Genomic DNA, 72,089 nt, shown 5'->3' with positions numbered 1-72,089 from the left:
GAAACCTGATGTGGTAACCTATAGGACAGTGATTGCTGCCCTCTGCAGAATCGGTAAGATGGATGATGCTATGGAAAAATTTAATCAGATGATTGATCAAGGAGTAGCACCTGATAAATATGCATACAATTGCCTGATTCAAGGTTTTTGTACTCATGGTAGTTTACTGAAAGCCAAGGAATTGATTTCGGAAATAATGAATAATGGCATGCATCTTGACATTGTTTTCTTCAGTTCGATAATTAACAACCTTTGCAAACTGGGAAGGGTAATGGACGCACAAAATATATTTGACTTAACTGTAAATGTTGGTCTGCATCCTGATGCTGTGGTGTATAGTATGCTGATGGATGGGTACTGTCTTGTTGGCAAGATGGAGAAAGCATTAAGAGTATTTGATGCTATGGTGTCAGCTGGCATTGAACCAAACGTTGTAGTGTATTGTACACTTGTTAATGGCTATTGTAAAATTGGAAGGATTGATGAAGGATTGAGTCTTTTCAGAGAAATGCTGCAAAGGGGAATAAAGCCTTCAACTATTTTATACAGCATCATAATTGATGGGTTATTTCAGGCCGGGAGAACAGTTCCTGCAAAGGTGAAATTCCATGAAATGACAGAAAGTGGTATCGCTATGGACATATGTACATACAACATAGTTCTTCGTGGACTTTTTAAAAATAGATGCTTTGATGAAGCAATCTTTCTTTTCAAAGAATTACGTGCAATGAATGTAAAGATCAATATCATAACTCTCAATACCATGATAGATGGAATGTTTCAAACCAGGAGAGTTGAAGAAGCTAAGGATCTGTTTGCTTCTATCTCGAGAAGTCGGCTGGTGCCTAGTGTTGTGACTTACAGTATAATGATCACAAATCTTATAAAAGAAGGATTGGTGGAAGAGGCAGAAGATATGTTTTCATCCATGCAGAATGCTGGCTGTGAGCCCAATTCTCGATTGCTGAATCATGTAGTCAGGGAATTACTAAAGAAAAATGAAATAGTCAGGGCTGGAGCTTACCTGTCCAAGATTGACGAGAGGAATTTCTCACTTGAACATTTAACCACAATGTTGCTGGTCGATCTCTTCTCAAGCAAAGGAACTTGTAGGGAACACATAAGATTTCTCCCTGCAAAGTATCATTTTCTTGCAGAGGCCAGTCCGTGATTGATATTTTGATTTTTTTTTTTGGAATAAGTCCTTGCACGCACCTGTCACAGTTAAGCTAGTATATGATCTTAACTAAAACCATTGGTTTACTTCATGTTCATGTTTTCTCGGAAGATTTTCTTCTCATTTGACCTGCTTGATATGCAGATGTTCATTTACTTTTGATCCAATATATGCAGAGCGTTTTATGTTTTTTGAAGCATATTCGTTCCGGTGCTGATGTAGCTATGTGCTCCCCGTACACAACTGATGTGCGATTCTCTCTTGTAGCATGTTTTATCATGTCTGTTAACACAGCCGATGTTGCATTTATGAGGAATGACGTTATAACTGCTGAATTGTGATGAAGAATAATGTAGCATGCTGAATCCTGTTTTGGCCCCTGGCCGAGCCGCCCAGTTCGTCATGACCAGCAGGGTAATGTTCATCTACATGTCTAGTTTGCTCATCTTGTCTTTGAGAAGGGACACCCTTAGCTGTTTACATTAACAAATAGATAACGTTCTTCCTCATTAGTGATTGCAACCAAAGGCAGTTTGGCCTAATGCTGTGGCTTGTAAGGGCAAAGTGGATACCCTGCTGCTGGGTAGTACTAGTATATTGCTGTTCAAACCTGCAAATGTAAGTTTTAAACAAACCTGCCATTTCTATCTACTGTACTATGCACTTGCACTTGAAACATATAACTTTCATTCATGTTCAGTTAGCATATAAGTATATGCATTAATGATTAAGTTCATGCACCGGCCGATTCACAACACTGAAATACTGATGCCACAGATCTGGGATCAGCTGATGGATGAAAGAACAATCAGTAGTCTCTGGGTAAAATATCATGCCTGCGCAAGCGAGCGGACATGAGTGACAAGAAGCGGTGAGTGCCTGCCTGCCTCCATTTAAGGGCCTGTTCGTTCTCATCTTAATACATGTGGATTAGATGAGATTAGACGAAATGGAAGCAGAGCATTGTGGTCAGACCACCACCATCTCCAAGGGAGAACAAAGAGAAGGCAAGCAGAGCCTGTGCACGTATTGGTTGGTTCAGTTGTGCGGTTGCTCTTTTTGGCTCTTATCTTCGTCGCCATTCTTGTATTTGTAGGATTGTGCTGTTTACATTAACAAATAGATAACGTTCTTCCTCATTAGTGATTGCAACCAAAGGCAGTCTGGCCTAATGCTGTGGTTTGTAAGGGCAAAGTGGATACCCTGCTGCTGGGTAGTACTAGTGTATTGCTGTTGAAACCTGCAAATGTAAGTTTTAAACAAACCTGCCATTTCTATCTATTGTACTATGCACTTGCACTTGAAACATATAACTTTCATTCATGTTCAGTTAGCATATAAGTATATGCATTAATGATTAAGTTCATGCACCGGCCGATTCACAACACTGAAATACTGATGCCACAGATCTGGGATCAGCTGATGGATGAAGAACAATGAGTAGTCTCTGGGTAAAATAGCATGCCTGCGCAAGCGAGCGGACATGAGTGACAAGAAGCTGTGAGTGCCTGCCTGCCTCCATTTAGAGCTGTGAGTGCCTGCCTGCCTTCCAATTCAATTTTGAATAGTAAGAGGTTTTCTTCCCCTGGGGATCCCTGATCACCAAATCAGCCCTTAAGGGCCTGTTCGATCTCATCTTAATCCATGTGGTTTGGATAGGATATTTAGGTGGGATTAAAATCCATGGTGGGATTGGGTGTAAGAATGACCGGACAAGGCCTAATGTGTATCAGCAGATTGACAACGCAACAAGAGCGAAGCCACAAGAGGTTTCAGGGTAGGGTACCATCTAATGTGTATCAGCAGCAGCAGGTTTTTCTCAGGTGTTAAGAACCACCGACATGAAAAAGCACCGAGTTTGCTCGTTCATTCCTTGGCAGCCTTGTCGATGAGCTCCTGTGGATGTGGGGGATGACGCCGCCGCCGCTGGCGGCGATGGTAGCCTTGATCAGGGTTTCCAGCTCGTCGTTCCCGTGGATCGCCAGCTGAAGGTATCGTACAAAACCGATTTTTTTCCCACTCCCGCTCAACATTTGAAACTGTTTTTTTTTCCCACTCCGCTCAGCATAAGCAGAGAAGCATATGCTATTTAGGAACAGAAGGCAAAAACAGAGAGGGAAATTGAACAAGGAATAAACAAGAGATTGTATAGGAAGCTTGATACGAAATGGAAGCAGAGCATTGTGGTCAGACCACCACCATCTCTAAGGGAGAACAAAGAGAAGGCAAGCAGAGCCTGTGCACGTATTGGTTGGTTCAGTTGTGCGGTTGCTCTTTTTGGCTCTTATCTTCGTCACCATCCTTGTATTTGTAGGATTGTGGAAATGTAACCCGTTCAAGTTGCTGCATTAGTAGCAGCTAGTAGTATCTGTGATTCAGAAATCTAAAAGTTGTGACTTGTGAGGCAGCCTGCTGCCTTGTTCATGTAGAATGAACCTTGTGCTGCCTTATTACGTGGATGCAAAATGCAAATAAATAATGTGATGCAGACCACGGCGCTGCTCAGTTCCTCAGTACACGACTATAGGTAATCACACGGGTATCTACCTTTGACACAGTAGGAGTGGGTACCCTAGTTTCGAGGTACCGACATTATTTATTAGAATTACTGAGAGATTAGTCGTGTTTTAATGGGTCAGCCATTCAAAAAAACCTAGTGAAAGAGAGCGAACAAAATCAATCATTTTATAGCCTTCAGCCATTCAAAATTATTAGTATATATATTAATAATAACTATCCTCTATAAATTAAACATAAAGAAACACGAACCGTAGTAGTTAAGGCACAATACTACAAACCTTATGACCTGTGTTTGACTAACAATTGTTCTTTATTGTTTTTACTAGTTATGTGTCACCAACGCGCGGGGAGCAGGTGTTGGTGCTAGTATTTGATCTTTACGATACGTGGGGCGCCCTCACTTGCTCAGTTCCACGTCAGTAGAGACACACCTCGACCCTTTCCCCCTCCACTGCTTCCTCTTGCGGTCGTTACACATGTAATTTCACATATGCTACTATCTTTTACTTCATGTTATGTTATATTCACAACATCTTTATGACACAGCTAGGATGGTAAATTACAAACGATTCATGAATTCCTCTGACCAAATGCACGCGGCTTGAACTTGAAAGGACCGAGCTGAAGATTCGTCGGTTAGTTATCACTAATCTCCTCTCCTTACATTACATTGGCTCCTGGAAGTAAGGATGATTTAGTGCTTCATCGACACTTAGCCGATCCTCCTGCAAGATAGGATAAGTATTTACTGGAATAGGAACACAAGGAAAAAAAGAACTGTAAAAATAAGATTGAGAACCATGTCACGATGCCACTATTCTTGTCTTAACTACACGACTTAAATAGTTCTATGGAGCAGGGTTCAAGAAACTTACAGGATGCCACACAAGTAGCTGGCGTGCAAGTCGCAACGCCCATAAATTAGGAAAACTGGAAACATAAGCAATGATGAAGCTATTGGATATGAAAATGGTGATGATCCAAGCATTCTGTGGGCAATGAAGATGTGGACAAGAAAAGAAACACCAACCCAATCTTGAGAGGAAATCCGATCTTCACTTGATGTGCAAATGATTTGTAACACCCCGGGCTTTAAGGGACAAAGCCGGGTGCAACTCATACATGCGCCAAAGAAGACAACATATATAATAACAGAGTGTATAGAGATAAATGTCACAATATAATCAGAGTACTTATTACATAGCGGAAGACTTACAAAAATAAAAGATAAATATAACAGGATCTAAAATCCATCCTTGGCGCTAGAAAGTCAACTGGGAGACGCCACCTAGATCAAATCGAACTACTCGATGTGTGGCTCCACTTGATCCACCTGTTCTTCTCCTGTGGGGGGTGTGAGACAGCAAGGGTGAGCTCACACATGTTTATCGCTCAACAAGTTGTGGGGAATAATGTGGCATGAACTCACCAAAGGTGGGAGCTCATGAAGTGTAAGGCTTATCAAAGAAAATGGTTAAAGCTGAGCATTGCTTTTAATGTTGGTCAAACTTTTATTAGCAATTACTAGATGTAAGTAAATACCAAACCATAACAAATAATAGAACAAAATTAATGAATAATCCCATGCAAATGCAAATGACAAATTGAAATTGAGTTTTAGTTCCATAGATTAATCATGTGAGGGTCCGAGCTACTCATGACCGTGAGCATGGCTAGTATACCAGATTTACACTCTGCAGAGGTTGCACATCTTTACCCACAAGCCGTGTTACCCATCTGCCAAGGGGTCATGAATACCATACATCTCTACCAAGGAAGCGAGGCAGGGTAACACTACGAGGCCTTTACAAAGTTCCACTAGCTTTAGGAAAACCCGCTACATTTTATAGGAAGCTCCAGTGCAGGAATCCCTCGCCCGACCGCCATCGCAGCAAAATCAACCCAAGAACCTCCCTACACTAACCACTCCCCTACTGCCCTTGCCCCTTTCGGGTAAGGTGGTCATCCACTAGCTTTCCTAGTTAATCAGCCAAGGGCGTCCCATTAAACCCTTGTGGTAGCACTGTTTTCCCGGGTGGTCGCTCCATGTTCCAATTAACATAATGATCTTATCATGAACATAAATAACATAACGAAATAATTGGAACATGGATATAATAAAATATTAATCCCAAAACCATATAGAGCAATAGCATACCTACCCAAATGATTCAGGGGTAATCAAGGAAAAATGATAAATAGACTAGGGTGACCTATTGGGTCCCATCAAAATTAAACCTATGCATTGAATAAGTGATATTAAAGAACATTATTGGGTAATAAATGTGATCAAGGGCACAACTTGCCTCGCACTTGAGATTCCAGTTACCAGGGTGATTCTTTGGATCCTCGTGATCTCGCTGCTAGTCGTAGCAATACAAACAAACATGGTATATACAAAATTAACATCACACCAAACATAAGTACAAACTGAATAATAATGATCTACACGAAGCTACGAGATCGTGGGATCGAGAACTACTAAGATCGGAGTCGTGGTCATCAAGTTATGATGTGGTTAAATGATTAACACCAGGTTCTATGTTTATTTTATAATTTACAGAGAAAAGGTAACCTAAAGTAGTAATTAATTCAACTTTAATCTAAATTATAAATTGACCATAGATCATATTTTAGTAGATTATAAGGGTAAGTAGATTAACAAGACTAACCAACATAGGTTAAATAAAGATCTAATTATAAAAGAATGAGACGTGTTATAATAAATGTTGTTAATGCGTAGTAAATATTTATACGAGACTAACGCAACTCGAACAGATCAAATCGGAGTTAAAACAGAGAAGTTATGATTTTCCTAAGGTTTTACGTATTTGATATGGGTTTAATTAGGAAATAAATTTTAAAGTGGCTTTCATGTCAAATCAGTGGCACTATTTGATAAACAATAATATTATAAAATGATAGGAACTGGAATGACTCAATTTGGAATTACTATGAATTTTATATGAATTAAAAAAATTCTTGCATTTGTTTTCATAATAAAAATCATTTTCTAATTACTTTTACTGGATTTTTTATTTCCTGGATCGAGCACATAATTAAAACAAACGCCAAGAGCCATCGCGCAAATATTTCTAAGGCTCAGACTTCCACTGCCCGGACTGTGGGTTGAATCCAACAAAATCCGAGGGCTCTTTTGTTAAACCAACTGGCCGAAGGGGTACCCTTCGTTTCTGGCCGCCAGATCACGAGTGGACGACCACGATTACATCCTACCGCGGAGGAATAAGCATGCGACCAGAACCGCTAGATCGGGATTCAACGATGGGGATATTATTGCCTTAGATTTAACCTCATCCGCTAGATCCAAATCGACGGCCCTGACTGAACATGGCGAAGGGGTATGACATGATAGGATCCGGACTGTTGGTCTCACTACCAACGGCTGCGATGAACCATCGCCCCATCGGGACTGCGAGCCCTCAGCCGTCCACGCCTATATCGACGATCACACCAATCTCTTCCTCACCCCCTGCCGACCGGACCCAGACGGCGCCCAAACCCACGACGGCGCCATGGCCGAATCCCCCCCAACGCACGATTCAAGCTCGCATACGCCACCTATGTGGTGTGGCGATCATCTGAAGTCATTCATTAAGGCCCACACCGGCGATTACTACGGGCTACGGCTACACGACGGTGGTGACCGAACAATGCCAGCCACGACATAAGGTTGCCGCGGAGCTCCGGTGAGCAATTCGAAAGACCCAGCGACTCTATTTCGGGCGCGACGTGGACTGCTACCATAAAAGGGAAATGGCGAAGCTAGCGAAAGAGGGCTTACCGGCTAGGAAGGCAGGGAGGTGGCTGGCCACGGCGTCAAGAAATCGCGGCGGCGATGGCAAGCACCGTGGCAGAAATTCGCGCGCCCCAATTGGCCACGCGCCCCACGAAAATTCCTACGCGTACGACGGAGTCTCCAAGAGCTACGGCTTGACTCGCCGCAGTCAGAGATCCCGCCGAGGACCCAATCCATGGTGGCGTCGGCAGGCTCCTCTTTCTCTGATCTTTCCCTTTACCGGCGCGAGTGGGGAAATAGGGTTTAGGAGAGGGAAAAACTGACTACTTAACGGCAGCCGGAAACCACGACCGAGAGGACTTCACCGAGTTTGTTGCGCGGACTCACGTTGCGGCGATTTCGGCACAGAAGAATCGCTCCCTTCAGTTCGGCATGCTACGAGCGGATCTCCCGAGGAAGAAAGCACTGCTCGGACGGGCCCACTGGTGAGGCTGACTCGCGCGCAGCAATAGCGGCCCACCTATAAGTGAAGCGAGAGGGAGCAACGGAGGAGAGGGCGCGCGCGCGGTACCGGCGTAGGGAATTGGGTCGGTTTCGGCCCAAGTAAAGGTGAAGATTTCTCTTTTTCTTTTGTTTTTCTTTTAATGTTTTCTATTTTAAATTCCAAATTCAAACAGAATTCTAGTTTCAAATTTCAAATACATGTTAAGTCAAAACTTAAATACGAATATATGAATATATTTTTATTAATCTATTCATTATTTATTTATAAAAATGCTTTTGAATATGTCACTTGTATATTTCGAATTGTATTTATTATATATATCTATATATATTTTAAATTGATTTCTAATATATATCCTATGTTAACTTAGATATTTCAAGGGAGTGTTTATAAATATATTACCCATATAAGGATCTTTTTATATACCCTCTTATGAAAGAAGACATTTATTTAAAAGAAAAAAAATATGCCTCTTTAATAGGATACATGATTAACATAGATTCCTCATTTCATTTTTTTGACTGACTAGGGTTTTAGAAGCTAGATTCCAGGGTTTACAAATCCTACCCCCCTAACAGAAATCTTGTCCTCGAGATTTGTAAGGAAAGGGTATATAACCATGTTATCTCAAAACATATGCACAAACAAAAATCTCAGCATGATGCATAATTTGTTAGCAACACATGGGGTCAATCAGACCTTATTATTCCTCCTGAAATAGTATCATACCGTTTACTAACTTAAAGTAACATTTAGATCTTACAAATAGTAATAATTGATATATATGTTTATGTAGCTTGGTGGAGCTGGTGGTGGTGGTGGTGGAGGTTGTTGTTGTTGTCTTTCCAACTGTGCTTGCCTTATTTCTCGACGTATCTCCAGCCGGTCCTGACGTATTTCCTCGCGTTCTTGTCTTATCTGATTCTGCATTTCGGTAACCATGTCTACCATTAGTTGTATTACCAGCATTTGGGCAGCAACCACTTGATCGATTCCCACCGGTGGAGGATTTGGAGGATTCATATCTATTTGTTGTTGCCTGATGTTGGGGGCCTTCGGCTTCCGAAGGTCCTCAAAAACGTAATTTGACTATGTTTTCCAAGAGAAATATGTGAACAGGTACCTTCGAAGTCAGATTGCGAGTATACAAGAGCATGGTTAAGACGAAGCTTGACTGGGACGGCGATCACGACGAAGGATAAGACGATCACGAAGCTATGTGCAGAAGAGCTTCAGCATAACGGCGGGAAAGGGAAACCGACTTAAAGATGAAAAGCCAAATTAGGCCTCGAAGAATTACTATAGAGTTATTGATAAATGTAAAGGGCATTAATGTAATTTTGCATGGGCTGCGACCCGTGCCTATAAATAGGTGAACAGTATTCCCGTACTGTTCACGCTGACTTGGCATTCACTTTTGCGTCACGCCTGTATTCTCATTCCTTCAAGCCGAAGGTACATTTGTAATTTACTATTGTTTGCACAAGTAATACAAATGGAAATAGATTAATAATAATGTTTACAAAAGTTATGTTACTTTCTGTACTTTGTATAAATGTTCTCCATCTTTTATCATGATCGCGAAGGTATGTCTTTCATGACCTTCGTCCTAGATTCATTATATCTGAAGGGAAATAATGATCCGAAGGACGAAGGGCTTTGATATTTAACATTTTATGTTGCCTTGTTCTTGATTCATAGCATTTGAGAACAAGTCCCCAACATTGGCGCCCACCTCCGGTGAACTCACTTCCATTTTTTGAGCCTTGAACACCTTCGGCAAGCATCACCTTCGTCATGCCGCCGAAAAAAGCTTCAGCGACAGGGGCTGGTACTCTACAGCCGCTGGATCCCAATCAGAACGTCCTTTCTCTCAGGGAGGCCCGAAGTCAAAAGAGGAAGGCTACTAGTCCAACGCCTCCGGAGGACGACTTGGACCAGGAAATCCAAAACCTGGAAATGCTTCAGCAACAGGTTCAACGGAAGAAGGAGAAGATGGCTCGTCTAGCTGACCTTCAGAGGCAGATAGATGAAGCGTCGGAAGAGGTTCGTCATCTTGTTCAAGATGACCAGAGCCGAAGGCCTCAGCGCAGAGAGCTCCATCAGGAGGGTTTCTACAATGAGGAAGACTGATATGAAGATTTCCATCATGGAAATTTTGCTTTTGATGATGCTTCTCCTTTGTCAACAGAATTAGAGGCTACACCATGGCCCCAGTCTTACAAGCCACCTCAGCTCCCCATGTATGACGGTCATTCAGACCCGAAGCAATTCTTGATGAGCTATGAGGCAACCATATCTTCATATGGTGGCAATACGGCAGTCATGGCAAAGTCTTTTGTCATGGCCGTCAAGAGTGTCGCTCAGACTTGGTACTCTTCTCTTCGGCCAGGGACAATCACCTCATGACAAAAGCTGAAGGATATGTTGATAACCAGCTTCCAAGGATTTCAGACAAAGCCAGTCACCGCTCAGGCTCTATTCCAGTGTACCCAGGACCACGAAGAATACCTTCAGGCGTATGTTCGAAGGTTTCTGCGTCTGAGGGCACAAGCGCCAACAGTGCCCAATGAAATTGTCATTGAGGCCATGATTAAGGGGCTTCGGCCGGGACCTTCAGCGCAATACTTTGCCAGGAAGCCACCACAAACTTTGGAGAAGCTGCTCCTGAAGATGGACGAGTATATTCGAGCTGACAATGACTTCCGCCAAAGAAGCGAGGAAGCATTCAGGTTCTCTGAAATGACCAGGGGCTTCGGAGGAAGATTTCACCCGAGGCACGTTAGATCAATTCATAACTCTACTCAAAGTGATGATCGAGGGAGCCAGCAGCAAAGGCCACAATACTCTTCACAAGCTTCGGGGCAGTAGCAAAGTTCTTTTCGGCCGTCAGCGCCAAGGGGCAGAGGCGCCAGGGGCTTCGGGGGAAGGTTTGGAGATCAGCCAAGAAAAATTTACTGCCTATTCTGTGGTGAAGACAAGGGCCATACCACCAGGATGTGCCACGTTAACATCCAGAAGCAGAAGGAGATAGCAGAAGCAGCAGCGCAACAAAGTCAGCCGAAGCAGGTCATGCATACTGCTTCGTATCATTCGCCTTATATTCCAGAATATGTAGGCAACCACCCTGCAGCTTCTGTTGCTTCGGCAAGCCAACCCCAAGCATCTTGGCAGCAGCCTCCACCGCCACCACCAACACAAAGAGGTCAGCAGCCAGAAGGGAGTCAGCGCATTAACCTTCAGCGGGACTTCAGAGAGGAGTCCGAAGCTCGCACAGTCAATAGCACTGTGCCAGAGTCGAAGCACATTTACTGACAAATATCCTACCTCAGCAGCAGCTCTTTCGCATTGTCATATTCATTATTACTTTCTTTTTGATAAGGAACAATTAAGGGTAGTTTTAATGTCTTTTATCGCCTTTCAATTTTTTGTAATAGTTTCGCTTTTTTTCTGTAATAAAAATATATCTTCTCCATAGGCCTAAGCTGCTGAAGCATGAGAATTTATGTTGGCAAGGAGGATTTTCAAATTATCAAAAATTTGTTCTAAGGAACAAAGTACAATTTATTCGAAGCAACAAAAAGCCGTTCCTAAGGGAGCGCAGTGTAAGTTTTCTGAGCCTACAGCGAAAAATAAGCGCTGATTCCGCTGAAAGTAAAAGGCGAAGAAGCTCCTAAGGGAGGCTTACAGCGAAAAATAAACGCTGATTCCGCTGAAAGTAAAAGGCGAAGAAGCTCCTAAGGGAGGCTTACAGCGAAAAATAAACGTTGATTCCGCTGAAGTAAAAGGCAAAGAAGCTCCTAAGGGAGGCTTACAGCGAAAAATAAACGCTGATTTCATCAATCTTCGGCAAATATCATTTTGCACAACATTACATCATTACATCATTCGCATAGCATAACATCATACATCATAGTGCATCAACAATGCAAGAAGGGAGGGTTTTGATATTGATGGCCGAAGATTGTTTTAAAGAATTACTGACAAGGCACAAGAAATAGCCGCTGAAGAGTTATACCTTCGTCAATTACTAAAATGAAAGGATCTATTGGTTATTGATTTTACAAGGATTGATTATTGATTTTTACGAAGCATGAAAAGAAGGGAAGGTGTTTTTTCGCCGAAGGCTCAAAAATGGTATGTGTATGATGTTTCATGCATCGTAAAAAATGGAATTATAAACAGCTAATATGTTACACAATGTTACACGATTTTTGACAAACATTACAAACTAAATGTTTTTACAGTAGCATTTAATCTTCTTTTAAGACTACTTCTGCAGCTTCATTTAAAAGTTGATCAACAACTCTATCCATGATGGCTTCTGCCATTTGTCTAATTTCGTCATCCCCCTTTGTCTGAGGGCTTGGAGCTAGCTCAGCAGGTTCTGAGAAAAGAAAAGGTACGGATATATTATTACAAGCCGTGAACAAGTTCAAAATCAAAAGATTACAGCGAAGAGCCAATTATCACTAATTAGTACCTATTTGCCCTTCGGGCTCTGTACTTTTCTCAGCAGCCTCTGCTATTTTTCTAGCATCGTGGATGCCTTTTTCGCTCTTTTGAATAATTTCTTGAGCCATTTCTCGTCCGTCGTTGTCCCAAATATCGGTGAAAATTTTTCCGCCAATCATGCTTGCTTCGGCTGAGGGGTCTTTAATGTCTTCGGAAGACAAAGTAGCTTCGGATTGCGCTAAGGATTTTACATGCTCGCAACCTTTCCTCTCCAAAACAGTAGCAATTCCTCTAGCACCCAAAAAAGCACATATGTCTCCGCGGCTATTCAGGATTTCCTCGAAGGCCTCAGCTTCGTGACTGATCCATTCAATCGGACCTTCAGGATTGCCCCTTGAGAAATTCTCTTCACTTGAGAATGCGCCAACGTTGGCGAAGCTGGATTTTATCTTCTTAACACACTCTATGGATTTAACATAGCATCTTCTCTGGGATGCACGAAGCTCTTTAACATTTATTTCTAAATGATTGGCCCATTGATCACTAAGCTCTCGTTTTGTTTCTTCAAGTATACGTTCTTCTTTAGCTCTAGCTAGCTGTTTCTGAAGATCTTTAATTTCGCGTTTTTGGGCTTCAGCCTGGGCCTTTGAGGCAGCTTCGTCCTCTTTTATCTTGTCCACCAATGTAAGCAGAATTTTATCCTTTTCCAGAGCTTCATTTCTCAGCTTAATAACCTCTGATCGTAGGTTGTTGAAAGCAATATCATAGCTCTCGTCCTCGACATTCTTTTGCGCTCTCAACGCGTTGCTTAGTATTAAACCCTATATGTAAAAGAGTTGGTATAAGAATAAAAGAATGATTTGCAAATTATAAAATTTCCAAACACGCAGTTCTCATACCTTCAGGCTATTATATGCAAGACTATCTGCAAGATCGTCCTTCGTCATAGCACAGAGTCCAGCTTCAAGCTTTGGAAACCCCATACTTCTAGCCATCTCCCGACAGACAGATAATTCTTTGTTGTCTGGGAGGCAGTATAGGAAGTCATCTTCGTTTGTCCCATTGAACACTAGTGCCCCCTTCGGATATTTCAATTCTTTGGCATAGTGATTAGCTTCAAAAACTTCTTCTTCGGATAATTTTTTCCCCGAAGCGTGTCGCACAATATAATCGTATATTTTGGAAGGTGCTTCGGGGGCAGCAGTATCAATTTCTTCAATCAAAATTGGCTCTGACATTTTCATTTTTTCGGTTGCCTTTGCAATTTTTGTTTCTTCTGTTTCCAAAGGTTTTACCTTGGTTGGCTCTGAAGGCCCGGCTTCAGTTCCAGTCTGTTGCTTCGAAGCTTCAGCAACAGATGCTTCAGCAGACGCTTCAGAAGTTTCAGCAGTCTTCTTTGGAGTTATGCTTGAAGATTTAATTGTCTCCAAAACATCTAACACATTAACCATTCTTTTTCTTTTCGGGGTCACTGTTGGCCCCTTTTTAATTTTTGCCACTTCAATTTCTCCTGAAGGACTTAAAATTTCTGATATTTTTACTCCCTCAGCTGATGTTTTTGCTTCTTCAGTCTTTGGTTCTTCCATCTTTTCTGTTACTGGCACTTCGGCCAACTCTTTGATTTCTGGCAGCAGGGTTGGTTCTTTAGCTTCGGTGGCCGAAGAGGTTTCACCGGCGAACTCAGGCACCGTGGCTGGTTCAATATAGCGTGGCCGGTGTGTGAGAACTTTTACCCTTCGTCTCTTCGGCGCTGGCTCGCTAGGAGCGGCTGAAGCAGTTTCTTTTGCAGAAGTTGTGCTTTTTTCTTTTTTGACCCCGCGCTGGATAGCGGTAGTCGGGGTAGACAAACCCAATTGCGTCAAATACTCGGTTGAGTCTTTTCTTCTTTCGGCCTCCGAAGGCCGCTGATAGTGCAGTGTCTTCGGCCTTTGAGTATACCCCAAGCAATTCATCACTTACAGTCTCAATGCTCTTTAACCAATCATCATCTGGCTCAACGAATTTGTCTCCGTACTTGAATGTGTACTTCAGCCTGACTAGTCCACCTTCGTCAGTTTCTCTAACAGTTTCTTTCGGCATTTCCCAGTTATCTGCAAGTGGCCATACTCTGAAGGCAATATGTTCTTGTATTAAATCCCTTGTCCTATAAAAGAGCAGACTGCGCCGAAGGCCCTTTGGCACTCTTCGGCTACTTCATCCATTTCTACCTTCGGTTTCCGGAGTCCGAAGCGCTGCCAGATAGGACACATGATGATATCTTTAATATCTTCTCGAACATTCAAATCATTTTTTACATAGAACCATTCTTTCATCCATTCCCCGGGCCATCTCTTCCGAAAGGTTGGCACAGGACAGCTTGATCCAGAGCGAGCACCGAAGCTGTAACAACCAAAGTTGTTATGATATTGCTCTTTACCCCAGGGCTTCGTCTCATATAATAACTCATGTATATTGCAAAAGCTTTTCGCACTTGGCTCTAGGCCCTGGCTCTTCACGGCCCAGACGAAGACTCCCATTCTTATTATTGCTTCAGGGGTAAGTTGATGAAGGTAAACCTGATATATTTTCAGAACTTCTACCACAAACCTGCTTATAGGGAATCGTAGCCCAGCTTTAAAAAAGCTTCGGAAGATCACGACTTCATTATCTTCGGGAGTCGGCACAGTCCTCTCTCCGTCATCTGCCCTCACGATGGACATATCTCGAAAATATCTTCCCCTCATGTTTTCAAGGTGACTTTGCCCAATAGTTGATTTTCTGAAGACTGAATGGCTTGGTCGCCATGGTCGATCTTCGGAATCCTCACCCCCGCTGTCCGCATCATAACTATCACTTTCACCAGTATCTTCAGATAAGCCTTCCAAAATCTCCCTAGTAATTTTCTCTGTATTTGTTTTTGCTATTGATTCAATGAAGCCCAGATTTTTCTCCTCAGAAAGGCTCAGCTTCACTCCGGCAGCAACTTTCTTTTCCTGAGACATCCCTTCGGAAATCCTGCCTCTCGGCTCCGAAGCTTAAAACTAGGGAGGCAGTCAAATATTTGTGGGCAGAAAGCTATTTGAGCAGGTAAAACAGATGGCAAGAGAGCGTGCCAAATAACTTGTGGTGAGCCCTTATTTATACACCCAGTATGTCGAAAACTGGAGGGTCCCTCTTGTCAATGACTGTTGCTATTCTAGCAAAAGGAAGGTGTTTTTCGGACCTTCGGCCCATAGCCTTCGTCCATATCGCAATATAAACTTATCTTTACAGCAAATTAATATTGCGAGGGGCTACTGTTGGGGGCCTTCGGCTTCCGAAGGTCCTCAAAAACGTAATTTGACTATGTTTTCCAAGAGAAATATGTGAACAGGTACCTTCGAAGTCAGATTGCGAGTATACAAGAGCATGGTTAAGACGAAGCTTGACTGGGACGACGATCACGACGAAGGATAAGATGATCACGAAGCTATGTGCAGAAGAGCTTCGGCATAACGGCGGGAAAGGGAAACCGACTTAAAGATGAAAAGCCAAATTAGACCTCGAAGAATTACTATAGAGTTATTGATAAATGTAAAGGGCATTAATGTAATTTTGCATGGGCTGCGACCCGTGCCTATAAATAGGTGAACAGTATTCCCGTACTGTTCACGCTGACTTGGCATTCACTTTTGCGTCACGCCTGTATTCTCATTCCTTCAAGCCGAAGGTACATTTGTAATTTACTATTGTTTGCACAAGTAATACAAATGGAAATAGATTAATAATAATGTTTACAAAAGTTATGTTACTTTCTGTACTTTGTATAAATGTTCTCCATCTTTTATCATGATCGCGAAGGTATGTCTTTCATGACCTTCGTCCTAGATTCATTATATCCGAAGGGAAATAATGATCCGAAGGACAAAGGGCTTTGATATTTAACATTTTATGTTGCCTTGTTCTTGATTCATAGCATTTGAGAACAAGTCCCCAACACCTAATAATCCTTCCCTCCTGGTATTGACCATCGAAGTTAGAGGCATATGGTAAAAACATTTTTGCAAGGCAGAATGAATAGGCTAGTAGCTGGTTATGATATGAAGATTCTTTAGCAGGGCTTAATCTTTATTTTATGTCCAGATTGGGGTAACTAGTCGTATAAGGTGAATATCCAAGGTTAAAATAGAATTTGTCAAGATGAGATAAACTATATGGTGTAGGTCAAAAACTTGTTTGCCATTTGGTGGGGACAAATAGATTATGCCATTCATCATGACTCTATGGGTTGGGTTAGCTCTTATACTCATGGTTAAGTTGGTCTACACCCGGCTAGAAGGGTCCAGATTAGATTGGATATAACTAGATTAGACTAGTTAAAGTTAGATAAATCTACCAGGGTAGAATAAATGTTATTGGGATATGTTAGAATCTTTTGAGATATGACAGATCATATGACGTAGGTAAGTCAGAATCTCTGTTAGGTTAAAACAGAGGAGTTATGCCACCATCGGATGATTAAGGTAGTTGCATGAGGTGGAGTTGGTCTGTCGTCCTTAATTTAGTGCGGAGTGGATTAAGTTAAAACATATTTTATAGGAGTAGAGTCTCATTTATTTTACCACTATTAACTGGTTAAGTGACTGACCTTAGGTTAGCTCAACTTAAGGTTAGACTTCGTTAGGTTAGATTAATCTATCACATTAGATTAGATCTAGGTTAGATTGTTATGACTAGATAGACTAGATAAGATCTCATTGACTTGGATTAGATCATGGTGGTTACTTTAGGATGAGATAAGTAGGATGGTTAGGATAAGGCAATTCTTTCAAGATAAGATGAATCCATAAGGATAAGGTAGAATCTTTGTAGGTCAGTTAGATCTATTCGAAGAAGATAAAATCTCTTCCAAATAAGATGAATTTATTAAGGTGAGAGAGAATCTTTTAAGATAAGATAGATCTATTAAGATAAGAGCGAGCCTTTTAGATAAGATGGATCTATTAAGATAAGAGAGAATCTTTTAAGATAAGAGGAATCTATATATAATAGATATATTTTAATGGAGGATAATCTAAGTTGTTTAGTTATCTCATGAATTTTATTTATTTTTATTTATGCCTATACGTATATGAGATGTAATTGTGGACATTACTCCACAACTTATCACACTCAATCAAAGATCCAAGTCAGACAAATATCATAAGAACAAACACTCAAGCGTATAGATACCTATAACAAAATAGTTTTGTTTTTGTTCCTAAGAGTAGGTCTCCTATTCCTAAAAGTCACTTTAGGCACAGGATTTCAAAGCGTGAAATCCACATTTGTCTTTAGAAAGAAAAGGTAAGAATACTCAGAGTAAAGCAGAAATAGATGAGAAAACATTAAGAAAAGTTTAGAAAAGAATCAGAGTAGCAAAGATGAGGTTAATCAGAGTAGAACAGGAGGTGAGACAGGATCAAGAAAAGTATAGAAAGAATTAGAGTAAGGTAAGTAGGTAAGGGTTTGTCCATTTCTATCTAGGTTTCGTCCTACAGTCAACATTCCTCTGATACCACTTCTGTAACACCCTGGGCTTTAAGGGACAAAGCCGGGTGCATCTCATACATGCGCCAAAGAAGACAACATATATAATAACAGAGTGTATAGAGATAAATGTCACAATATAATCAGAGTACTTATTACATAGCGGAAGACTTACAAAAATAAAAGATAAATATAACAGGATCTAAAATCCATCTTGGTGCCAGAAAGTCAACTGGGAGACGCCACCTAGATTGAATCGAACTCCTCGATGTGTGACTCTACTTGATCCACCTGTTCTTCTCCTGTGGGGGGTATGAGACAGCAAGGGTGAGCTCACACATGTTCATCGCTCAACAAGTTGTGGGGAATAATGTGGCATGAACTCACCAAAGGTGGGAGCTCATGAAGTGTAAGGCTTATCAAAGAAAATGGTTAAAGCTGAGCATTGCTTTTAATGTTGGTCAAACTTTTATTAGCAATTACTAGATGTAAGTAAATACCAAACCATAACAAATAATAGAACAAAATTAATGAATAATCCCATGCAAATGCAAATGGCAAATTGAGTTTTAGTTCCATAGATTAATCATGTGAGGGTCCGAGCTGCTCATGACCGTGAGCACGGCTAGTATACCAATTTTACACTCTGCAGAGGTTGCGCATCTTTACCCACAAGCCGCGTTACCCAACTGCTAAGGGGTCATGAATACCATACACCTCTACCAAGGAAGCGAGGCAGGGTAACACTACGAGGCCTTTACAAAGTTTCACTAGCTTCAGGAAAACCCGCTATAGTTTATAGGAAGCTCCAGTGCAGGAATCCCTCACCCGACCGCCATCGCAGCAAAATCAACCCAAGAACCTCCCTACACTGACCACTCCCCTATTGCCCTTGCCCCTTTCGAGTAAGGTAGTCATCCACTAGCTTTCCTAGTTAATCAGCCAAGGGCGTCCCATTAAACCCTTGTGGTAGCACTGTTTTCCCGGGTGGTCGCTCCATGTTCCAATTAACATAATGATCTTATCATGAACATAAATAACATAACAGAATAATTGGAACATGGATATAATAAAATATTAATCCCAAAACCATATAGAGCAATAGCATAACAACCCAAATGATTCAGGGGTAATCAAGGAAAAATGATAAATAGACTAGGGTGACCTATTGGATCCCATCAAAATTAAACCTATGCATTGAATAAGTGATATTAAAGAACATTATTGGGTAATAAATGTGATCAAGGGCACAACTTGCCTGGCACTTGAGATTCTAGTTACCAGGGTGATTCTTCGGATCCTCGTGACCTTGCTGCTAGTCGTAGCAATACAAACAAACATGGTATATACAAAATTAACATCACACCAAACATAAGTACAAACTGAATAATGATGATCTACACGAAGCTACAAGATCGTGGAATCGAGAACTACTAAGATCGGAGTCGTGGTCATCAAGTTATGATGTGGTTAAATGATTAACACCAGGTTCTATGTTTATTTTTTAATTACAGAGAAAAGGTAACCTAAAGTAGTAATTAATTCAACTTTAATCTAAATTATAAATTGACCATAGATCATATTTTAGTAGATTATAAGGGTAAGTAGATTAACAAGACTAACCAACATAGGTTAAATAAAGATCTAATTATAAAAGAATGAGACATGGTATAATAAATGTTGTTAATGCGTAGTAAATATTTATACGAGGCTAACGCAACTCGAACGGATCAAATCGAAGTTAAAACGGAGAAGTTATGATTTTCCTAAGGTTTTACGTATTTGATATGGGTTTAATTAGGAAATAGATTTTAAAGTGGCTTTCATGTCAAATCAGTGGCAATATTTGATAAACAATAATATTATAAAATGATAGGAACTGGAATGACTCAATTTGGAATTACTATGAATTTTATATGAATTAAACAAATTCTTGCATTTGTTTTCACAATAAAAATCATTTTCTAATTACTTTTACTGGATTTTTTATTTCCTGGATCAGGCGCATAATTAAAACAAACGCCAAGGGCCATTGCGCAAATATTTCTAAGGCTCAGACTTCCACTGCCCGGACTGCGGGTTGAATCCATCAAAATCTGAGGGCTCTTTTGTTAAACCGACTGGCCGAAGGGGTACCCTTCGTTTCTAGCCGCCAGATCACGAGTGGACGGCCACGATTACATCCTACCGCGGAGGAATAAGCATGTGACCAGAACCGCTAGATCGGGATTCAACGATGGGGATATTATTGCCTTAGATTTAACCTCATCCGCTAGATCCAGATTGACGACCCTGACTGAACATGGCGAAGGGGTATGCCATGATAGGATCCGGACTGTTGGTCTCATTACCAACGGTTGCGATGAACCACTGCCCCATCGGGACTGCGAGCCGATCAGCCGTCCACGCCTATATCGACGATCACACCAATCTCTTCCTCACCCCCCCTACCGATCAGACCCAGACGACGCCCAAACCCACGGCGGCGCCATGGCCGAATCCCCCCAACGCACGATTCAAGCTCGCATACGCCACCTACGTGGTCTGGCGATCATCTGAAGTCATTCATTAAGGCCCACACCGGTGATTACTACGGGCTACGGCTACACGACGGTGGTGACCGAACAATGCCAGCCACGACATAAGGTTGACACGAAGCTCCGGTGAGCAATTCAGAAGACCCAGCGACTCTATTTCGGGTGCGACGTGGACTGCTACCATAAAAGAGAAATGGCGAAGCTAGCGAAAGAAGGCTTACCGGCTAGGAAGGCAGGGAGGTGGCTGGCCACGGCGTCAAGAAATCGCGGCGGTGATGGCGAGCACCGTGGCGGAAATTCGCGCGCCACAATTGGCCACGCGCCCCACGAAAATTCCTACGCGTACGACGGAGTCTCCAGGAGCTATGGCTTGACTCACCGCGGTCGGAGATCCCGCCGAGGACCCAATCCACGGTGGCGCCGGCAGGCTCTTCTTTCTCTGACCTTTCCCTTTACCGGCGCGAGTGGGGAAATAGGGTTTAGGAGAGGGAAAAACTGACTACTTAACGGTAGCCGGAAACCACGACCGAGAGGACTTCGCCGGGTTTGTTGCGCGAACTCACGTTGCGGCGATTTCGGCACTGAAATCGCTCCCTTCAGTTCGGCATGCTACGAGCGGATCTCCCGGGGAAGAAAGCACTGCTCGGATGGGCCCACTGCTCAGGCTGACTCGCGCGCAGCAATAGCGGCCCACCTGTAAGTGAAGCGAGAGGGAGCAACGGAGGAGAGGGCGCGCACGCGGTACCGGCGTAGGGAATTGGGCCGGTTTCGACCCAAGTAAAGGTGAGGATTTCTCTTTTTCTTTTGTTTTTCTTTTACTGTTTTCTATTTTAAATTCCAAATTCAAACAAAATTCTAGTTTCAAATTTCAAATACATGTTAAGTCAAAACTTAAATACGAATATATGAATATATTTTTATTAATCTATTCAGTATTTTATTTATAAAAATGCTTTTGAATATGTCACTTGTATATTTCGAATTGTATTTATTATATATATCTATATATATTTTAAATTGATTTCTAATATATATCCTATGTTAACTTAGATATTTCAAGGGAGTGTTTATAATATATTACCCATATAAGGATCTTTTTATATACCCTCTTATGAAAGAAGACATTTATTTAAAAGAAAAAAATATGCCTCTTTAATAGGATACGTGATTAATATAGATTCCTCATTTCATTTTTTTTGACTGACTAGGGTTTTAGAAGCTAGATTCCAGGGTTTACATGATTCTTCAGAGCATTTCCAAGAAGCTAACCCAAATTGACCCTTTAAAGTAAAAAGAATTACAACATCAGCTGTCACGGACATGAAACCTCTGCTACATACCAGGGCAGATATTTAATTAGGGCTTCAGGGCGTCATTGTTCAATGTTAAGGTAAGGATCACCAAAATATGTTTTTTCTTCCAAGAAAATACGTCCTTTTTGCACCATATGAACTACATTGTGGAAATGAAACTACGCAATAATGTGGACTTATCTTGCATTTTTTTAAAATAAGAGAAACAATGATGGTGCACAAGAATATACAGTAGAATTATAAGATGCAGTAATAAGCAGATAATAGAGTTGCTGACCTGTTCTGGGCTACCAGTGCCATGATGCTGCGAGGAAATCCCTGGGACTAAAATGCACAACTCCATGTATGACCTCAACCTAACATCAGAACAGGAAACCAAGGAAAACTATGGCAGTCATTTTCTCTCTAGAATACTCTAAACATTCATACTGCAGGCCTATCTAGAACACCTCACTTCCTAATTTCATTTAATATAGCTAATTGACTATGATGGTTAGAGAGGACTCAGGACCAGATAATGCTACATTATGTCAATATGTCATATCAACATAGCAAATACCAATGCGTGAGGTTGCTTCTTGCCTATATATAACAAGAGCACCAAAAATTTCAAGTGTTTTGTTCGCCTATAAAAGAAGGCAGTAGATTTATGATATTCATCAGTACCAATAATTTGGGATACCCCAAGAACCATAGGGGAAATTGCAGTTCATAATACTTAATTAAAACTGGAATTTCTGTGATGTTCTCAAGTTTGCTAATAGAACAAGAACTGCAAATTGTATCAGCTTTGATAATCCAGACTTCACAGAGAAATTTAAACATTGTCTCACTTGTATGCAAGCTCCTTTGTTTGTTCACTCCACCCTCCGAGATGCTGATCCATTAAAATACGTGTACGGTCACTTATCTGAAAAACATGGGGAGAACCCATCATCAACTCTAGCATGACAACTCCAATGCTCTAGATGTCATATCTGTGCATAGTTAAACAAGAAATTCAGTGAATCACAGTGCAGCTGTATGTCATACGCAGTGGCACATACCAGAATTCGTAGAAGAGAAATGGGAAAAAGAGACATACTTAAGCCTTGCACTTCTTGATCCTTGAAACCAGTTTGAATTAAGGAGTGCCTCTGGAGGAGTGTACTCAAATGTCTGTTCAGATCTGGAGTTGCAGTACAATTGAATTTGAATGGAACAAAACTAGTCAAAGTAGTGCCATGCAACCCATGTCTAATGTCACTTGAGGAAAAAACCATATCAGAAAAATGAAAAAACTCAGCCGGAGAGGGAAAGTCTGTCCTCCCGGTATTATATTAAGAAGAGACCGAGACATGGTCCTGGTCAAGAAAATCCCCTGAATCCTGACCCCATCACTAGCGGGCCGTCACCGCCCACTCTGCAACGGCCCAGCCGTAGGGTGGCACGCAGGACGTAACCCGGGAGTGGAGTAAGGGGATTTTTTTAACAAAGCCCGAAAATCGTCCCCGAGGGAAATCGAACCCGGAGCAAGGAAAGCATTCTGAAAGGGAATTAGGCTTACACCTATTTCCTAGATGATTTTGGTGGTTGAATTGCCCAACACAAATAAATGGACTAACTAGTTTGCTCTAGTGTATAAGCTATACAGGTGCCAAAGATTCACACTTAGCCAATAAAAAGACCAAGTATTGGGTTCAACAAAGGAGCAAAGGGATAACCGAAGGCACCTCTGGTCTGGCGCACCGGACTGTCCGGTGTGCAACCAGACAGTGTCCGGTGCACCACCGGACAGTGTCCGGTGCACCAGGGGACTTCACGCTGAACTCCTCACCTTCGGGAAAATCCGGAGGCGCTCCGCTATAATTCACCGGACTGTCCGGTGTACACCGGACAGTGTCCGGTGCCCCAAGGAAGAGCGGCTCTGGAACTCGCCAGTCTCGGGAATTCGCTCCGCTATAATTCACTAGACTGTCCGGTGTACACCGGACTGTCCGGTGAGCCAGCGGAGCAACGACTACTTCGCGCCAACGGTCACCTGCAGGCGCATTTAATACGCGCCAGAAGCGCGCAGAAGTCAGGCGCGCGCGGAACGGTGCACCGGACAATCTACAGTTCTTGTCCGGTGTACACCGGACAGCCAGGCGGGCCCAGAAGTCAGAAGCTCCAACGATCGAATCCCAACGGCTTTGGTGACGTGGCTGGCGCACCGGACATGTCCGGTGCACCATTCGACAGACAACCCCACCAAACGGCTAGTTTGGTGGTTGGGGCTATAAATACCCCCAACCACCCCACATTCAAGTCATCCAAGTTTTCCACTTCTCAACCACTTACAAGAGCTAGGCATTCAACTCTAGACACACCCAAGTGATCAAATCCTCTCCAATTCCACACAAGGCTTTAGTGATTAGCGAGAGAGATTTGCCGTGTTGTTTTGAGCTCTTGCGCTTGGATTGCTTCTTTTCTTTCTCACTTGTTCTTGTGATCAAAACTCATTTGTAACCAAGGCAAGAGACACCAATTGTGTGGTGGTCCTTGCGGGGAAGTTTTTGTTCCCGGTTTTGATTTGAGAAGAGAAGCTCACTCGGTCCGAGGGACCGTTTGAGAGAGGGAAAGGGTTGAAAGAGACCCGGTCTTTGTGACCACCTCAACGGGGAGTAGGTTTGCAAAAACCGAACCTCGGTAAAACAAATCCACGTGTCTCACGCCTTATTCGCCTACGATTTGTTTTGCACCCTCTCTCGCGGACTCGTTTATATTTCTAACGCTAACCCGGCTTGTAGTTGTGATTATTTTCAAGAATTTCAGTTTTGCCCTATTCACCCCCCTCTAGGCGACTTTCAATTGGTATCAGAGGCCGGTGCTTCATTAGAGCCTAACCGCTCGAAGTGATGTCGGGAGATCACGCCAAGAAGGAGATGGAGACCGGCGAAAAGCCCACTACAAGCAACGAGAAAGCTCTATCAGGAGAGTCCCGCAACAAGGAGAAGAAGGAAAAGAAGACTTCTTCCCACAAGTCGCATCGGAGTGGCGACAAGATAAAGAAGATGAGGAAGGTGGTCTACTATGAGACCGACACCTCATCGCCATCTACCTCCGGCTCCGACGCGCCCTCCATAACTTCTAAGCGCCATGAGCGTAAGAAGTTTAGTAAGATCCCCTTACATTATCCTCGTACTTCTAGACATACTCCATTACTTTCCGTTCCATTAGGCAAACCGCCAACCTTTGACGGTGAAGATTATGCTAGGTGGAGTGATTTAATGAAATTTCATCTAACCTCACTCCACAAAAGTATATGGAATGTTGTTGAGTTTGGAGCACAAGTACCGTCCATAGGGGATGAAGACTATGATGTGGATGAAGTGGCCCAAATCGAGCACTTCAACTCCCAAGCCACAACAATACTCCTCGCCTCTCTAAGTAGGGAGGAGTACAACAAGGTGCAAGGACTAAAAAGCACCAAGGAAGTTTGGGACGTGCTCAAGACGGCGCACGAGGGTGATGAACTCACCAAGATCCCCAACGAGCTATCACATTCGGGGATGGAAATCAAGGTTTGGTCAAAGGATTGGGTAAAATTGCTATATCTCCTGACCATTCTATTTCCAATGTTTTTCTTGTAGATTCATTAGATTACAATTTGCTTTCTGTATCTCAATTATGCAAAATGGGCTACAACTGTCTCTTTACTGATGTAGGTGTCACTATCTTTAGAAGAAGTGATGATTCAATAGCATTTAAGGGTGTGTTAGAGGGTCAGTTATACTTAGTAGATTTTGATAGAGCTGAACTCGACACATGCTTAATTGCTAAGACTAACATGGGTTGGCTCTGGCACCGCCGACTAGCCCATGTTGGAATGAAGAATCTTCACAAGCTTCTAAAGGGAGAGCACATTTTAGGATTAACAAATGTTCATTTTGAGAAAGACAGGATTTGTAGCGCATGCCAAGCAGGGAAGCAAGTTGGTGCCCATCATCCACACAAGAACATCATGACGACCGACAGGCCACTGGAGCTCCTACACATGGATCTATTCGGCCCGATTGCTTACATAAGCATCGGCGGGAGTAAGTACTGTCTAGTTATTGTGGATGATTATTCTCGCTTCACTTGGGTGTTCTTTTTGCAGGAAAAATCTCATACCCAAGAAACATTAAAGGGATTCTTGAGACGAGCTCAAAACGAGTTCGGTTTAAGGATCAAGAAAATTAGAAGCGACAACGGGACGGAGTTCAAGAACTTACAAATCGAAGGCTTCCTTGAGGAGGAGGGCATCAAGCATGAGTTCTCTTCTCCCTACACGCCACAACAAAATGGTGTAGTGGAGAGGAAGAATCAAACTCTATTGGACATGGCAAGAACCATGCTTGATGAGTACAAGACTTCGGATCGGTTTTGGGCCGAGGCGGTCAACACCGCCTGCTACGCCATCAACCGGTTATATCTACACCGAATCCTCAAGAAGACATCTTATGAACTCCTAACCGGTAAAAAGCCCAATATTTCATATTTTAGAGTCTTTGGTAGCAAATGCTTTATTCTTGTTAAAAGAGGTAGAAAATCTAAATTTGCTCCTAAGACAGTAGAAGGCTTTTTACTAGGATATGATTCAAACACAAGGGCATATAGAGTCTTTAACAAGTCCTCTGGACAAGTTGAAGTTTCTTGTGACGTTGTGTTTGATGAGACTAACGGCTCTCAAGTAGAGCAAGTTGATCTTGATGAGATAGGTATTGAAGAGGCTCCGTGCATCGCATTAAGGAACATGTCCATTGGGGATGTGTGTCCTAAGGAATCCGAAGAGCCTCCAAATGCACAAGATCAACCATCCTCCTCCACGCAAGCATCCCCACCAACTCAAAATGAGGATGAGGCTCAAGTTGATGAAGGAGAAGATCAAGCAAATGAGTCACCTCAAGATGACGGCAATGATCAAGGGGGAGATGCAAATGATCAAGACAAAGAGGATGAAGAGGAAAGGCCGCCACACCCAAGAGTCCACCAAGCAATCCAACAAGATCACCCCGTCGACACCATCCTCGGCGACATTCATAAGGGGGTAACCACTAGATCTCGTGTTGCACATTTTTGTGAGCATTACTCTTTTGTTTCCTCTATTGAGCCACACAGGGTAGAGGAAGCACTTCAAGATTCGGATTGGGTGGTGGCGATGCAAGAGGAGCTCAACAACTTCACTAGGAATGAGGTATGGCATTTAGTTCCACATCCTAATGAAAATGTTGTAGGAACCAAATGAGTGTTCCGCAACAAGCAAGATGAGCATGGTGTGGTGACAAGGAACAAAGCCCGACTTGTGGCCAAAGGATACTCCCAAGTCGAAGGTTTGGATTTCAGTGAAACCTATGCACCCGTAGCTAGGCTTGAGTCAATTCGTATATTATTGGCCTATGCTACTTACCATGGCTTCAAGCTTTATCAAATGGACGTGAAGAGTGCCTTCCTCAATGGACCAATCAAGGAAGAGGTCTATGTTGAGCAACCTCCCGGCTTTGAAGATAATGAGTACCCTAACCATGTGTATAAACTCTCTAAGGCGCTTTATGGGCTCAAGCAAGCCCCAAGAGCATGGTATGAATGCCTTAGAGATTTCCTTATCACTAATGGATTCAAAGTCGGAAAAGCCGATCCTACACTCTTTACCAAAACACTTGAAAATGATTTGTTTGTATGCCAAATTTATGTTGATGATATTATATTTGGGTCTACTAACGAATCTACATGTGAAGAGTTTAGTAGGATCATGACACAAAAGTTCGAGATGTCTATGATGGGGGAGTTGAAGTATTTCTTAGGATTTCAAGTAAAGCAACTCCAAGAGGGCACCTTCCTAAGCCAAACGAAGTATACTCAAGATATTTTAAGCAAGTTTGGAATGAAGGATGCCAAACCCATCAAGACACCCATGGGAACCAATGGGCATCTCGACCTCGACGAAGGAGGTAAATCCGTCGATCAAAAGGTATACCGGTCGATGATAGGTTCTTTACTATATTTATGTGCATCTCGACCGGATATTATGCTTTCCGTATGCATGTGTGCAAGATTCCAAGCCGCCCCTAAGGAAGCTCACCTTACGGCCGTAAAACGAATCTTGAGATATTTGGTTTATACTCCTAAGTTTGGGCTTTGGTATCCTAGGGGATCCACTTTTGATTTGATTGGTTATTCGGATGCTGATTGGGCGGGGTGTAAAATCAATAGAAAGAGCACATCGGGGACTTGCCAGTTCTTGGGAAGATCCTTGGTGTCTTGGGCTTCAAAGAAGCAAAATTCCGTAGCTCTTTCTACCGCCGAAGCCGAGTACATTGCCGCAGGACATTGTTGCGCGCAACTACTTTGGATGAGGCAAACCCTTAGGGACTACGGTTACAAACTAACCAAAGTCCCTCTTCTATGTGATAATGAGAGTGCAATCCGCATGGTGGATAATCCCGTTGAGCATAGCCGCACTAAACACATGGCCATTCGGTATCACTTTTTAAGGGATCACCAACAAAAGGGAGATATCGAGATTTCATATATTAACACTAAAGATCAATTAGCCGATATCTTTACCAAGCCACTTGATGAACAAACTTTTAACAAACTTAGGCATGAGCTAAATATTCTTGATTCTAGAAACTTCTTTTGTTGATTTGCACACATAGCTCATTTATATACCTTTGATCATGTCTCTTTCATATGCTATGACTAATGTGTTTTCAAGTCTATTTCAAACCAAGTCATAGGTGTATTGAAAGGAAATTGGAGTCTTCGGCAAAGACAAAGGCTTCCACTCCGTAACTTATCCTTCGCCGTCGCTCCGCGCATTTCTCCATCTTTTGGGGGAGAGTCCAAAGCAAAAGGACTTCGTCTTTGGTATAATCTTCACTCATTTATTTATGACCAAAGGGGAAGAAAGTAATTCTAAGGGCTTATATTTCACTCAAAGTATCCGTTTTTGGCGATTCATGCCAAAGGGGGAGAAAGTATTAGCCCAAAGCAAAAGGACCGCAGCACCACCAATTTGAAAAATTTAAAGATCTTGAAATGATGAATTTTTCAATTGGTATCCTATTTTAAAAGAAGTATTTTCAAATTGGTATCTTACCTGTGATATAATTTAAAATGGGTATACCCTCTTAAAAATTAATATCAAAACCCTCTTGAACACTAAGAGGGGGATTTCATTAAGGGGGAGTTTTGTTTAGTCAAAGGAAAAGCATTTGAAACAGGGGAGAAAATTTCAAATCTTATAAATGCTTCTCAAAATTCTTATTCACTTATCTTTGACTATTTGCAAAAGGACTTTGAAAAGATTTTCCAAAATGTTTTGCAAAAACAAAACATGTGGCGCAAGCGTGGTCCAAAATGTTAAAAATGAAGAAACAATCCATGCATATCTTATAAGTATTTATATTGGCTCAATTCCAAGCAATCTTTGCACTTACATTATGCAAACTAGTTCAATTATGCACTTCTATATTTGCTTTGGTTTGTGTTGGCATCAATCACCAAAAAGGGGGAGATTGAAAGGGAATTAGGCTTAGACCTATTTCCTAGATGATTTTGGTGGTTGAATTGCCCAACACAAATAATTGGACTAACTAGTTTGCTCTAGTGTATAAGCTATACAGGTGCCAAAGATTCACACTTAGCCAATAAAAAGACCAAGTATTGGGTTCAACAAATGAGCAAAGGGATAACCGAAGGCACCTCTGGTCTGGCGCACCGGACTGTCCGGTGTGCCACCGGACAGTGTCCGGTGTGCCACCGGACAGTGTCCGATGCACCAGGGGACTTCACGCTGAACTCCTCACCTTCGGGAAAATCCGGAGGCGCTCTGCTATAATTCACCGGACTGTCCGGTGTACACCGGACAGTGTCCGGTGCCCCAAGGAAGAGCGGCTCTGGAACTCGCCAGTCTCAGGAATTCGCTCCGCTATAATTCACCGGACTGTCCGGTGTACACCGGACTGTCCGGTGAGCCAGCGGAGCAACGACTACTTCGCGCCAACGATCACCTGCAGGCGCATTTAATACGCACCAGAAGCGCGCAGAAGTCAGGCGCGTGCGGAACGGTGCACCGGACAATCTACAGTTCTTGTCTGGTGTACACCGGACAGGCAGGCGGGCCCAGAAGTCAGAAGCTCCAACGGTCGAATCCCAACGGCTTTGGTGACGTGGCTGGCGCACCAGACATGTCCGGTATGCACCGGAGTGTCCGGTGCACCATACGACAGACAGCCCCACCAAACGACTAGTTTGGTGGTTGGGGCTATAAATACCCCCAACCACCCCACATTCAAGTCATCCAAGTTTTCCACTTCTCAACCACTTACAAGAGCTAGGCATTCAACTCTAGACACACCCAAGTGATCAAATCCTCTCCAATTCCACACAAGGCTTTAGTGATTAGCGAGAGAGATTTGCCGTGTTGTTTTGAGCTCTTGCGCTTGGATTGCTTCTTTTCTTTCTCACTTGTTCTTGTGATCAAAACTCATTTGTAACCAAGGCAAGAGACACCAATTGTGTGGTGGTCCTTGCGGGGAAGTTTTTGTTCCCGGTTTTGATTTGAGAAGAGAAGCTCACTCGGTCCGAGGGACCGTTTGAGAGAGGGAAAGGGTTGAAAGAGACCCGGTCTTTGTGACCACCTCAACGGGGAGTAGGTTTGCGAAAACCGAACCTCGGTAAAACAAATCCACGTGTCTCACGCCTTATTCGCCTACGATTTGTTTTGCACCCTCTCTCGCGGACTCGTTTATATTTCTAACGCTAACCCGGCTTGTAGTTGTGATTATTTTCGAGAATTTCAGTTTCGCCCTATTCACCCCCCCTCTAGGCGACTTTCACATTCTTTTATACATTGGCAAATGTTGTTAGATTAAATAATGTTAGACAAATATTGTTCCAGTTAGTTTAGCTGGCCTTAATTCTCAATCATTTTAGTACAAAAGCAGCCAGTCTACCCCTGCTGACATTGTTCCTAACATGTCGGCCATACCCTCTTGCGTTCTGGAATTATCGACGGACATGGCAAGAGAAGAAGTAGCACTCCGTCGATCCTTATTTGTTACTGTTATTGGAACCAGACCTGTTGTTCTCGGCTCGGATGTGCTGGAAGAAGTGGCGCGTCGCTATTGCCTCAATATTGATGACATGTCTATTCATCAAACCATGCCGGAAGACTTCCTTCTGTTTTTGCCGGATGAAGAAGTGGCGATAAGAGTGCTTAACGAAGGAAGGCCATTCAGAGGCCCTATGTTCTCGCTCGTGTTCAAGCAGTGGACAAGATTTACACACGCTTCGGCTACGTCACTGCCTCATTTGATGGATATTGAGATCCGTGGGATCTCAGCGCACGCGTGGGGTCTGACCACAGCCAAGGAGCTTCTCCACGACTCCTATCACATTTTGGAGTTGCATCCCGCCTCTGCGAGCAAGTCTGATCTCTCCTCACTCAAGCTTCGGGCATGGTGTTTGGATCTGATGAAGCTTCACAGGGATATGGACCTCCACATCATTGAGCAGGGGCCATTTAATCAGGAGGCGAGATGTCTGACCTACAAGATTAGCATTTCCGTTCTTCCGGCTCCCCTTCAGTTTCTCTCGGAGAGCAGTCTATCTCCTTCGGATGAGGATGAGCTCCATGATGAGGAGGACGAGGATGTCCGGGGTCAGTCCAACCCCCGGAACCGACAACTGGGTCCTTTGCAGCATCAGTCTGTCCACCTTCGCCTCGGTTCCCATCAGAGAGCGGGCAGAGAACGAACTGCAGATGTGCATGGGGATATGACTGAGGTGCCGATTTAGCTGCTTTCTGTGTTGGTGATGGGCTGCTGACCTCCCCTAGACCTTCTTCACCTCAGCGCAGAAGTTTGGCTGAGCCGCTGGAGAAGGCTAGGTTGAGCTCACCCCGTTTTGCCACTCAAGTTCCAAGCATGACAACTTCGAAGAACATTTTGGAAGATTTATCTCCCCGCTGCCATGATCATGATCCAGTTGTTCCCATTGCTGTTTTGTCAGTTCAGGATAATCTAGGGTTTAACGTGCCTGGTGAGGCTATACCAACAGAAAGCATTGACGGCGTGCAGGCACCCGAGGCGGTGCCAGTTGTGCCATCTGTGGAGAAGATAAACAATCCTCAAGTTTTATCCTCGTTGGGTCGTCCTGGCTTAGCTGGGCCGTATGGGCCGACTACTGCGGGATCACCGGATTTTGTCCTCCCTGTTTCGCCCTAGTGACACATGTCTGTTGCTGGGCCGCTGGAACAGGCTGGCGCGAGTTCGCCCCAACCTGACGATCCATCTGCTGATGAGGCCCCCCTAAGAGTATACTCGAGAAGCAGATTCAAAAGCAAACATGCCCAGATTCAGGAGGGATAGGTGATACAAGTCGAGGAGGCCAACATTACAGAGATGGTTTGCCTTCCTCATTCGGAGTCCTTGGGTAACTCTATGCCTGTGTGCACTGCTGATGCCCCTGCCCATAGAATTGCTGCTGAAGTCCAACCTCATGAAGCAGCAAGCTTTGAAGCTAGAAAGCATGAGTTTTTCAATGGAATCACCAAGCAATCTTCTGGGATTCTTCCTGTTCCGCAAACTGATTTGCATGTAGATCCTCCACCTTCGCCACCTACTGCTCCCATGCTAAGAAGAAGTCACCGTGTTGCGGGTGTTGGAGTGGAATTTAATTTACATGACCTGGGAGGGAGAACTACCAGGAAAGTCATGAGATCCCTGCATATTATTACCGAGAATGAGGGGATTAGTCAGGAAGCCTTGGAAGAATATGCTCGGCTTTTTAAGCGCCCCCTGACTCGTAGTGAGGTGCAGGCTCTATCTGCCCTGTTTGGGTGGAGAGCCCCTGAGTTAGTCCCCTTCATTAAGGGTGTTGCTGTTCGCTGGACGCAATTGTATGTCTGGTCGGTGTTGTAATCTGTGTTTTTAATGGATCCATCCAAAATTCTGATTTGAAACGTGCGAGGTCTCAATTCTCGTGCTCGCCAAGATTCAGTTAGAGGTCTAATTCTATCCATTAAGGCTGAGATGGTATGTCCGCAGGAAACTAAGATGCAATATATTGCTAGAAGCACCTTAGTCTCTGTTTTGGGTTTTGAATTTACTGAGTATATTTTCTTGCCTTCAGATGGGGCCAATGGGGGAATTTTGGTGGCTTGGAAAAATCATTTGAGATACACAGGTGCGAACAGAGTTGATAATCATAGTGTCTCCATTCAGTTTCATAAGCAGGAAGGAGGTGCCTGGTGGTTAACCTATGTGTATGGTCCTCAAGGGGATGAAGAGAAGATCTCATTTTTGCAGGAGCTAAGAAATGTCAGAGAGGGCTGCAATGGACCTTGGGTCGTTGCTGGGGATTTCAACTTAATTTACAAAACCTCAGACAAGAACAACAACAATTTCAATAGAGCTATGATGGGGCGTTTTAGGCGCTTTATCAATGATCTTGCCCTTAAAGAAGTTCCTCTCCATGGTCGGCGTTTTACTTGGTCAAATCAACAAGTGGAGCCGATTCTTGTCAGGTTGGACATGGTTCTATGCTCAATTGACTGAGAGCTGCTTTTCCCTAATGTGTTGCTACAGAGTTCTACTTCCCAAGACTCTGATCACTGCCCCTTAATTATGGGTCTTCGAGATAATAAATCAGGGAGTCGACGTTTTCATTTTGAGGCTTTTTGGCCTAAATTGGAGGGATTTCTTGATACTGTGCATGATGCCTGGGAATCTGTTGGAACCGTGAACTGCCCTTTTCTTACTCTTCACCATAAACTGAAGAAGGCAGCTAAGAGGCTGCAAGCTTGGAGTGATAGGCAAGTTGGTCACATTAGATCTCAACTGGCATTGGCAAAGGAAATATCACATAAGCTGGAAATTGCACAAGATGAAAGGGTGTTGACTCCTGATGAATTTTGGCTGAAAAGCAAGCTTAAGAAACATTCTTTGCTTTTATCCTCCCTAAAGCATACTATGGCTAGGATGAGATCAAGGATTTTATGGCTCAAGGATGGTGATGCCAACACAAAATTTTTCCACTTGCATGCCAAGCACCGTAAGAGAAAGAATTTTATTGCTACGTTGTTTGATGGGGATGCTATTCTTACTAGTCATCGGGACAAGGCTGCAACAGTGGATGACTTCTTTTTCAATTTAACTGGTTCATGTCAGGAAAGAGATCAAGCAGTGGATTTGGAGGCCCTTGGCCTTCTTAGCATGACTTGGCTGAGCTTGAGGCTCCCTGTTCGGAAAAGGAAATACGGGAAACCATTAAGCTTTTACCTTCCGATAAAGCTGTGGGGCCAGATGGTTTTAATGGATGTTTTTATAAGTCATGTTGGAATGTTATCAAATCTGATATCTTGGCTGCAATTCAAGCTATCTGGAATAGAAATTTTGATAACTTTGACAAGCTGAACTCTGCTTACATTACCTTGATCTCTAAAAAAGAGGGGGCTGATCATGTGAAGGATTTTAGACCAATAAGCCTTGTGCACATTTTTGGCAAGCTGATTACCAAAATCCTTGCCAATAGGCTGGCTAGCAAACTTAACGAAATGATCTCTCCAAATCAGAGTGCTTTCATCAAAGGGCGGTTTATTCAAGATAACTTCATGCTGGTGCAGCAGACTTCCAGATTCTTACACCGTCAGAAAAAGGCTAGTTTACTTCTCAAATTGGACATCACCAAGGCCTTCGATTCGGTCTCGTGGCCTTTTCTCATTGAGGTGTTGACGCGGCTTGGTTTTGGATAGCTTTGGAGGGATATTATTTGTGGGCTGCTGGCCTCATCTTCTACTCAGGTCCTTCTTAATGGGTTTTCGGGGAGGAGGATAATTCACAGAAGAGGACTTCGGCAAGGGGACCCTCTCTCCCCAATGCTATTTATCTTGGTAATGGACATCTTGGCCCTTCTCTTTAATAGGGCTTAGGAATCAGGTTTATTGCAACGCCTGTCAGACAGAGTTAAACTCTACCGGATCCCTATGTATGCTGATGATGTTGTCATATTTATGAGTCCCTCGGCTGTAGATATCTCCATTACATTAAGTATTTTGGACTTGTTTGGGAAGGCTTTTGGGCTCCGCAACAATGAGCAGAAATCTAATGTTTTTCCCATCCAGTGCTCTGCGGATGATCTTATGTTGGTCCAGAATTTATTGCCTTTTGAGAGGTCTGATTTCCCTTGCAAATATCTTGGAATTCCTCTCTCCCTTCATAAGCTGACCAAGGAACAAATTCAATCTATCATAGACAGGGTGGCCGACCGTCTTTCGAGTTGGAAAGATGATCTTATGACAAGAGCTGGTAGGAAAATTATGGTTCAGCATGTGCTCACCAGTATGATCGTCTATTTGGCTATGGCCATTGATTTTCCTCCTTGGGCTTTGGAGGCAGTTGATAAAATTAGAAAGGGTTTTCTTTGGAAAGGTCGCACGGAGGTCAGGGGAGGACATTGTCTGGTTGCCTACGGAAGGGTGTGCAGACCCCTCCATTTGGGAGGTTTGGGTATTTCTAGTTTGAAGGAATTATGCTGGGCCCTTCGTATGTGATAGTTGTGGCTTCATAAAACTGATCCAGAAAACCTTGGGCAAACCTCCCTATTCAAGTTCCAAAAAAGGCAGGATCTTTCTTCTCCACTGTTTTGGTCTCAGAAGTGGGAAATGGAGCACACACTTTGTTTTGGACAGATAAATGGCTCTTGGGCCAGAATGTGTGTAGTCTGGCGCCTAGGTTATTCACCATCATTCCTAAAAGGATTGCGAATAAAAGAACTGTTCTTGAGGCTCTTTCCAACAGAAAATGGATATCTGATATAAAGGGTGCTATGTCTGTGGGAGTTATAGTAGAATATTTGAACCTTTGGGAGCTTCTATCAGAAATAGTGTTGCAGCCTGAAGTGGAAGATAAGCATGTATTTAGTATCGCGGCAGATGGAAATTATTCGGCTAAGTCGACGTATGATGGTCTCTTTGTTGGCTCAACGTCCTTTGGTCACTATCACCTGGTTTGGAAAACCTGGGCACCTCCAAAGTGTCAGTTTTTCCTTTGGCTGGCGGCTAACAAGAGATGCTGGACTGCTGACAGGCTTGCAAAGAGAGGATTGGATCATCCATCTAGGTGCCTTTTTTGTGACCAGGAAGCTGAAACTATTGACCATATCCTTGTCTCTTGTGTGTTCACAAGAGTGTTCTGGTTTAATCACTTTAAACCGTTTGGGTTTCAAAGACTGGCTCCCCAGCCAGGGCATTCATCTTTCATGACTTAGTGGGAGCAAATCTCAGGGATGGCCACTAGTCTTCCTAGAAAAGGTCTCAACTCGCTTGCAGCCTTAAGAGCATGGACAATGTGGAAGCTTCGAAATAGTTTGTTTTTGATGGTTGTACTCCTAGTTTAGATTTTTCCCTTAAGTTAGCTAGGGAGGAGAGGCAATCTTGGGAAATGGTCGGGGCTAAAGATCTTTCATACCTTGCTGCCCTAATTCCTGAAGACTAGGGAGTTGCAGGGTGAGTTTGATGGATTTTTTCAGTTTTTTGTGTCTTTGGCCTCCCTAAGCAGGCCTTGTAATCTGTCCACGTCTCTTTGACCTGGGCTTATTTCTTCTTCTTAATATATTGAGGCGCAGTTCTCCTGTGTTTTCCAAAAAAAAACAAAAGCATTTTACCAAAGGATCAAACATGTCTGTCAGGAAGAAAACCACTCAAGTTGATACAGAAAGGATGTAATTTACAGTGGAACATTGGCATTGATGGGGTAAATGAATAGGACAAAAAATGACTTGGTAAAACTTAAATAATGACCCCTTGGACTTATTACAAAATCCAGGTAAGATACCGTAAATTACTCTTGATCATAAATTGCATAATTCTACTACTCAAATCAAGATGCTAATTTTATGCTGCAGCTAAATACTAAGGGTTTGTTCGGTTAGGGGTGGATTGAGGGGGATTTGAGGATATTAAATCTCTTGCTATTCAAAATTAAATAGGAGAGGATTTAATACCCCTCAATCCCTTCCAATCCTCATGCAACCGAACAAGGTCTAAAGGGGGAAGGGAAGCAAAATATCACACACCAAGTAGGCCCTGGACCATAAAGATTCTTCAACGTGTAATCATCAATGGCACTACCGAAGTCAATCAGACGCCTGTGTACAGGAAGTTGTGCTTTATCAACAGAAGAATGCAACACCCTTCTTAAATTATAAGACAGGGAAAGTGACCATCGCAGTTTTAGAAAACGACATCTCAAGTTGGAATACAATCCACAAAACAAAAACAAGCGCTGGAAAGCACGTTCAATCTAATTGCTCTAACCTCTATATGGTCTCATCATTTTGTTACCTAATGAAACTGAGACAAATAATATACAAAATATTACAATGGCCTCCCTTGATATCTTTTCTGCCCTTCCAGAGGAAACCCTTGTGAATCTTGTCAATGGCTTTGATAACCCATTTAGGACATAGAAGGACAAGAAGATGGTACATAGGAATGGCAGTGAGGACAACCTTAACCAGTGTTAAGTCTTCCAGCATTGGTGATCAGGGCAAATTTCCAGCCTGGCAATTTGTCAGCCACCTTGTCAATAAGTTCTTGAAAAGCAATCTTTGGAAGCTTCTTTACTGACAAAGGCAGTCCCAAATATCTACAAGGGAACTGATGCACATTACAAGGGAAAATCTCCTGGGACATGTCAACTTGCTGCCCATTACAATGTATGGGTGTGATGCTACATTTGTTGATATTTGTGACAAGACCTGTAGCTTCCCCAAAAATCCTTAATATTTTCTTCAGCATATTGAGCTCATCTCTTTCAGGCTTTAAAAACAGCACCACATCGTCTGCATATAAGGAAATGTGTTGGCCCCTACCGTGCCTTAGAAGAGGTTGCAACAGGCCCAGATCATGTACCTTCAGAATCAGTGAGTTGAGGACATCCATAACAATGATAAAGAGCATAGGGGACAGGGGGTCCCCCTACCTAAGACCTCTTATGTGATGAATAATATCCCCAGGCTCCCCATTAACCAAGACCCTAGTTGTGGATGAACTCAGGACCCTTGAGATTATTCCACACCACAGAGGACCAAAACCCAAATGTCTAAAAATCTCAAAACGGAAGGTCCAAGAGATAGAGTCAAAAGCCTTTCCAATGTCCAACTTCAACAAGACTCTAGAAACTTTTTGCCCATAAATGGCCTTGGCTGTTTGTTGTACCATGACAAAATTATCATGTATACTTCTACCTTTCACAAACGCACTTTGATTCACAGAGACCAAGTCCAAGAGCTTGGGTGCAAGTCTATTAGCCAAAATCTTGGTAACAATTTTTGCAAAACTATGAATTAGGCTTATTGGCCTGAAATCCTTCACCTCAATGGCCTCACTCTTCTTTGGCAACAAAGTAACATAGGCTGAGTTGAGCAGATATAATCTAGAAGCATCCCCCTGCCAAACTTTCTTCAAGGCTGACATAAAATCCATTTTGATGATAGGCCAAACCTTTTTGTAAAATCTACCTGTGTACCCATCTGACCCTAGGGCCTTGTCAGAAGGGAGCGACCTGATGGTGTGCCAAACCTCCTCCTCAGTGACCATCTGCTCAAGTTCAGGTGTAAACTAACACAATCAGGGGATTATAGAAGCAAGTCAGCCTATTTGGCCTTCTTCATGGGATCAATTCGTTATGCCCCATGGAAAAACGATTTGGAAAAGTAGGGCGCCCCTGCGCTACAGATTCTTCATTTGGTTGGTGTTTAAAAAATGATGTTGGACTGCGGACAATCTGGCTAAAATAGGGCTGCCCCATCCCAATGCATGTCCCCTTTGTGATCAAGAGGATGAGAATATTCAGCACCTGTTAGTGAGCTGTGTTTTCTCCAAGCAACTTTGGTTTTATATTTTCCAGGCTATAAAGATGCCAGAGCTGGCACCCAATATTGCTGAAACTTCCTTTCCTAAGTGGTGGAGGAAGGTGGTCAAGTTAGTACCAAAATAAAGGAGGCATGGACTAAATTCCCTTATCATTTTAACAACCTGGGAGATATGGAAGCATAGGAATTCTTGTGTCTTTGGGAATTCAGAGCCTAACAAACTCACTTTGATCACAAGGATTGTTTAGGAATGTCAGCTTTGGAGGTGGGCTGGGGCCTCCAAACTACAAGACTTCCTGGTCTGGGCACGAGCTACGAATGTGTAGGTCTTGATGGCCTACCCCTATGTGGTTTTTGTATTCAAATGGTCTAGGTGTCACCGTTGTAACAGCCAAAGTTTTTAGTTGCCTAGTCCCTAGCTGTAGGGGTAAAGGTCTTGTGGTTTTGGTTGTTTTCGATCGTTTGATGTATGTGTTACTTTCTTTCTTTCTTCTTAATGAAATGACACACAGATCTCCTATGTTGTTCGAGAAAAAAATTGTTAAATGGAAGTGCCATCCAGGAAATTGCACCAGCTGTGGTCTGTATGGTTGGCTGAAGAGCCATTTCCACCAGAACTATAGCTCAGGTGCTTGATAATTGGTAGTGGGTTAGTGATATTGTGAACCCTCTCTCTCCAATTGGGCTACATCAATATTTGAAGTTATGGGATGCTCTGAGGGGGTAACACTTTCACAGGATGCGGACAGACATGTTTGGATGCACACTGCCTTCGGACAATTCTCGTCCAAGTCTTATTATAATAGCCTTCTTAATGGGGTTAGTACCCATTGAGCCATGGAAAAGATTGTGGAAGACTTGGGCTCCCCCAAATGCAAGTTTTTCCTTTGGTTGGCAATAAGGAATAAGTGTTGGCCTGCTGATAGACTCCAAAGGAGAGGTTTGTAGTACCCGATGTGTTGTCCTCTTTGTGATCAAGAGCAAGAAATGGCCCAACATCTCCTTTGCACTTGCAGTTTTGCCAGGCAGTTTTGGCATCATATTTTGTCGCTAATAGGGCTGGTTGATCTCACTCCTATGATTGATGAAAGCTCCTTTGTTGTATGGTGGGGAAAGGCTCTTAAAAAGTGCATAGGACCAGGAAAAAAGCCTTAAATAGCATGATAATTCAAGGGGCTTGGTGCATATGGCTTATTCGTAACAAGGCTGTTTTTGGTGCAGTGAATCCTTCCATTAGCTCTGTCAAGAGACTGTTTTTAGATGAGTTGATCTGTTGGGATAAGGCGGGTGCTAAGGATCTGGAGAGTTTGGGCTTATTGTTGCCTTAAATAGGGTCTAGTCAGCCTTCTCCTTTGCTTCTGGTTCTCCTCTTATGTTGTTGGAGAGGAGGCATGGGAGTTAGTATCTTGGTGCTTAGGTCCAGTTTTTGTTTTCTGCCCTCCGGGCTTTGTATTTTGGTCCATTTTGGACCTTTCCTTTCTTAATATGATGGTGCGTAGCTCTCCTGCGCTTTCGAGAAATAAATTGATCTTATATTTAATGTAGAGGTCTAAATTTATCTAACACGAAGTTGCAAATTTCTCCAATAATTTGTCGTGGTAATTTGGAATAGCTGAATTGGCAATGCAGACTGATAGGGGAATGGCCTGAGGAGCTGGATAAGGGTGAGACTGAGGCTTCTCTCATTGAGGTAGGGTTTGGCCCTATCTCCTGATCATTCGTAGATTTTGATCATACCTGAACTTGGAATACTTCATGTTTCTTTAAGAATAGGTCCCACAAAAGGGCCTCTAGCTAAGTTGGTTGTGGTCCAAATAGCACTTATGAAGTCCTGAGTATCCCTGAGTTCGTATCGTATCCTTGTGAGAGCGAATTTCAGGCTGAGGCTAAAAATTCCCTCGTCTCTCCCATGCCAAAGCATAGGTCTAGGGCGCGGTCCCATTACACTTGTTCGCACATGGACTACGGTGGCCTGTATGGGTGGGGTAGTGGTTCGGTGGTTTCTCGAGCTATGTGAGAATGTCCTCTTAATATAATACTCGAGGGCTGTCTTACCCCCCGCGGGTCGAGTTTTTAAGAATAGGTCCCTTTCCATAAGGGTGGTTCGAGCAGTCTGGTCAAGGATAAGTGCAGGAAATGAATCAACTACTGCAGTTTCTGCTGCTATTTCCTCATCTCACCATGGCGCTTAGCCGCTTACACCATGAACAATTAGTGATTGATCACATAACTTGACACTTGAGAATACTGTAACACCCCAGGTGTTACTTAGGGTTTTCACTCAAGCCTACACTATTGACCACATCATCACATGTGGTTTAGTTTGAGCAAAAGACACCAAACTTGGGGGTCAAGATCCTAAGTAGGTGTAACCCATCTTAGAAGTCATGCTTTGGCCTTATCATGCACCTAAAGAGGAGAGAATGGCTCAAACCCTAATTCAAATCCCTTTAGGCAAATGGAGCCCTAGAGGGGAGTATAGCAAAAGGGCTATGTAAACCACATTATCACGACTTGGGCTAATTGTAAAAGTTGTAGTGCACTTAATACCCTACAAAAAATAGTAAGAGAGTGACCCCAAAAAGGCTTCAAAAAACCCCAAAAAGGTCACCAAAGAGAAGGGCATAAAAGAAAAAACAGATTTTTCTCAATTTCAAAACCAGCCCTCTTTCAAAGATCAAACATGTTCACATTTTTCCAAACCTCAAAACCATAGGGCCCAATTAACAAAATGGCGCCTAAAGAACCCTAGAACACCCTGGAAAAGTTTGAACCCAACCCTAAGTCGTTTGACACAACTTGACACGGTTTTTGTCTCGGGCTAGACAACTCAGACAGAGCCAACTTCACACCACAATATCTCTCAACCCCGACCATATCTTCGCTTGGAACTCACATGGAAAAGATAGGATATGGTGCAGAGAAGAGATCTTACACAGGATTTTTGCTGAGATCTACACGCTAAGGCGACCAAACAGGCCTTTGAACACCGGCAGAACCAAACCACCACGTGTTCGACGTGGGTAGGCACTCGGGAATGCGCCCAAAGCACGCCCGCACGCGCGCCCTCGGGCGCCCCCGTGCCCACACCTGTGTCATGCCCGCGAGTGGCTATAAAGCCTGCCCTCGTGCACGACCACCTTCTCTGTCACCCCCTCCACACCGTGCCTAGCTTTCCCCGAGCTAGCCCGCAGCTCCGGCGACCTCGCCGCGACCCATCAGAGCCGCCCGAGGGCGCCCACCGTGGCCAAACCACTCCTGCCCACCTCCGCTTGATCCGAGCCCTCGGATAGCTTCCTCGAGAGGCCGTGAAGCTTTCCCAAGCTTGAGCCAAGGACCAGCCCCACTGGAACAGTGCGATCACGCTCGCCGGAGTTCGTAATCCCGCCGGAGCACGTGGACCGGGTAACCCACTGAACCATTTCTCGATTCCTTGCGCGCATAGCCTCTACATCACCAAGAGGAGCTCCTCGTGCACCTTGATTGAACCCTACCGCGGCGGTTTGGCCGGGGCAGGTGCCGCCGCCGACCTCCGCCGCCGGCGCTCGTGGCCAGAGCAACTCCAGCCACCTCCGACACCGACCCGCACACCGACGTGACCGCCGTGACCTCACCGACGTCAACGACCACCCCACCGGAGCTCTACTACCGCCGGTGAGCCTCGCCGCCATGATCTTTGCCCCGATTACTGTTCCAGCCAGCCAAGGATCGCGGGTTAGATATAGGATAAGTTTAGGGGGTTATGCGTAAGGTCAGTGACTCATGCGAATAGTAGGCCAAGGGCTGATTTGTGAGAGAAAAGGGGGAAGAAAACCCAGGGACTTCAGCACAAATCTGTTTTTCTTTTCCCATTTCGAATTTACTTTTCTTTTAAATACTGCAGAGAACTTGATAAATACATAACTTGAAGAATACTCATCCAAATTTAGTCAAACCAATTTTGCTAGACTTTGTGAAATATAAACTACCAAGCAAAAATAGTAAACCCCATGGTCCTGTAATGTTTTCTAGAGTTTTGATTTAAATAAGAAAACTACCCAAACTTAATAATAAAGGGAAAAATAGAAATGTTGTTAGACCAGGGTTGAGAAAAATAGTGGAGACACTAACCTAGTAGTTACACTGTTTAAAATTAATAAACACCCCAGTATACAAGGTTAAGGAAAATTTATTCACTAAAACTTGTTTATGCTCAAACTTAGGAAAATGAAGGAAAGGGATTGAAAAAGGGAAACCAGAGGGCAACCATACTTTTCCTAGCATGCCTAAGTGATGTAGTTCACAAGAAAAATCAGTTGAACCATAGTCCAGTGAAAAGAAATTGCACTCACATTTATTCATGGAAAACAGAGAAAACTTTGAAAAGTCATAAGAAAATAATCCTAAGGAGAAAACACCCCTACCTTAGGAATGACTGCTCTTGTGCTAAGAAGAACCTAGGAAAAATACAAGTTTTGTTGTTTGATACTTTTCAAATAGCAAGTTAGTTATAAGTGTCTTTTTGGCATTAAACTTTAGAAAATCATAACTAAATAACCACTAAGTAACCCTTTGTGATTTTTGGCACAAAAGCATGTTATTACCCATAGATACCAGCAAAAATAACTCTTAGTACAGAACCCACACCTAGATAAGAGTTGTAGTGCAAAGTGACCCCTCTGCCCCAACTTTTGTTATTTTTTCAGGGAATATTCTATTTATTTTTGACCTCAAATTTATAGGACAGACTAGAGTGACCAATATTAACCCACTGTAATTTTTACAGAATTTTTGGAAAATTTGAAATCACTGTTGTAGTTCAAACCCACCTTAAGAGCATAAAAAAATGAAAAAAGGGGAATTAGTAGTGGAGATTAATGTTACCCTAACCAACCCAGCAAAACCCCTTGAGTATCTACTAAAACCTTTAAGGGGCAATCCAAGTCTTAATCCACTATGTTTGCCTCTAAGCAAAACCTCAAACCTAGGTTGCTAAGCATAAAACACTAAGAGCTTCTTATAACAAGGAAACCCCAAGTTATCAACTAACTTAGTTTTTCTTCACTATGCATAATGGTTACTAAATTCTGCATATCATAGCATACAAATATCTTATTCATTGCATTCGATAGATTGCAACCTCGCTGACGGAGAGTACGTGCTCATCCCTGAGCGAGGAGTTGATCGGGAAGGAGTCCAGGAGCGAGCACCAGAGCCTACCACCGAGGATCTCCCCGCGGCCCCAGCTTTGGAAGGCAAGCCCCGGTTTTATGCATAACCGTTTATTATGCTATTTTACTACACTTAATGTTTGTAGGTTTGTAATGTGCACTAAGTGTAGGAGTTGATTGAAACCCTAGTTGCATGAACTCAGAAATCCTTTTGAGATGGATACTAGTATGCTAGGTCGAGTAGCTGCTTACTAATTAGGGATCTCGGTAGAAGTCGAGTGATTTTTCTAGCACTCGCGCGAGGTCAGGAATTGGTTGTACCCACTTTCCTATCATAATGATGCTGGTCTGTGGACAACAATCCATGGGGATTGGTTGTCTACGAGATGGAAAATTTGAATAAGGATTAACGTGCGGATACCTGTGTCAAGCGTTTGAACGTACTAAACACATGCCGAGAAATATGGTAAATCGGTAAGCCTAGTACCTGAGTGAACCTGTCCGCAGACTTTACCCCTCACGCGACCTGAGACGTGGTCTCCCATTCCGGTTATGGTGGGTACAAGTGCGGTCATTGCACGACGGCAGTCGGGGTCAGTGAGGCATTGTACGCCAAGGCGGTGAGCCCTGATCTGTTGCCAGGGAATCGATGGGGACGGAGTGCGTCACCACGTCGTGTGTTTGGGTTTACCTTGCAAGGATAAAAACTCGATTCGAATCGTCTGCTTCTCGCAGCTAATGAGACTGCTTGATCCATTGTACTGCATTGAGTAACAAGTGGAAATGTGATGACTTGGAGAAAGTTGTTGATTGCTAAATGTTTGATACCATGTATGATTAGATAGGTACACATTAGTCTTAAGAGAATCACACTAAAACTTGAAAAAGCTAAAATTTGATTTTTAGACTCAGCTAGTGCTTTTGGCAAGCAAGCCCCTCAGCCAAACAGCTGCATGTCTAGAGGTAGAGGAGTAGACTCCTCATACCGGGTAAGTCTAGCTGAGTATTAGTATACTCAGCCTTGCTTGTGGCATAATTTTACAGGTTCTCTGGAGGACATGGCTGCTGGCGTGACTTGGCCGTCCATCTTGCCACCGGGTTGGACAGTCGAGTGGGACCCTACCTCAGCTGAGGAGGAGCATGAGGAGTGATGGGACAGGCTTCCCCATCCTTCCGTTTATTTATCGTTAGTTTTATTCCGTTGCATTTCGAACAATGGTCACTACTTTTGCTAAAACTCTGATGATGTTGTAATAAATTTAATACTCCCTAATGTATGGTTTTATGCTTTATTGTATTTGCTCTATGCCTCACCTTCGAGTGAGTACGTGGTACTTGATCCTGTTAGTGGCCTCGTCGGACTAGATCTGAGGGACTGACGTCTTATTCCTATTTAAGTGTGGTCTAGCCTTTAAGGTAGGACTTAGGCACTTAAGTTGGAATAATTCGGGCGGTTCCACCACAGCAATCTTTGCTTTCCTACTAAACCAGTAACCTTCCTAATCAATTGGTAGTTGGTAAGGCACCAATTAAATAGGAAGGTGACAAATTATCTTTGGCAACAAATTATCCTAGGAAATAGGGCTCCTTATTTTAGATGGTAACCCTTGCCATAATCCTACTGCTACAGTACGCACTTTTGTTCAGCATCCTTAAGGTTAGATGCAGAGCTAGACTGAAATATATATGGGTTCAACTCTTATATGTATTATGTTAACCTTACACACTCAGTGTTGGGTGTTTCACAAAAAAATTACATTTGGCTCAGCAGCTGCAAAAATGCCACTGCAAATAAAGTCACCTACCAAATAATAGATTACTAATATTTCAACAGCTATCTACCAATAATCATTAAACTCCTATGTAAAAATTAAACACTGGTAAATTGTAAAAAGGACATGAGTATAAGAACTTGAATCCTACATGTTCAGCTTATTTTGCTTTGCTTCAGATGGAACCTCTCTTAGACACTTTACAGTCTCCATGTCCTCAAAGCAAATGATCATGTTCTCTTCCATGTCGTAAAAATAAGCAATGTTAACATGACTAGTTAATAGAAATTTTCAATAGAAAAGGATTCAAGAAGTATAGAAAACAAGGAAAAAATAGGCAGTGACATTATTTCTACCAGGTTTGATATACCGGTGGGTGATATTACGATCATGACAAGCCTTCAGTCCCATCAACTAAGGGAAAAAATAAAATAAGTTAATATACAAAACCACCAATAAGAAGCAATTTGCAGAACAAGTGTTGCTCTTTTTATTTATTAGACTGTTGATGGTACCTTACATCTAGAAGAAACTAAAATGCCTCCATAGCAATGTTTTAAAGTCGAGCGACAAGTCGACTAGTCGAGAAGTCGGTGCAGATGAGCTAGTCGGGATGGACGACTCGACTTTTATTCCTAGTCGCTCGACTCGTCGACTAGTCGACGACTAGTTATGACTAGTCGGTGCAGTTAAGTCAGTCGACTTATTTGGGCCAAGTAAAAAATTAGCCCAATAGCCCACACAATCTTCTCAGTTATAAAGGGTAAAAACCTAAACCTACTGTTCAGTTTATCTAGCAACCGCCAGCACGTGCAGAGCACGTACGCGGCCGCCGGTCAGCCAAAGCGCCGCCGCCCACCTGCCAGCCGGAGCGTCGCTGCCCACCGGCCAGTCGGAGTGCTGGCGCCCACCAGAGCCCCCACCCCTTCCATGTAGCAGAGAGCCCCTCCCCCCAAGCCACACAGCAGAGCCCCGTGGCCCCTGCACTTGCCGAGCAGCAGAGCGCCGCCGCCCGCCAGCTCGCTGAATATGGCTACCATTGGTGATCCACCTCTTCCTATTGACGATGAGGTATGTCCCCAATCCCCATCCTCCTTCCTCCCTCCCCTGCTCCTTCCCTTTCATGTTTGATTGCTGCCTCTCCTGCGCGCTCTGTAGTCTGTACCCTCTGCTCTGCTCAATGGAACATGTTCATTCAAGCCATATCTCACTCTTCCTCTCCCTGCCATCGTCTTTATTATACAGGCAACAACCCAAGGGAATCAAAGTGTTCCATATGATCCATCCATGGACCCGTTGAGAAAGCCAGCTAAACCCAAGGATCGAGCATGGAAGTATGCATTTTGGTCAAAAATGGAGAAGAAGGATGTTAGGGCCTAAGGAGGCCCACATAGGGACTGCGGCAGCAGCAGCCATGGGCCCTCCAAGGGGGATTAGATAAGGATAGTTAGAGATAAGATTAGTTGAGATTATTTAGGAGGTTAGTTGAGATTATCTAGGAAGGTTATCAGTTAGTTTGTTGAGAGTTTTTAGGAGAGTTTTAAGGAGATAAGGATATCTAGCTAGATAGGGGCGGTCAGCCGGCCTATTTATGTAATCAATGGATGAGAAATAAAGTGGGCAAACATTAGAAGGGAGAAACTCTCCTCTTGTTCGTCCGTGGGCAGAGGCCTCCGGCCGACGTTCCTGCCCATCGATACTCCTCTCCAATCCCTCACCGATCTAGCGACCATAACAAAGGATCTCCTCCAATGTACTTTGTGCAACTAGCAAGTGTTTGTTGGAGTAGGGAGAATGAAGCGACACCTTTGTGGAGGTTATCCTGATGTAGGGAAATGTCCAAAAGCTATTGCAGAAATCAGGCAAGAGATGAGTGAGTATTTGAAGTCTAATTCAAGGAAATTTAAATGTGAACTTGATCTTGATGGTGAGAACGAGAACTCAGCATATGAGACTCAGGTAGATCAGCCCGATATCACTGAGGAAGCAGTGATGGCCATTCTCAAGGAATGAGGCTAACATACAGCCGCCCCTGAAGTGTAACACCATAAAAATCATTAAAAAATAATACATTTAGTTATTAATGGTATTTACGGTAATAAATTTTCTTTTAAATGTTTGTTATTTATTTACATTCGGAATGATTTTTGATTGCTCATAAGTGATTTTGAATATTTAATAGCATTTCTTCTTAATGAAAATCCAAATAAATAATATAATAATTATTAGTCCAAAAATAAGTATTTTATTTATAAAATTTTTTGGTATAATTATTATGAATTTTAGGGTTATTTAAAAATATATTTTGAATTTAGAAAAAGAAATAAAAAAGCAAAAAAACTAACTAAACCCTAATCCTAACCCTCAAGCCCACTAGGGGCCCAACAAGCAAGCCACGCGCGCCCTGCTCCCTCCCCTAGCCACCGCCGCCCCTGATTACCCCCCCTCTCTCTCGCGTGTGGGCCCCACCCGCGCCCTCCTCTCCTCTCCTCTCTCCCTCCCTATAAAATCCGGGACTCCCTTCCTCTCTTCCACCCCGAGCTTCTCTCTCCCTACCCGAGCTCGCCACCATCTCTCTCTCACTCTCCTCGCCGTTAGAGCCATCGCCGCCGTCCGTGGAGACTCGCTGGAGTTCGTACTCACCGTCCGCGTTCCCCAGCCAAACCCTCTGTCCCGCTCCCTACTCGACCTACCACTTCCTGCTCGTCGACGTTCATCCCTGCGCATGAGCGAGAACACAAGGTTGAAGACAACCCGTTAATTTATTTTCTAAATCATGTTTTGAATTAATTTATGGATCTTGTGAATTATTGTTGTAATATTGATGCGATTTGGCGATTCACGTGTATGATTTTAGAGATTTCGATGTATACATGTAGCCAAAATCGAACCCCGTGGCAATACTTTGAATATGTGTATGATTTTATAATTTTAAAATGAGTACGGTCACTATTCACTACCTCAGTGATTTTCATACTAGGAAACATTTACATATTTGATTTCGCTTTAGTGTATAAAGCGATAATTGGTTAGTATTGGTATAAGTATAATTTTATTGATATAAGAAAAATAGAAGAAATACTAGGCCACGTAGTTCTGGTCAAATAAAAATATCGATGTTACTAGTCATAATAAAAGTATTCATAAGTATAACACTTAATTACTTAGAATTAGTAAAGTATTTATCTATGTCATAATAACCATGAATACGTTATTAAAAGTCCCATTTAGTAATTTACTGGTACTTCTTAGAATATTAATGTTAGAAGAATTAAATAAACAATTTTTAGTTATACATATAATTTCTATTTAGAAAAGAAAGGAGAAAACAAAAAGATTAGAGGTTTCTAAAGATACTAAAATGATAGAATTGGTGTTCATATCTTTAAAATGATGACCTATCGGTTTGAATGTAGTTTTCTCAACAAATATAGATTTAGTGTTTTCCTAATAGAATGATAATCATTTATTATCCCTTCACATAAAACCCATTTAGTCTCATATTTAAGTATCCATAATTATATGCTTTACAATAGAAATATGTCATATAACTTTTCTAATAATAATATAATGGCTTAATTAGTGCTCACACCGTCATAACTAAAACAATAGTTAATAATATACCAATGAATATAATATTCATTTTAAATATCTAGGTCATATGTTTCTAAACTAAAGGTAAAGATAAGTAATAGAGTAATTATGTCCTCTCATAACCTAGTTAATTAGATTTATATTTGTTCACAACTGGTTATATAGGCTTAATTAATCATTTACTCAAAATTAGTTCATATTTGTTGGGGGCTTTCGGCTTCCGAAGGTCCTCAAAAACATAATTTGACAATGTTTTCCAAGAAAAATATGTGAACAGGTACCTTCGAAGTCAAATTGCGGATATACAAGAGCATGGTTAGGACGAAGCTTGACTGGGACGAAAGGCGATCACGACGAAGGATAAGAAGATCACGAAGCTATGAGCAGGAAAGCTTCGGCATAATGGCAGAAAAGGGGAACCAACTTAAAGATGAAAAGCCAAAATAGACCTCGAAGAATTACTATAGAGTTATTAATAAATGTAATGGGCATTAATGTAATTTTGCATGGGCTGCGACCCGTGCCTATAAATAGGTGAACAGTATTCCTGTACTGTTCACGCTGACTTGGCATTTACTTTTGCGTCACGCCTGTACACATTCCTTCAAGCCGAAGGTACATTTGTAATTTATTATTGTTTACACAAATAACATAAGTAAAAAATGAAGTAATAACAACGTTTAAAGAGATTATGTCATTTTCTGTATTTTGTGTATGAATGTATTTCATCTTTTATTATGATCATGAAGGTATGTCTTTCATGACCTTCGTCCGAAATTCATTATATCCGAAGGGAAATAATGCTCCGAAGGACGAAGGTCTTTTGATATTTAACATTTTATGTTGCCTTGTTCTTAATTCATAGCATTTGAGAACAAGTCCCCAACATTGGCGCCCACCTCCGGTGAACTCACTTCCATTTTTTGAGCTTTGAACACCTTCGGCAAGCATCACCTTCGTCATGCCGCCGAAAAAAGCTTCAGCGACAGGGGCTGCTACTCTGCAGCCGCTGGACCCCAATCAGGACGTCCTTTCTCTTAGGGAGGCCCGAAGCCAGAAGAGGAAGGCTACTAGTCCAACGCCTCCGGAGGACGACTTGGACCAGGAAATCCAAAACCTGGAGATGCTCCAGCAACAGGTGTAACGAAAAAAGGAGAAGATGGCTCGTCTAGCTGACCTTCAGAGGCAGATAGATGAAGCGTCGGAAGAGGTTCGCCATCTTGTTCAAGATGACCAGAATCGAAGGCCTCAGCGCAGAGAGTTCCATCAGGAGGGTTTCTACAATGAGGACGACTGGTATGAAGATTTCCATCATGGAGATTTTGCTTTTGATGATGCTTCTCCTCTATCAACAGAATTGCAGGCTACACCATGGCCCCAGTCTTACAAGCCACCTCAGCTCCCCATGTATGACGGTCATTCAGACCCGAAGCAATTTTTGATGAGCTATGAAGCAACCATATCTTCGTATGGTGGCAATACAACAGTCATGGCAAAGTCTTTTGTCATGGCCATCAAGAGTGTTGCTCAGACTTGGTACTCCTCTCTTCGACCAGGGACAATTACTTCATGGCAGAAGCTGAAGGATATGTTGATAACAAGCTTCCAAGGATTTCAGACAAAGCTAGTCACCGCTCAAGCTTTATTCCAGTGTACTCAGGACCACGAAGAGTACCTTCAGGCGTATGTCCGAAGGTTTCTGCGTCTGAGGGCACAGGCGCCAACAGTGCCCAATGAAATTGTCATTGAGGCCATGATTAAGGGACTTCGGCCGGGACCTTCAGCGCAATACTTTGCCAGGAAGCCACCACAAACTTTGGAGAAGCTGCTCCAGAAAATGGACGAGTATATTCGAGCCGACAATGACTTCCGCCAAAGAAGGGAGGAAGCATTCAGGTTCTCTGAAATGACCAGGGGCTTCAGAGGAAGATTTCACCCGAGGCACGTTAGGTCAATTCATAACTCTACTCAAAGTGATGACAGAGGGAGCCAGCAGCAAAGGCCACAATACTCTTCACAAGCTTCGTGGCAGCAGCAAAGCTCTTTTCGGCCGCCAGCGCCAAGGGGCAGAGGCGCCAGGGGCTTCGGGGGAAGGTTTGGAGATCAGCTAAGAAAAATTTACTGCCTATTCTGTGGTGAAGACAAGGGCCACACCACCAGGATGTGCCACGTTACCATCCAGAAGCAAAAGGAGATAGCAGAAGCTGCAGCACAACAAAGTCAGCCAAAGCAGGTCATGCATACTGCTTCGTATCATTCGCCTTATATTCCAGAATATGTAGGCAATCACCCTGCAGCTTCTGTTGCTTCGGCAAGCCAACCCCAAGCATCTTGGCAACAGCCTCCACCGCCACCACCAACACAAAGAGGTCAGCAGCCAGAAAGGAGTCAGCGCACTAACCTTCAGCGGGACTTCAGAGAGGAGTCCGAAGCTCGCACAGTCAATAGCACTGTGTCAGAGTCGAAGCACATCTACTGACAAATATCCTACCTCGATAGCAGTTTTTCGCATTTTCACATTCAGTATTACTTTTTTGTTAATAAGGAACAATTATGGGAAGTCTAAGTGTCTTTTGTCATTTTTTAATTTCTTGTAACAGTTTCATCCTTTGCCATAATAAAAATATGTCTTCTCCATAGGCTTGAGTTGCTGAAGCATACAAATTTATGGTGGCATCAAGGACCGTTGTATTATCAAAAATTTGTTCTAAGGAACACAGTGCAATTTATTCGAAGCAGTAAAAGTCGTTCCTAAGGGAGCGCAGTGTAAGTTTTCTGAGCCTACAGCGAAAAGTCAGCGCTAATTCCGCCGAAAGTAAAAGGCGAAGAAGCTCCTAAGGGAGGCTTATAGCGAAAAATAAACGCTGATTCCGCCGAAAGTAAAAGGCGAAGAAGCTCCTAAGGGAGGCTTACAGCGAAAAATAAACGCTGATTCCGCCGAAAGTAAAAGGCGAAGAAGCTCCTAAGGGGGCTTACAGCGAAAAGTCAGCGCTGATATAAAAAGATTGTGTGTTTTATTGCAGGGATGTGTGTATTTTCGGCACAAATATCATTTTGCATAACATAACATCATCACATCATTTTGCATAACATAAGCATCATACAGCATATTGCATGTGGAACAAGAAGGGGATATAGCATTGATCTTCGGAGAATGTTTTGAAAAAGAGAAAATCGTGCTAAGGCACAAGATAAATCGAGAAGAAGTGTAGCTTCATTAGAGAGGCAACATAAAACTTTTTTATAGCTTCGGAGAATATTTCACGAAGCTTGGATATTCTTCATCAGAGAAGTATGCAAATTCTTGTGATATATAAAAGATTTTCTTCACGAAGCATGAAAAGAAGGGAAGGTGTTTTTTCGCCAAAGGCTCAAAAAATGGTATGTATGCAAAATTTCATGCATCGTAAAGAATTGAACTATAAATAGATTATACATTACATTCAAAGTTACAATGTATTACACATGTTACGTTCCAAATGTTTTTACAATAGCATCTAATCCTCCTTAAGAACTATTTCTGCAGCTTCGTTCAGTAGCTGGTCGACAACCTTGTCCATGATGGCTTCGGCCATTTTTCTAATTTCATCATCCCCCTTCGGGTGGGGGCCCGGAGATGCCTCAGCAGGTTCTGAGGGAGGAGAAGATACGACTATATTACTATTACAAACCGCGAACAAAGTCTGGAATAAAAAATTACAACAGAATAAAAACCACTAGTTAATACCTATTTGCCCTTCGGGCTCTGTACTTTTCTCAGCAGCCTCTGCTACTTTTCTAGCATCGTGGATGCCTTTTTCGCTCTTTTGAATAATTTCTTGGGCCATTTCTCGGCCGCCGTTGTCCCAAATATCGGTGAAAAATTTTCCGCCGATCATGCTTGCTTCGGCTGAGGGGTCTTTAATGTCTTCGGAGGACAAAGTAGCTTCGGATTGCGCTAAAGATTTTACATGCTCGCAGCCTTTTCTCTCCAAAACAGTAGCAATTCCTCTAGCACCCGAAAAAGCACATATGTCTCCGCGGCTATTCAGGATTTCCTCGAAGGCCTCAGCTTCGTGACTGATCCATTCAATCGGACCTTCGGGATTGCCCCTTGAGAAATTCTCTTCGCTAGAGAATGCGCCAACGTTGGCGAAGCTGGATTTTATCTTCTTAACACACTCTATGGATTTATCATAGCATCTTCTCTGGGATGCACGAAGCTCTTTAACATTTATTTCTAAATGATTGGCCCATTGATCACTAAGCTCTCGTTTTGTCTCTTCAAGTATACGTTCTTCTTTAGCTCTGGCTAGCTGTTTCTGAAGATCTTTAATTTCGCGTTTTTGGGCTTCAGCTTGAGCCTTAGAGGTAGCTTCGTCTTCCTTTATCTTGTCCACCAATGTAAGCAGAATTTTATCTTTTTCCAGAGCTTCGTTCTCAGCTTAATAACCTCTGATCGTAGATTGTTGAAAGCAATATCATAGCTCTCGTCTTCGGCATTCTTTTGCGCTCTCAGCGCGTTGCTCAATATTAAACCCTATATGCACAAGAATTAGTATAAGAATAAAAGAATGATTTGAAAATTATAAATTTCTAAATATACAGTTCTCATACCTTCAGACTATTATATGCAAGACTATCTTCAAGATCGTCCTTTGTCATAGCGCAGAGTCCAGCTTCAAGTTTCGGAAACCCCATACTTCTAGCCATCTCCCGGCAGACAGATAATTCTTTGTTGTCCGGGAGGCAGTACAAAAAGTGATCTTCGTCCGTGCCATTGAACACTAAGGCTCCCTTCGGATACTTCAATTCCCGGGCATAGTGATTAGCCTCAAAAATCTCTTCTTCAGATAATCTTTTTCCAGAAGCATGTCGTATAATATAATTGAGGGCCTCTGAGGATGCTTCGGGGGCAGCAGTGTCAGTTTCTTCAACCAAAATTGGCTCCGTCCTTTTTGGTTCTTCGGCTTCAAGGGGATTTATCTTCGTAGGTTCTGAAGGCCCAGCTTCAGTTTCAGGTTGTTGCTTCGAAGTTTCAACAGCAAGGGCTTCAGCAGGCACTTCAGGAGTTTCAACAGTTTTCTTTGGAGTTATGCTTGAAGATTTAATTGTCTCCAAAACATCTAGCACATTAACCATTCTTTTTCTTTTCGGAGTCACTGTTGGCCCCTTTTGACTTTTTGCTACCTCGATTTCTCCTGAAGGACTCAAAATTTCTGATATTTTTACTTCTTCAGCTGATATTTTTACTTCTTCAGGCCTCGGTTCTTCTTTCTTTTCTGACGCTGGCACTTCGGCCAGCTCTTCGATTTTTGGCAGTGGAGTTGGTTCTCTAGCTTCGGTGGCCGAAGAGGTCTCACCGGCAAACTCAGGCACTGTGGCCAGTTCAATATAACGTGGCCGGTGTGTGAGAACCTTTACCCTTTTCCTCTTCGGCGCCGGCTCACTAGGAGCGGCTGAAGTAGTCTCCTTCGCAGAGGAAGTATTCTTTCTTTTTTGACCCCGCACTGGATAATGATAGTCGGGGTAGACGAACCCAATTGCGTCAAATACTCGGTTCAGCCTCTTCTTCTTTCGGCCTCCGAAGGCTGCTGACAATGCAGTATCTTCGGCCTTTGAATATACCCCAAGCAGTTCATCACTTACAGTTTCAATGCTTTTTAGCCAGTCATCATCTGGCTCAACGAATTTATCTCCGAACTTAAATGTGTATTTCAGCCTGACTAGTCCACCTTCATCAGTCTCTTTAATGGTCTCCTGCGGCATTTCCCATTTTTCCACAAGTGGCCACACTCTGAAGGCAATGTGTTCTTGGACCAAATCCCGCGTCCCAATAAAAGAGCAAACAACACCGAAGGCTCTCTGGCATTCTTCGGCCGCTTCATTCATTTCCACCTTCGGCCTCCGCAGGCCGAAGCGTTGCCAGATGGGACACATAATGATACTTTTTATATCTTCTCGTGATTTTAAGTCATTCTTCACGTAAAACCATTCCGTCATCCAGTCGCCAGGCCACCTCTTTCGAAAGGTCGGCACAGGACAGCTTGACCCAGACCGGGAGCCGAAGCTGTAGCAGCCAAAATTGTTGTGATACTGTTCCTTACCCCAGGGTTTTGTCTCGTACAACAATTCATGTATGTTGCAGAAACTTTTCGCATTAGGTTCCAAGCCTTGGCTTCTCACGGCCCACACGAAGATATTCATCCTTATGATTGCTTCGGGGGTAAGTTGGTGAAGGTAGATTTCAAATATCTTCAGCACCTCTACAACAAAGCTGCTTAAGGGAAATCGTAGTCCAGCTTTCAAGAAGCTTCGGAATACCACAACTTCATTTTCCTCAGGAGTCGGACAAGTCTTCTCTCCTTCATCAGCCCTCACAACGGACAAGTCCCAGAAATATCTGCCCCTCATGTTGACAAGATGATTTTCTTTAATACTTGATTTACCAAAAACCGCATGGCTTGGTCGCCAAGGTCGATCTTCGGAGTCTTCACCACCACTATCCACATCATAGCTGTCACTGTCACCAGTATCTTCAGATAAACCCTCCAAAATTTCTTTAGTAATCTTCTCTGTATTAGTCTTCGACATTGATTGAAGAAAACCCAGATGCATCTCCTCAGAAAGACTTAGCTTCGAATCACCAACAACTTTTTTATCTTCAGACATCCATGTAAACGCTGAGAAAGTGCTCTCGAAACCGAAGCTTTAAAATCTAAAAGGCCAAGCAAATGTTGTTGCGCGTGGGCTAAAAGATGGGTGAGTAAAAGCAGTTGGCAAGAGAGCGTGCCAAATAAACTCGGGATGAGCTCTTATTTATACGCCCAGAGCGTTGAAAACTGGAGGGTCCCGCTTGTCAATGACTGTTGCTATTCTAGCAAAAGGAAGGTGTTTTTTCGGACCTTCGGCTCATAGCCTTCGTCCATATCGCAATATAAATTTATCTTTACAGTAAATTAATATCGCGAGGGGCTACTGTTGGGGGCCTTCGGCTTCCGAAGGTCCTCAAAAACATGATTTGACAATGTTTTCCAAGAAAAATATGTGAACAGGTACCTTCGAAGTCAGATTGCGGATATACAAGAGCATTTTTAGGACGAAGCTTGACTGGGACGAAAGGCGATCACGACGAAGGATAAGACGATCACGAAGCTATGAGCAGAAAAGCTTCGGTATAACGGCAGAAAAGGGGAACCGACTTAAAGATGAAAAGCCAAAATAGACCTCGAAAAATTACTATAGAGTTATTGATAAATGTAATGGACATTAATGTAATTTTGCATGGGCTGCGACCCGTGCCTATAAATAGGTGAACAATATTCCTGTACTGTTCACGCTGACTTGGCATTTACTTTTGCGTCACGCCTGTACACATTCCTTCAAGCCGAAGGTACATTTGTAATTTATTATTATTTACACAAATAACATAAGTAAAAAATGAAGTAATAACAACGTTTAAAGAGATTATGTCATTTTCTGTATTTTGTGTATGAATGTATTTCATTTTTTATTATGATCATGAAGGTATGTCTTTCATGACCTTCGTCCGAAATTCATTATATCCGAAGGGAAATAATGCTCCGAAAGACGAAGGTCTTTTGATATTTAACATTTTATGTTGCCTTGTTCTTAATTCATAGCATTTGAGAACAAGTCCCCAACAATATTATTTATATATATGTCACTTAGTTTTTCCTAAAGAATAAACTAAGTAAATTAGTGTTCATGTTCTTTAATAATAATTAAAATGTTAGTTTATATATTGTTTTGTATCTAGCTTTCTTAATAAAGAATATAGGACACATACTTTCTAATAAAAATAAAATGTAGTTGTTTGTTCATTGTTTTTTACCTAAAAGTTCATTTAAGGCATATATCATAACTTTTCATAAAATATGTGTTTAACAATAATGATCTTTTCACCTAAAACCTATTTAGACTTATATCTTAGTTTATCATAAGTGAATGTTTAACAATGAATTGTAATACGTTCCATAATGCTTCTAAAATTAATAACGTGTTTCGTAGCGCATTAACCTTAGATATATAACTTATATCTTTTCTAAAAAGCTAAAAAGGTTTAATATTGTTATAACATGTTTTATCGTCTTATAAACCCTTAATATTAGACATATCACATATGACGTTTTATAAAAGATTAATTTGGTGAATGTCACACCCGGTTTTAGAAGGTAAACCGAATGCAAACCATGTACGTGCCAGGATCAGAAACTCACGTACACAACCATTACATAATTGGACATCATCACACAATGCTTGAAATAAATAGCGGAAAGGTACTTAATTACATCAAGATGTCCAAGACATCCATAGAGTCTATTACATAACCATTGTCTTTAGCATAAATATCAAAGTGCGGAGAAACGAAACGTAGATGATAAGCCTACACAGGCAGCTGACTAGGGGTTTGCCACTAAGAATAAGCTAGAACTCGTCGTAATCCTGAAACTCCTCGAAGTACTCCATGCTACCAGCATCACCTCCTGAGCACTGAGTACAATGGGGACAACCTGGGGTGGGGTGGTTTGTAAAGCAAGGGTGAGTACACATCAACGTACTCAGCAAATGTCCCGTTTGGCTAAAGTGGACTATCTATATGTGGGGTTGTGGTTAAGCAGTTGCTTTTAGTTGGTCAAGTATTTATTATTAGTAGTAAAGCCGAGTTTTAGTAATAAACCCAGTTATTACCCAAAAGTACTACCTCAAAAGAGGAAATACCAGAGACCAGACTTATAACATAATTGTTAACCATCATCATAAAAGTATCCAAAGTTCTTCTAATCAAAGAGGATCCCAAGACTGCTCTTAACCGTGAGCTCGACTGATATACCAGTTTCTAACACTCTGCTGAGGTTGCACACTTTACCCACGAGTCATGATCCCTTCCCAGCCTAGGTTGTACAGAACCGATCTTCACTACCAAGGTGAATGGCTAGGGATACAATACGTAGCCTTTACAAAGACTCCCCTGGTGCATAGTTGCTCATTAGGTTTCGCCAGTCGTATAAACGCAGTACACCTCCCCAAGGTGGGTGATTAACAAAACCAAATCAAATGAACCTCTGCACCCCAACCTTGTCAGAGCGAGCACTACGCCCCGACCCCCATTGACGGCCCTCCGGCAAAGCCAACTACACCCCAGGTTCATCTAATTAATCAGCTAAGGGCGTCCTATTCCACCCTCATGGTTGCACTATTATCCCGAGTGGTCACTCCACGAACAGGTCCTTACGGAGAGGTACTCAGGAAAAAAGGCCTGAGCCCCCTAGAGTATCACAAGATCATCAACATAATCAGGATAACAATATCGTATCATAAATGTTCACATCATGTTCATTGATTAAAGTAAAGCAAAAGCAAGATGCTAACCATGATAACCCAAAAGGTAAACAAGGATAAGGTACATACAAACTAGTCAATCCTTAGGTTTAGATAATTTAATGCGGGACAATGAATCATAAAGTATGTAGGACATAATAGGTCAGAGGACAATTGCCTTCACTAGGTTGTTGCTCAGGAAGGTCTCCAACAACACACTCAGGAACCTCGTTGTCTAAATAAAGCGAACGTGCACTCAATACATTTGGAAAGTACAAATGAACAGCACACCAAACATGTACAAACATAGGAATACATCTTAAAAAGACACAATACTATATAAGGGATAATGAGTTCAAAGTATAACATAAACTAACTTCATTTGGAAATAGATTATTATTTCTCTAAGTGTTACTCACAAATACATAACATAGTTCAATTTATTTTATTGTGACCTAAAAATTAGAACAGAGATGAATTCATGTAACACATTATTAATCTCACAAGATTAAGCATGTTTTAATCTCTAGGGTTTTCCCTTTTTGTTTTATTAAATACACCAAATCTATACATATACTGGTTAATAGTTATCCATAAAATTAGGAAGCACGGGGTGTAAATGGAACTAATTTATTTGAACAGAGAATAATACTATGAACATTTTGCAATTTGAATCAGTAAATTTGGAGTTCATATGCAAAAGATATGAAATAAATAAGTTTGGGAATTCAAAATATGAAATTAGGTCTAATTCTATGAATATTTAAAAGTCCACTGTTCAATCTGCAAGAATACAGGGGCCTGCGCGCGAAAACTAGTGATGTCGGGTTGATTCTAAACAAACCGAGGGTCTCTTTAATAAAACTACCGCGCGAAGGGGTATCAGACGATTCAAACCTTTAGATCAGAAACCAACGGCCGAGGTTAGATCTACGGTCGCGGACGGGCGAGCGCTGACAGGCGGGCCAGGGGCATCAGCGACCGAGGGGGAGGACGCACTAACCGAGCGGGCCCAGCGCCAGGGAACACGGGCGATGACAGATGGGCCCGGACGTAGGGCGCGCGTGCGCGAAGCGATATCCCACGATCTGGGCCGTGCGATCAAGATCGGACGAGGGAGATCAGACGGGGGGGGGGGGTGAACGGCTGCGGGCGGCACCGCTCCTCTCCGCGACGGTGAAGTCGCCGGAGTTGGGGCATGCGCGTGCTAGGGTGGTTCTGGGGTCACCGGGATTGGGCAGAGAGGGAGAGTATGCCACGGCGAACTCAGTGGTGGGGAAAAGGCCACGAATCCGAGGGCAGAGAGGGGAGAACGGCGGGGAGAAGGCCTCGGGCGGACCGGAGGAACTCCGGTGAGGGATTCCGGCCACGGGGAGTGGGCTTGAGGCGCGCTAAGGCCTGGGAAGGCTTCAGCAGAGGCAGGGGTGACACAGGGACCTACACCAGGGCACTGGACCAGGCTAAATTGGTCGGCCATCGCGCGGGCGCGGCGGACCGCCACGGCCGAGCACCGGCGATGCCAAAATTGGCCGAGCACAGAATGAAATCGGGGAAATTAGGCACAGGCAAAGGTGTCTCACCTCGGCGCGGAGCTTAGGGTGGCTTGGCGCGGTCTCCGTCGAGCTGGATGGCCGGGCAAGCGGGCGCGGGTCTCCGGCGGCGTCTAGCGGCGTGGCCAGAGCGAGAGAGAGGGCGAAGCTGTGCGAAATGAGGCGGGGAAGTGAGTGCGGGCGCTGGCGGGGCTCTAAGAGGGAGCTAGGGCGCGTGGGTGAGCGTCGTGGTCGAGAATTCCGACGACGTGCGCGAGTGCGCACGTGCCGGTCTACGACGAGGGTGGAACTGACAGGGAGGGTCCACGGCGCAGAGAGAGAGAAAAAAGGGGCGCACGGGCAACGGCTCAACGCCTGGTAGAACGGGCCCGCGAGACAGAGAGAGAAGAGGGACGCGCACGGGCGAAGCAACTGGCGCTGACAGGTAGGCCCCACCAGGCAGAGAGCGAGAGCGAGCGAGATAGAGAGAGAGAGCGGGAGAGAAAGCCGCCGATGACAGGTGGATCCCACCTGTCAGGCAGCGCGGGCGCGCGGCCTAACTGGGCCGAGCTGGGCTGCTGGGCTGCTTTTCTTTTTTTTCTCTGGATTTTCTTATTCCTTTTCTATTTCTTTTCTATAGGGTTTTCAATTCCAAATTCAAATTAGGTTTCAAATTCAAATAAATTCAAACATGTGCAACACTTTGATGTCGGGAAAACGAGCGGCAGAAGCGCCATCTCCATGTCAACAGAGACAAGTTTTAATTTAGATATAATAGAGTAAATAATACATGTATTGCAGGCTCGTACTTCCATAATTCTTATATTTGCATAGAAATTATGTTAATTACATCTCCGTAGAGAAAACCCCTGATTAAGAGTTCCAACATGGATACATAAAAGAAAATTACATCATATGGCTGACTATTACAAACTACAAAAGAAAACAAAATGTCTTCGCCTCATGTAGTCGTGGATGGTTGCATGCGTACGTCAGATACAACATGATTTCATTGTTGACGAGCTAACAAATATCTCTTTATTACTAGCTTGGTCAACTCTCTACCGAATCATAATATGCATGTATTTTAATTTATGCATACTTTTATGAATATCTTGTTATTTGTTCAAGATATGGTGTTGGATTTCTATAACTCAACATATGGCTTTCTTCTAATTATTTGAGTATATGTGTCTTTTGAGACACTGTATACACTTTATCATGGATAAATAAGAGAGAATTTATCTCTTTAATATTTACTTCTTTGGTTGACAGTGCATTGTATCACATACGCACACGATTTATTTTGAAGACTGAATTTGATAGTATTTATTGAATAATACGAGACCATGGATCGACAACATTTATTATTTATGGGTACACTTAATGTACGATGCAGCGTTTTAAAAATGTTTATCTTGGGAAGATATGTTGTAGCGCCACATTAAATTACGCATGCACAATTAATTTATTAAGATCAACATGTATGCGCATGACATGGTATTTGACTACTATTTACATGTGCGATGCTATTTAATTAAGTTAATTGGCTTTAACTTTTGTTTGCGATAACTTCACTCGCTATAGATGCAATTTAGCTAAGATGCAATAATTAATTAATTTATGGCGCGCGACATTTGAAAGCCCTTTGTTTATATATGGATGACGAGTGTGAAAATTATGATGAGTGAAGAAAGCTTATTTCACTTGGCTAAAATCACAACAATGAGCATGATATTTTGTTTATTTTACTCCGTACGCCACAACAAGTTAACTAGTCTAGGCGATCACATCATAAAATTAATTTTTTATATTTCATTATAATGACAAGTTTTGGGAAATTACGACATGTGTGGATTTTGACGTATTCACTAAATTAGTATTTTTTTAATTTATCTTGTGTAGATGGTTTGACCATGATGCCGCACAAGCAAGACGGACTAATGCATGGAGCATGCATATTAGTTCACGTTTCTCCATGGAGCTAGTTAAAATTTATCATACACATGTATGAATTATGCATTTTTTGCTTTATTTATTATGGACGTTTTTTGGGTATGGGGAATCGTTTATTTTAGAGCCAAATTTTGCGCACATCGCGGAAGACACATGTAGCCATGTATATACTTTCTTTATTTTCCTTTATTTAATTAATAGCCCTTGCAGCAGACCTTTATAGCAGGTTACAATGGCGTGTACGACCGATCAACGCGATATTCCTCAAGGGTATGCCCTTGAGGTTATTTGAGCCAACTTCTCTCTAAGGTATGCCTTAGAGAGAGGTGCTTGACTGGGATAAGGGTATGCCCTTGAGGTTTCTTAAATCAGCTTATCTCTAAGGTATGCCTTAGAGAGATGCTTGATGGGGAATCTCTTGCCGATGGAGTGCGTAAATATATTTTTTGAACATTATTTAACATAGAATTTCAATTTCCACATACAACTTACCGCATATATTCATGATAATTTATACATGTGTGTGGAGTATAATTATTTTTGGCATGATGTTGACTTTAGCACTTGTTCCTGATTTCATATCAACAACATGAGTCGAAGAACATAATTCTTTCACAATGACAAAGAAGACAATAAACAGTATAGCGACATGGGGGGTTTTTCTTACTTTGCAGTAGAATTTTCCGATGGGCTACAACGGCGTATATGATCGTGTAGCGTGAACTTTCATAAGGGTATGCCCTTAAGATTGTGTATGACCGCGGTCAGGGGCGGATATGGGCCCTGGGCCACCTGGGTCGTGGCCCGGGTCGTAGCACAAAAATGCAGTAGAGATTTTAGCCCAAATAAAATTAAACCCTAACTGTACAGGTCTCAGCGTTCGTATTCTGCGTTCGTGCCGGCTGGCGGCTGCCGCTGCCTCCCTGCTTGAGCCGTCGTGCGTCCAGTGGCGTCTCGTCCGGCCGTCCGCCCGCTCGTGACTCCTCCCGTCGTCCGCGCCCAGCCAGTTGACCAGGCGTCCAGTCCAGTCGTCCGGCCGTCCACGCCTAGCCAAGCCAGTTTTCTCCCCGGAGCCTTACCGTCCGGCCGTGCGTGACGTCCAGCAGTTCCAGCACGGTCTCCAGCTAGCTAGCCAGGCGTCCAGACCTCCAGCCGCTAGCCAATCCTAGTTACGGTAAGGACTTCTCATTTTCTTATTTTTTGTCGCTAGAACAACAAACTAAATACTAGATTATTAAATATTTATGTGATGATAGATTAATCTCAAAACAAGAGAATGAAGAGAACAAAAACATTGAGATTGTTTATTGTCTGGCTCCTACACGTTTGATACGAACTGATTCATCAACACCAAACCAACCGTCTATTATTTCCTTTTATTGTCCCTAGATTCCTTTTATTGCAAACACTTGTTTTTCTGGACATGGTGAATCCTCTACCTCAAGCAATAAGGGAAACTTATACAATATAACCATTTTCAAGAATTGGTAAGATTTATTCTGCAGACTTCTCTCAATATGACTATTTTCAAGAATTGAAGAGTTCAATGAAAAAGCTACCTCCACAAAGTTCAAGCGGTATATTTTTGTACTCACTTATATATTTTTGCATTCATTAGTTATATTGTCATGTTTTATCTCTTATTTTATACAAATATTTAATTTGCAATGTGTAGGTTCAAATTCACGTGCTAACGTTGATGAAGTTATTAGAGGGGGAAGGACCAAATCGTCTCTAATTAGGTACTTTGTATATTTTTAATCAAGTTTATTGTATTTTTAGATGCTGAATTGAAGTAAATACTATCTTAGTCTATTTTTGTTGTATATTTTATTTTAGCGGTATATTTAGCCATACAATATATTAGGGGATGTTTAAAGTAACCTTTAAGTTTTATAGAGTGGCCCGGGTCGTTAATTTTATAGAGCTCCGCCACTAACCGCGATATTCCTCAATGATATGCCCTTAAGGTCTTTGGAATCAGTTTCTCTCTAAGGTATGCCCTAAAGAGAGGTGCTCGATGGAGAATTTTGTTGCCAAGCCTGCTGAAGCAGAAATTCCTCTATGAAGGACTTCAGCAACCTGCTCGCACTCCTGCCCTGGTTGTGTCCTGGGATGACCACCTACAACACAAAACAGAGAGCGGCTTGATGGCTTCGATGTACAGCAGATTTTTGTTTCTACCGAGTAGCCTAGCGGCAATTGGTAACAGCGCGGCAGCAGCAATGAACTGAGAACAGCACAGCCTGATGGCGCTCTTCTCCAGGATCCTCCTCTCGCAACCTGGCGATACCCTTTTATTTATAGGCACCACAGTAACTGCAGGGGAGAAACGTATACGCACGATGGACGTCGTGCGCGGCTTGGGCGCGAAAAAAACGCTTGAGTGTGTAGCTTTTCGCGGGAAGAAGTGCGCCTTTTCGTCCCGTCGTCCACGCGTTATAGCCGGTTGCTCGCTCACAGCGAGCCATGCAAGGAAGTTTCTTTTATTTTCCCCTTTTTATTATTTTTAATATATTTATTCATTATCTGTATTTTGTTTTTATTGGAAAGGCACGACCAAGCGTTCTCATGTTTGTTTTTTCTTCTTCTTCTTTTTATTTAATATTTTTATTTTAACATATTTAATCATTATCTATATTTTTTGTTGTTATTTCTATTTTAAGATAACGATACCTTGTAATGTTTATTTATAGCTATTTAAAATTTATATTCGCTTTATTTGTACTTATATATATGCAATTAATCATTTACACATATCATATTTTTCGCTAGTAGTTTAAACAAATCTTCAATTAGTGCGCGCGTATAAAATCACATTATATGATGTCTGCTTATTGGTAATATATTTGCACGGATATATATTTGAAGCCCTACATATTTTAATATCTTGGTGCGCTAAACTTTTAGAGCACAAGGACATTACAAATCAATGGCTACCTTAAATATTCATATATTTATTTATAGAACATTTGCTTATTTTATATGTATCGAAATTTAAAGGTCACATTAATCGAAGTCATTTAGCCCGCATAACATATATTTTGATGAGGCCAAAATCCGTGTCAACACACTTCAAAGAATATTTTAAACTCAGCATGATGCAACATGTCATGACCCATGATGTTTTGGCAAAAATAAATAATTAAATTCCCCTAACTTTAAGTTAATTCTACTTAAAAGGGAAAAAGAAAGAGAGGATCTAGAAAGAGATAAAACCTAGGGTGTGTGAGAGAGAGAAGAGTAACATATGAATTTGGGTGATCATTAGAAAGAAAATTTTATACCCCCAAATTCAGGGTGTTACAGACCTATCCCCCTTAAAAGAATCTTGCCCTCGAGATTCAGGGTTGGCTAACAAAGAGCTCAGGGTACTTGGCTTTCAAATCATCCTCTCGTTCCCAGGTGGCTTCTTCTTCTGAGTGGTGACCCCATTTGACTTTGCTCATCCTGATGGTACTTCTCCGGGTGACCCGATCTGCTGTCTCCAGAATTTGAGTTGGCTTCTCAATATAAGTAAGATCTTCTTGAACTTCAAGATCCTCTGCTTGCAACTGCTCTTCTGGCACCCTCAAGCATTTCTTCAACTGCGACACATGGAACACATCGTGCACAGCAGACAGATTCTCTGTTAAGCTGAGTTGGTAAGCCACTTCTCCACGTATTGCTTGAATCTGATACGGTCCAATATATCGGGGTGCTAGCTTGCCTTTGACTCCAAACCTTTTGGTTCCTCTGATGGGTGACACCTTCAAATAGACGTAGTCTCCCACTTCAAAATTGAGTTCCCTTCTTCTGGTGTCAGCATAGCTTCGCTGTCGAGACTGCGCTGCCTTCAAATTCTCTCGGACCAATTTTATGTTCTATTCGGCTTCAAGCAAAATATCTGATCCGAACACTTGTCTTTCACCAGGTTGGTCCCAATGCAATGGAGTTCTGCAATTCCTCCCATAGAGCACTTTGAATGGTGACATCTTTAGACTGGCCTGATAGCTGTTGTTGTAAGAGAATTCTGCATATGGTAATCTCTTGTCCCAACCTATCTTATCTTGCAAAGCACAAGCCCTCAACATATCCTCTAGAATCTGATTGGTTCTCTCTGTTTGACCATCTGTCTGCGGGTGGTAAGCTGAGCTGAACTTCAAGTGTGTACCCAAAGCTTCATGCAACTGCTGCCAAAAATGAGAGGTGAACTGAGTGCCTCTATCTGATACTATCTTCTTCGGAACGCCATGCAAGCACACAATCCGAGCCATGTATAGTTCGGCCAACACCGCACTGTTGTAGGTGGTCTTGACTGGTATGAAATGGGCCGCCTTTGTCAAACGGTCCACTACTACCCAGATGGAGTCATAACCAGTACGAGTGCGAGGCAGACCGACTATGAAATCCATTCCGATCTCATTCCACTTCCACTGAGGAATTTGCAACGATTGCAACAAACCTGCCGGTCTCTGATGTTCTACTTTAATCCTCTGACAACTGTCACATACAACCACATACTCTGCTATCTCCCTTTTCATCCCGTACCACCAGAATCTTTTCTTTAGGTCTTGGTACATCTTCTCACTACCAGGGTGTATAGAGTATGTTGTCTCATGAGCTTCCTTGAGAATCAGTTCCCGGATTGATTTAATGTCGGGAACACACAGTCTGTCCTTGAACCATACCACTCCTTCTACATCTTCACGGAAATCCTTTCCTTTTCCATCTATGATCAGCTGTCGGATCTCGTTGATCTTCTCATCATCCTTCTGACCTTTCCTGATATCTTGCTCTAGAGTGGGTTCCAACTCGATTGTCACTCCTTGGGTGTTGTTTAGAAATCCGAGACTCAATCTGTCGAACTCCTTCGCTAGCTCATACGACATCGGGTAAGCGGCCAACATATTAACTTTACTCTTTCTGCTAAGAGCATCTGCAACCACATTTGCTTTTCCTGGGTGATAATGGATCTCCAGCTCATAATCCTTGATCAATTCTAGCCATCTTCGCTGTCTCATGTTTAGCTCTGACTGAGTGAATATATATTTGAGACTCTTGTGGTCCGTGTAGATATCACACTTCTGCCCATAAAGATAATGCCTCCAGGTCTTCAATGCATGAACCACAGCTGCTAAATCCAGATCATGAGTAGGATAATTCTTCTCATGAATCTTCAACTGTCGGGACGAGTATGCCACTACTCTCCCTTCCTGCATTAACACACATCCCAGTCCGGTGTACGAAGCATCACAATATACTAAGAATGGCCTGTAAACATTTGGCAGAATCAGTACTGGTGTCGTTGTCAACTTCTCCTTCAATGTCTCAAAGGACTTCTGGCATGCTGGGGTCCACTTGAACTCAACCTTCTTTGCCAACAAGGATGTCATTGGCCTGGCAATCTTGGAGAAACCTTCAATGAAACGCCGATAATAATCGGCCATTCCGATGAAACTCTTGATTCCTCGAACATCTTTTGGTGCTTTCCAGTCCAAGATAGCTGTTACCTTCTTTGGATCTACATCCAATCCCTCTCGGTTTATAATGTGACCCAAGAGTAGGACTTCACTGATCCAAAACTCGCACTTGCTGAGCTTGGCATACAGCTGACAATCTTGTAGCCTCTAAAGCACTTTCCTTAAATGCACCTCATGCTCTTACTCATTCTAGGAATATATAAGAATGTCATCAATAAACACCACCACAAACTTGTTGAGGTAGTCCATGAACACACTATTCATCAAGTACATGAAGTAAGCTGGCGCATTCGTCAAATCGAATGACATGACCGTGAACTCATACAGTCCATACTTGGTGATGAATGTTGTCTTCGGTATATCCGAAGGTCGGATTCTGAGCTAATGGTAGCCTGACCTCAGATCTATCTTCGAGAACACACTGGATCCTCTCAACTGGTCGAATAAATCTTCAATTCTGGGCAGGGGGTACTTGTTCTTGACGGCGACTTCATTCAAAGCTCGATAGTCGATGCACATCCTCTTCGTGCCATCCTTCTTCTCCATAAACAGCACTAGGGCTGCCTAAGGCGAGGTACTCGGTCTGATGTAGCCTTTCTCCGACAACTCAGCAATCTGCTTCTTGAGTTCCACCAATTCTGGTCCGGACACTCGATAGGCTCTATTGGAAATAGGGGCGGTGCCTGGTATAAGCTCTATGGCAAATTCAACCTTCCTTTCAGGTGGCATACCCGGTAACTCCTCGGGAAACACATCTGGGAATTCTGACACTACATTGATAGCCTCTGATGGTTTAATCTCCTCAATATTGGCGGTGACTTGGTGACAACTTCCTTTCCTTGGTCCAGACAAGACCAACTCCACTAACACTTCTTCTCTTGATAAGGACACTAACTTCACCATTCTCTTATCACAACTAAGACTGGCTTGATACTTGGTTAGCCAATTCATCCCTAGGATGACGTCTATAGTTGTATCCTGGTTGCCCATAACTATTAAATCAGCGGGGAACTCTATCCCCCTTATTTGAACCTTTGCACTAGGGCAAAATCTATCCGTTTGGGTCCTTCCACCAACTAAACTAACCCTCATAGGTGGATACATGGGTGCTACTGGTATATTATGTGATTCTACCCATGATGTAGTCACAAAAGAATGCGTTGCTCCAGTATCAAATATGACATTTGCAGAATCGTACTCGACTGAAAACGTACCTAGTGCCACTCCTAGAGTCTCTTGGACTGTGTCGTCCTCCAGGTGGTTCACCTTTCCATACTAGCCACGGGGCTACCCACGGTTGTTGCCTCCTTGCTGCATTGCATTCTGTCTGACTGGGGCATTGGGAGCTGGCTGTTGCTGAGCTGCTTTCTTTGGGCAATGATTCGCCCAATGGCATTGTTCCCCACAGTGGAAACATGCACGACTCCCTCCTTGCGCTGGCATTGCTTGGTTGTTCTGGTTGGTTGCTGGGGTAGGAAGACAGGCTGCCTGGTTGCTCTGATGCTGGTATTGATTTCCTCCTTGCTGGTTGTTCTGACGGTACTGCTGCCGCTGCTGAGGAAACTGCCGCTGGTACTGCTGCTGGTTCTGACGCTGGTGCTGGTGTTGGTGCTGGTGACCTTCTTGAATGGTTGAGGTGGGTTGCCTGAGTAGCGAGGACGGCTGCTACTCCCGGCCTGAGATCCACCTATCTTACGTTTCCTGTCCTCCATCTCCCGACACTTCCTTTCAGTCATGATTGCTCTGTTGATCAGATGCTGGAAGGTAGGGAAGGTGTGGTTGATCAGATGATAGTGGAGGGGATCAACCAATCCTCTCAGAAAGTGGTACTGCCTCTTAGCATCTGTGTTGACGTCTTCTGGGGCATAACGGGACAGCTGCAACAACTTATCCCTATACTCACTGATAGATAGGGGACCTTGCTTCAGGGCGAGAAACTCCTTCTTCCTCACTATCATCAGTCCCTCAGGCACATGGTAGCGATGGAAGTTGTCTCTGAATTCTTCCCAAGTGATGGCTTCAGGGTTGGCATGGGTGGCAAGGTAAGACTCCCACCAAGACTGGGCTGCTCCCCTCAGCTGTTGGGGACCATACAACACCTTCTCACGATCGTTGCACTGGGCAGTGTGCAACTCATGCTCCACGGTACGCAGCCAATCTTCGGCGTCCATGGGATCAGCAGAATGAGCAAAGACTGGGGGATGGCCCCTCATGAATTATGCCTGCTTGTTTCTGGGCACTTGTGGCATCTCGACTTGCACCTCAGGCTGAGGCGGTGGTGGCTGCTGCTGCACCTACTGCATCGCTGCTAGGGTCTGTCCAATTGCTTGGACTGCTTGAGTCTGCATCAAGAACATTTGCTCAATGGTCATCGGGGGTGGCGGTGGCAAATGCTACTGCAGTGCTGCCTCCTCTTGGGGTGCCTGCTGTTCTGGCTGAGCACGCCTCGCACCTCTGCGCCTGTTCTCAGACATCTGTAGAAATCGCACACATATATCAAATCTGACTCTGCAGTCTTTCAGCATAAGAAAAGATGTATAGAAAATCCTCATAGCACTGAACAAATGACCATCTTCACTGACAGCTTCTCAGATAAAGAGGAAAGTGGGAATAAATGGATTACCCAACTAAGTAACTGACTTTATTAATAACTACACCAAGTTGCAGGGGATACCCACACCTTGGTGAAAATCATTACAAAGATCCAACTTCAGTACATGTCCATCATAACAAGCATCCAACATAAGATAAGCAAACTAACTCTAACTAAGACTCACTAGACTAAGACACTGAACTAAGCATTATTACAGACTCATTCTCTTTCGATCTAGGGATCCAAATATATCCGGGTCCTGCAGTCTAAGGTACCATAGTCGAAGCGACCACGGGGCGGTGAACGATAAGGGTGCTGAATCCCGACAGGGGCAGGAGAACAACCATCCAGATAGTGGCGTGTTGCGCACTCAGCATGCAATTCCGCAACCTCTGCCCGAACCTTGCCTAGCTCGTCAAGGGCATGGTCCAACTCTGTGTTGAGCACGGCAACTAGATTGACCATGCTGTTTAGCCTGGGATTGCCCTCACCAACTGGTGAGGCAATCACACCTCCAGCACTGCCGGTCGAACGGCGAGGGTAGTACTTCAGGTCGAGGCCATCAGCTACCCCACTGAACAACAGCAATACTGAGAAAGTGCCCGTCGTGCTGCATCTTGCATGGCTGCCTCGGCAGTATCCCTCTTAGTAATAGAATAGTGTTCTGAGAAGGCCTCTGCACCTCGGAGATCATTGTCCGGACGGCGCACCAAGCAAGAGTAGCCTCCCACTGGTCCGGGTATAACCCATGACGATGCTGGTAGACTACACAACAATACTCGATGGACCAAGTGTGTCGGTCGAAGGCCCGACACAGCAGGGTGTCGAGAGCATCATGGAAGTGACACCCGCGAGCGGCGTCACAAGTGATGGGTCTAGCGATCCATCCCTCCGGCTCCGGCTCCTCCAAGAGCTCCGTACCGTGGCTCGAACTGCCACCGACGTCGTCGTCTCCGTCTTCGTCAGGGTTTCCTCCAGCAGCCGAGATGCCCTGTGGTGGTGTAGGGGCATCTCTGGCTGAGGTGCAGGGGAAGGCGGCCTCTCAGACTCCACCTCTGCTGAGGCGAGGGGGAGGAGTGCTGCTACTCCTGCTCCTGCTCCTGGCATCGGCGCTCCTGCTCCTCGTGCAGGTGACGATGCAGTCTCTCCAGGTGACTGGACTGACCTGGCACCGTGCGACGCAGTGGACGCTCCGCCAGGCGAGAAGGCAAAAAGGGGATCACAGACTTACGTGCAGTGCACCTGATACGGGCCATCTACAAAAGATATTGTAAGCACAAGAGTAAGAGTAGAACTATGAGACTAGAAAGTAAACAGAAAGAAAAGTGAAACAAAATTTTTTGAGATAAGTAGATAACATAGAGTTGGTCAAGATGACCAACTTTTGAAAGAACTCTAAGGGCAAGGTAAGAGTAGGGGCATATAGTCCTTAGGACGACCATTCTAGTCTAGGTTAGCGGTCCTACAGTCAGCAAGGCCTTGATACCACTTATGTCACACCCAGTTTTAGAAGGTAAACCGAATGCGAACCATGTACGTGCCAGGATCAGAAACTCACGTACACAGCGATTACATAATTGGACATCATCACATAATGCTTGAAATAAATAGCAGAAAGGTACTTAATTACATCAAGATGTCCAAGACATCCACAGAGTCTATTACATAACCATTGTCTTTAGCATAAATATCAAAGTGCGGAGAAACGAAACGTAGATGATAAGCCTACACAGGCAGCTGACTGGGGGTTTGCCACTAAGAATAAACTAGAACTCGTCGTAATCCTGGAACTCCTCGAAGTCCTCCATGCTGCTAGCAGCACCTTCTGAGCACTGAGTACAATGGGGACAACCTGGGGTGGGGGTGGTTTGTAAAGCAAGGGTGAGTACACATCAATGTACTCAGCAAATGTCCTGTTTGGCTAAAGTGGACTAGCTGTATGTGGGTTGAGGTTAAGCAGTTGCTTTTAGTTGGTCAAGTATTTATTATTATTAGTAGAGCCGAGTTTTAGTAATAAACCCAGTTATTACCCAAAAGTACTCCCTCAAAAGAGGAAATACCAGAGACCAGACTTATA

General features: G+C 43.1%; 1 protein-coding gene and 2 long non-coding RNA genes across 16 annotated transcripts in view; 1 reads left to right on the top strand and 2 right to left on the bottom strand.

Annotated features, from left to right (window-relative positions):
• LOC103648111 (protein Rf1, mitochondrial) overlaps positions 1-3,665 on the top strand; it is a 17,030-nt gene extending 13,365 nt beyond the window's left edge. For 2 of the 14 annotated variants that reach the window (XR_004856531.1, XR_004856532.1), the window contains exons 4-8: positions 1,445-1,591; positions 1,691-1,795; positions 1,955-2,425; positions 2,585-2,707; positions 2,837-3,665. Coding sequence is in view for 1 of the 14 variants with exons in the window: in XM_008673688.4 (XP_008671910.2) it covers positions 1-1,171 (1,171 nt within the window). In the remaining 13 variants the exon portion in view is untranslated. Of the gene's footprint in view, positions 2,426-2,584; positions 2,708-2,836 lie in introns of those variants that run through there. The other 12 variants (XR_004856529.1, XR_004856526.1, XR_004856525.1 and 9 more) reach the window with 12 other exon arrangements.
• Positions 3,666-4,171: 506 nt separating this feature from the next.
• Positions 4,172-4,746, bottom strand: LOC103648109 (uncharacterized). Its single transcript, XR_563255.4, has 3 exons — positions 4,728-4,746; positions 4,573-4,627; positions 4,172-4,422 (listed from the first exon to the last, which is right to left on the bottom strand). It is a non-coding gene; the product is annotated as an uncharacterized lncRNA (long non-coding RNA).
• A 17,284-nt stretch (positions 4,747-22,030) lies between these two features.
• On the bottom strand, positions 22,031-45,982 carry LOC103648110 (uncharacterized). Its single transcript, XR_002750038.1, has 5 exons — positions 45,914-45,982; positions 45,709-45,796; positions 22,839-22,922; positions 22,588-22,664; positions 22,031-22,110 (listed from the first exon to the last, which is right to left on the bottom strand). It is a non-coding gene; the product is annotated as an uncharacterized lncRNA (long non-coding RNA).
• Between the last annotated feature and the right edge of the window lie 26,107 nt (positions 45,983-72,089).

The sequence above is a fragment of the Zea mays genome, chromosome 2 (assembly GCF_902167145.1).
Source record: "Zea mays cultivar B73 chromosome 2, Zm-B73-REFERENCE-NAM-5.0, whole genome shotgun sequence".
NCBI lineage: Eukaryota > Viridiplantae > Streptophyta > Magnoliopsida > Poales > Poaceae > Zea > Zea mays.
This window is presented reverse-complemented; position numbering and strand designations above follow the sequence as displayed.